This window comes from Cryptomeria japonica, chromosome 9, assembly GCF_030272615.1.
Source record: "Cryptomeria japonica chromosome 9, Sugi_1.0, whole genome shotgun sequence".
Classification (NCBI taxonomy): domain Eukaryota; kingdom Viridiplantae; phylum Streptophyta; class Pinopsida; order Cupressales; family Cupressaceae; genus Cryptomeria; species Cryptomeria japonica.
Genome location: NC_081413.1, coordinates 664,563,958 through 664,636,046, shown reverse-complemented (window position 1 = coordinate 664,636,046; position 72,089 = coordinate 664,563,958).

The window sequence follows — 72,089 nt, the reverse complement described above, 5'->3', positions numbered from 1 at the left end:
TCATAATGAATTCATCTAGTAATTCAGTGAGAATAGGATGGTCACCTGGAAGTGGAGCATCTACCAACTGGTCTGCGATGACTTGTCCCTTGATTGCCTTTCTGTCCACATATTCAATGTCAAACTCACTTAAGAGCATGACCCATTTAGTGGTTGTGCCAATGAGGGCAACTTTTGACAAGAGATATTTAAGCGAATCAATCTTAGCAATTACTTTTGTTTTGTTGTTCAGCATATAGTGTCAGAGCTTCTGTGTGCTAAATACCAATGCCAAACATGCTCTTGCAATGGGGGTATAATTGAGTTCATACCGTACTAGTGTCCGACTGATCTAGTAAATGGTATGTTCCTTCCCTTGATCATCTATTTGTGCCAACAATGCCCCCAATGCCCCTACAGTAGCACATATATACAAAATAAGAGGTTTTCTAGGTGTAGGAGGCATCAACACTGGAGGTGATGCTAGATATTCTTTAATTTATCAAAGGCCTTTTGACATAAGCAGTCCCATTTGAATTTCATGTCTTTGCACAATAGGTGTGCAAATGGATGGCACTTATCTATCAGTTGTGAAATAAAGCATCTAATAGATTGGAGTTTTCCCTGGAGACTGCCCAACTGTTTGAGAGTTTTCGGTGGAGGCATTTCCATGATGGCTTTTACCTTTGCATGATCAATCTCGATGGCTCTACGGGAAACAATGAAACCTAATAGTTTTCCTGATGTGACCCCAAAAATGCACTTCTTGGGGTTTAGGTGCAATTTGTATTTTTCCAATCTTTCAAAGATCTGCCTTAGAATAGGGATGTGTTTTTGTCTTGTCTTGGATTGGCCTAGCAGATCATCCACATAGTCCTCCATAATTTTATGCAAGAGGTCATGAAAAATTGTTGTCATGGCACGCTGATATGTAGCTCCAGCATTTTTGAGGCTGAAAGGCATGACCCGGTAGCAGAAAGTCTCCCATGGTGTTATAAATGTAGTTTTATGTTGATCCTCATCTACAATCTTGATTTGGTTATATCTAGAAAATCCATCCATAAGTGACAACATCTCATGTCCTGATGTAAGATCCATAATCATTTCTATGTTGGGGATCGAGAAATCATCTTTAGGATAAGCTCTGTTTAGATCTCAAAAATCTATGCAAATGCGGATGCCCCCAACAGGTTTGCTGACAAGTACAATGTTGGAGATCCATTCAACGTAGTCCATTGGTTTGATGAATTCTGTATCTAACATCTTTTGGAGTTCCGTCTTGACCAGGAGTGCGACATGTGGGTGCATTTTGTGCAATTTTTGTTTTACAGGTTTTGCATCTGGGCAAACAACGAGATTGTGAACCACTAAGGCAGGATCCAAACCTAGCATATCAACATAGGACCATGCAAAATTAATTTTTACCTATGTAAGGAAGTTGATGAAGTCTTGTTTCTCTATTTCTGTGAGGGACTTGGCAATGAGCACATTTTTTGGAATGACTTTGGTGCCCGTGTTGATACTATCTATTTCTTCTATGATCTGTCCTGTGGAAGGTAACCAATGGTAGGGAGGTCAATTCCCTCATCGTCAAGTGCCTTTTCCAGGTTTTCACTTTTAGATACGCCCTTTGTTTTTATTTTTCACTCATTCAAAGGTGCTTCGGAGAGGTTTTCACCTAGGGAATCATGTTTTTTTCTTTGATTATCTTTTTTGTGACTAAGGGCATTGCCCTGACTACCAAAGTATCTGTCAGGAGAGTAATGAGAGCATTATCATTGATAAAAATATCTAAAGTGGGTTTGTCTCATTGGCCCTAGTCTATGAGTTTAGGATGGACAAGATGTAGCTTGTGTAAAGGGGGAGTGGTTATGGGGGTGATGGTATTGACGTGAGAGTTAAAGAAGATATCATTTTCGTATTCATAAGCCATTTCATGGAACTCCTCTTCATCAGCGCTTTCGATATCCAAAGAAGGACTAGAAGGGGCACCAACGATAGTAATCTTAGGCATCGGGGTGTACCCCAAGCCTCTGTTGTACTTGTAGGAGATAGGATTTATGGGTGCTTTTCTTCCTTTCTCCTTTGGTCCCAAGTCGTGTCCTTTGGAACCCATTTATTGACTATAGCTGATGCTTTTTGGTACATCTTTTTGGATATTTTTGCTAGATCTTCATCTTCTTACCGGTACAACCATGAAGAGACATCTACATCAAGGTTCTCCTCATCAAGTGGGCCCCATTGCTGGAAGGTGGTATTTTAACATTGTATGACAGGTTTTTAGTCTTTTTTGAGCTCTTTTGGTTTGCCAAATGACTTAGGAGAGAGGGGGAGATTGCCTACTAATAAGACATCCTCCAATTTATATTCTCTACAACCATTATCCAAGATCTTGATTTGTGTGTTTGGTTGGGATGAGGTGGAGGCAACATTTGACGTGTCAGATGGAGGCATTGGTGAGGGTCTATTTAGTGGGCAGTGATATGGATGTTTCCCCTCTAAGAGTTTGCAATATTGGAAAGGTTTTGGATCACCTTTGATAGTGATCTCTCTTCCATTGAAGGGGAATTTGATGCATTGGTGATAAGTGGAGGGTACAGCTTGCAAGGAGTGAATCCATGGCCAACCGAGGAGAATGTTGTAGGGGAGATCAAGATCTAGTACTTGGGAAGGGGTTTCAATTGTAATAGGGCCCACTTGAAGAGGTAAGGTGATCATGCCCTTTGAAACTCTTTCCACATCATCATATGATTTTATTGTGATCCTTCTTGATGTGTCTACTAGGTCCTCAGAAAAGTTCCAATTGTTTTATTAACTTGTATGTACATAGATTAAGTCCGGATCCATAGTCTATCAAAATACATTTGACTTTGTGCTTTTGGATAAGGGCTTCAATGTGCAAAGGCTTGTTGTGGTCTTCATCTGTAGGAGCATCATTGGAGGTGAATATAAGGTGCTGTTGGGCAACAAGGTTTCCAATGAGAGATTGGAGTTGGGTAGCATTGATGTTATCAGGAACGCGAGACTCAAGGAGGGCTTGTTCCAAAATTTCTTTATGTATAGGGGAAGTCTTGAGAAGTTCTAGAATGGAAATCTATGCAGGGGTCTTCCCAAGTTGGTCAAGGAGCTCATATCGGAGGGTGTAAGATATGGGTGGGGGGATTGGTGGGGGAGGAACTCCTTGGACGGTGACTTTACCTTGGTGTGTGGTTACATTGCAATCATTTTGGGAATGGGAGGTGGAAGGCATGGTGCCTTAAATGACTATCCTCATAGGATTTGGTTTGCTTTGGGAAGGGGGAGGATTAACTCCTTGGATAGTTATGATGTTAACATGATTATCTGTGGGCTCAATGCGACCTACTAAATAGTCAAAGTTGGTAATGTGATTAGTGTAGTCATAATTCACTGTGTTAGACGATGAGCCTTTTCCTTTATCATTCTTCAGGAAGGGTTCCTGGTACATTTTAAGTTTGTCATTGTTAGTACCAGGTTTTGCATTTGCTACTTCAATCTCACCCCTATCAATGAGATCTTGAATGTAGATTTTAAGCTTCATGCATTTTCGTGTATCATGTGCCTTGATACAATGATACTCACAGTATTCATTCTCATTATACCACCTATGTTTGGGTTGATTGGGGTCAAATGGGCGAGTGATCAGAAAAACCACTGCGCCTGCTTGGACAAGTTTTTGAAACACCATTTCAATAGGCTCAACAAGAGGAGTGAAGTCTCTTGGAGTCCTATTATTTGATTGGGGTGGTCATCCCTGGACTGAGACATTGTTGTGAGGCTTTTGGGATTGATTTTGATTGTTTTGATTGTTGAATTGATGATTATTGGTGGTGGGTTTTGGGGCAGCCGCCATGGTCTGGACCCACTTTGCATCAGTTACACCATCATTGACTACATTTTTTATTTTTAGACCAAAATTTTGGTTTGTCATTATGATAAGAGGAATAACTTTGAGTCAATTTTTGGTAATGTTTCAAGGTTCCTTCCTCTAACAAGACACATTCAAGGGTAAGGCCCTTATTGGTCAACTTTTGGAAGGATTTGATACATTGAGACATCAGAGGTCTTGAAAGTTTCGGCACCAAGTTCTTTTGAAATAATTCAATTTGATGTTGTTCTGGCATGTCCCATTGGAATTTATTGATAAGATGTCGCCATCTTTGTAAGAAGTTGGTGAAAGTCTCTCTGGGCCTTTGTTTTGTGTTGCAGAGGTCCATCATAGAAACATCATTAGCCATGTTGTAGGCATAGTGAGCTACAAATTTCTCTGCCAAGTCTGGAAAGGAGACAATGGAACCTTGTGGTAGAGATGAGAACCATGCTAGGGCATCTCTTGTGAGACTCTTGGGAAAGAGTTTGCGAAGGTATAGGTCACTATAGGAGACTTCTTGGCATAAGATGTGAAATTTCTGGACATGATCACGGGGGTCTCCTTTGCCTTCATTCTTCGTGAATTTAGGGATCTCAAATTCTGGGGGGTAGGGTGCAACTGATATAGACGGGTCATTAGGACAGGGACAAAATTCCTCAAACAAGTAAGGCTTTCTCTTATTAGTCCCTTCTTTCATGTCCTTGATGATATTTTTCATGTCTTGAATTTCCTTAATGAGGTGTTGTTGTGGATTTTGATAATGAAGAATTGTATTTGCCCCAAGAATTGGATGAGTCAAGGAAGGTGCACCACCACCAATATATTGATATGATGAGGAGGAAGGAATGTGAGATGTGATGACTGATGTCGTAGGGATTTGAGTGATAGTTGGTTGCGGTCCACAAACTGTTGTGACGGGATTGAGTGTAGCCCAGATAAAATTTGTGACATTGTTGACAGGAAGCAAAGTTTGTGGAATAGAAATATGTGGTTGAATGGAAGAAGATAGTATAGAAGCATGCTAGAGAATAGATGAGATCAGATTTGATAGTGGTATAGATGATAAAGAGGAAGGAGGTGGGATGGAGACCATGGGGGGAGGTGCCATGGGTGGCATTGATTAAGTTTGGATGATTGTTGGGGCTGCAATTGATTGAGTTTGAATAATAGGTGCAACATTCTGTGTGGGAGAGAGGTCTCCTTGTGGTTGTTGGCCAAGAGTGGATCTATCAAATTCAGGTGGAAGTTGAGCTCCATTTTCAAGGAGGGTCTTTAGAAGTGTAGTAGGATTGTGTTGGATGAATTTTTCAATCATCTCTTGGTTATAAGAGTCCGCTAGGAAAGTTTACACTTCCAGAGAGAGTTCATCTTGGCTAACCATATTAGGGTTTTGAGTTTGATCTTGATTTGCTAGGTTGCCCACTTTGTGTAGGATCTTGTGTAGGATCTTCATACAGGACACTAATGTCCGACATGCCATATTGTTGTTCAACCATCTTTTTCTTTTGAGATTGAGTTGTGACCATACAAGAATAACCTTAGAAAATATTGGAGGAAGAAATTTTTGATGAGAGGACTTAGCAAGATTTGTGGAATCTTTGGATTTTGTCTTTGATGACAAGGGATTTTGCTGATTGGTGAGGTTCTTGGATTAGAACCCAGATTTGATTAGGATTGACACCTTAGTCCTTGGATGAGGATCTTAGGTGGTAGATGAAACCACAAACAAGGTACTGACCAAGTTGGGTAAAATTTAGACCTTGGAATGATGATTAAAAAGCCTCTTTTCCACCAAGGGTTGACTAATGACCCTAAGCAAAGCAAAGGTGTAAGTTAAGAGTCTTGATCGACTCAAAAGGATGAGGCAAAAGGTACTTAGAGAGGATTATTCTTCAAGCACAAAAGCCAATTGATTAATGATGAGGTCTAAATGGGACTTCACAAGGCATGCAACCTTAATGTGAGGTTAGATTGGATTAAAGGATGATTGGATTTGGATTTTGAGAATTGATTTGATAATGGAGGGATATTGATTTGATGTGCTAAGTCCTTAGGAAATTGAGGATGATTGATTAAGGAGGTACAATAGTGATGCTTAGAAGAAAATTGGTGACTAGGTTATTCTTGGCATGAACGTGACTCAATCGATGATTGGTTCAGATGGTAAGTTGTATGAAGGGATGCGACCACCCCGATTTTGATGATAGTTGGTGTTAAAAGACAAATTTGAACCTTGATGGAGGGCACAGACTCTTAGTTCATCACTATCATCAAACTCATTGCTATGACCATGGACATAATCATGGTGATGATGCAAGAATGTCCTATGTTTGAGCAAGATTTTACGGTTGGTATACCAAAATTTCCGATGCCTAATGAGTTGTGCTTGTGTGAGCTTCTTATTGATAGGTCAGTGAATTGATTTCTTAGGATGTTTATACAACTTGGGCTTATGAAACATGAGACGAATGAAGTTTTGACACAATTTGGACTTTGTGTGGATAATGACTTGGATAATTGTTTGCTTTTTGGACAAATATTTTTGCAAAGTGTTTGAGGATAGTGATGTGTTTTTAGTCTACTCTTGGAAAGTATGTATCAAGCAAAGAAAACACAATGATCAAATGATTTTTAACTCAAAGACACTCATGCTCATATACAACACTCTTAAGGCTGGCAAGGACAATAGTCATTGGATCCCAATTGGTTTCCCAGCTATGCTTACCCAGAGTGGACACTTAGATACTTGACCCCACTGGCTCCCCTCCATGAAACTCACTTCTTTGGGGCAGCCAAGCATAAATTCCCATGAAAACTCCTCATGGCAAACTTTTTGTCTCTACTAAGGGCTATAAAAATATGGGTGGCTTCGGAGGTCCGACCTCCTGCACCAATGACTAGAAGGTTTTTGGCCAGTATGCACAAGGTGTTTAGTATGGCTTCCCGTTAGGAGCTACCCTTCATAGTTGCGCAAGCACAATTGAGGCCTATATCCCAACGAAGCACCAATAACTTAGTAGTCACGCAATCGTGATTGAGATCTCTAGGATCCTACCAAGCACCCAATGTGAGAGTGAAATCTCATATAGCCCCAACCATTGACCCTTTCATAATCAATGGCCTATTTATTATAGTGAGTTGGGAACCCTAGGTCCTAGTGTACTCACTTGGGTCATTCCCCTCTTACCTTCTCAAAGAAAAAGTTGGGAGGGCAGGCCCGCTAAGGGTAAGCATGAAACAAACGTGAAAAACTTGGAGGGTCTGGATTTCTGATCGTCTAGCTAGACAAGAGCATACTCTCTTACCTTTACACTTTTCACAAAACAAATAAGACAATAATTCATTTACTCTTTAATTAAATCTAGGTGCCTAGTTAAAAAAGAAGCACAATGTTTGGTTGGAACTCTTAGGCAACTTGCAAGCAGTTTAGATTAGTAGTTTTTCTATTTTTCAGGGTCTTGGACAATCGATCAAAGCTGCAAAACTAAAAAAAAGGAAATTAGTACTAACTGGACTGCACATACAGTGCATGCACTGAAGTGCAGTTAGCCATGTAGAAGCGCCTGCGTAGGCGCTAAAACTCTTGCGTACGCATTGCCGTTAATAAAAACAACAAAAAAAGATGAATCAACATAGAGAAAACTGAGGGTTTTATACCTGTCTTTCATGCTGATCTGGATCGGTCATGCTGAAACACATGCGCCTGCACTGATGTGGCTATGCTCATGCTGAAATGCCTGCGCCTGTGCTAAAACCTTGAAAACAGAGACTGAACAGATTAGCGGGTTAAATTTTAAAAATTCAAATTTAAAAATTGAATCTTTGCTAAGAGCGGGAAATTTGCAAAAATGGTCGCACTGATTAGAAATCACTCAAGCCAAAATGCCTACGCCCGCGCTGATGCACCTGGGCATGCATTAAATAGATAGACAGACAAAAAAAAAAATTAAATTTAAAATAGGGCGGGAAAAGATTTTAAATGTTTTGAAATGGTCGTGCTAATGCGTTTGCGCTTGCACTGATGCACTTGTGCACACGCCGAAGAAGGTTTTCTATCGCTCTGAACCCAAGTCACTCACGCTGGTTTGCAGTCTCTTCTGTTGTTCTAGAACTTGCGTCTTACAACTTCACAAAAACTCAAGAAAACATTAGTTTTTAGGGATGTTGGTCCCACCAGACGTGCCAAAATGAAGATGGTGAAAAGGAGTGTGAAGTGGATTAGATTGTAAACATGCAAATCAAACACAAAAACACATGAAACCAAAAGATATAATTCAAATCACATGAAAACATGAATAAAGATGCATATACCTCACAACCTTTTTACCTTCTCCTTCGGATGGAGCTTAGATGGAGTTGAAGTGCGCCCATGTGCCTCCAACTTGATGTCAACTTGCTCCTAGATTGCTTGATGTGGATGACTCTCCAATATTGTGCACAAATGGATAAAAATAGATTTTTGAGGAATGAGATGGATGATATGGCTAAGTATGGATAAGGTATTATTTTGGCATGGTAAGGATGCAATGGTGATTTTCTAGACTCAAACTAACAACATAAACTTACTAAACTTGGAGATAATGAGTGAAGGGATGGAATCCTCAATTTATAGGAAGAGGAGAGGAAAAATAGATGGCTAGGATTAACCAAAGATGGAGGGCCAAGATTTCTTGTGAGCTCACACAAGACCCAAGTGGAGGTGTGGAGACCAAGAGATATGCCTTAAAGGCATTTCTTGTCTCCACACTCCTCAAGGTACATTGGGAAGACTTCCCAATGTGCCTTGAGAAGAGCAAGGGATGGGACATTCCTTGAGAAATGGGGAGGAAGAATTAAAAATTCTTCAAAAAGGGATGATCATGGGGATTGGAGGAATAAGAAGGAATTAAAAATTCCTTGGAAGATGAGATGCCTAGAGGAATGTGAGATTTTGAAAATCTCACATTCACCCAAGAAAAGAGCTTTTAAGGAGAGTGGTTGGATGGAAGGGACAAGGAGTTGACTTTGTGGCTAACCATGATGATTAGCCACTAGCAACTCATTAGGAGGGGGATTAGAGGAAAGGTTAGGTGGGATTAGGATAGATAAGATTTGTAGGAGGATTTGACTAGGAGAGAGAATGAGTGGAAGGAATTAAAAGTTAGAAGAATAAGGCTAAGTGAGTTTTAGGGAGTTTCTAGAAGAATTATTAGGTTAATGATGGATTAGGAAGATGATTTGTAGGAACCATGTAGGTTAACCAATTAATTGAAATTAATTAGTTAAAAGGAGGATTTGAGAAGAATAAAAAGAGGGTTGATTTATTAAATAAATCAATCACAGACTATAGTGACAATATTAATTGTAATTAATTAATATTGAGGAGAATTTAGAATTTACATAATTAATAAATTAATTATGTGAGAGGAATTAAAAATAATTAAAATAATTATTTTTAAGTGTCTACACCAGTTAAGCTCAATACCAAAGGACTTAATCCTCTTGCATAAACCCAACCCGATCACCAATGATCGACCAAATCCTCTGCATGAATGACTATTACATTATTTTCTTGCATACTATCCTTACATGATCTACAATGAGATCTTACATCATATATATACAAACCCTAAACCTTAAACAATAAGGTCAGCCACCCAAACAATAAAACAATTACATAATTATAAAGCATGTCGGTCTGAGACCAAACAAATAATATCCAACCCATAAGTCATCCTAGAAACACATTGATGAGTCCTAACAACACATTACATTAAGCCGGTCCAAAACCTAGATAGTAACGAACCCAATTTAGGTGCACACATGCTAAATAAATGATCCCAATAAGTCAAGTCTTGAACATGATCACCATCAGCATCCTGAATCTCTACTAGAAGTCACACCAATACCACTTATGTATAATATCAAAAGATCTTCAATCAAAGCTTTGTCGGTGAAACCCTCACCGGATCAACAAACCAAGATTACCAACATATAAGATAGCATCCAATCACCAAATCAAAACCAATTGACTTAACATATATCTAAGTAGCATGAATAGCAGATCTAAGCCAATTCCATAAGCCAAAGCATACCAAAGTATATCAGATCATCATGATCTTACCAGCTAGAAACCAATCAACCTATCGGGACCAAAAGGATACCAACAAACAACCAAAATAGCTAGTGTTGACATCAATGACAAAACATTAATGAAACACATAATAAATTCCTCCAAATGACCAACACTCTTCAATAAATTTCTTCCATAGGCAATCATTTCCTCCAAAGATAATGTCATCAACAAAAACTTCAACAATCAAAATGTTATTCTGATCAATCTTGAAATAAAAATTATTGTCAGCAGTACCTTTATTGAATTGAAACTTAATCAAATACTTATCCAATCTATCTTAAAATACTCTATGGGCTTGATTCACTCCATACAATACTTTCTTCAACTAACAAACCATGTCCTTTTCATCTGTCAACTGAAATCCACCTGGTTGCTCAATGTAGGCTTCCTCTTTCAACTCACCATTAAGAAAGACTGATTTGACATCCATCCAATAAACCTTGAAATCTTTGCGAGCAGCACAGGCAAGAAATAATCTATCAACTTCAATTTTAGCTACTTGAGAAAATTTTTCCTCTTATAACAATTCCTTTCATCTTTGAATAACCTTTACAAACAAGTCTAGCTTTATTTTGGACAACTTCACCCTGTTCATTCAACTTATTCTGAAATACCCATTAGTTCCAATTACATTTTTATTCTTAGGTCTAGGAACAAGAATCCATGTATCATTTTTCCTCAATCTAATTCAATTCTTCTTCCATAGCTTTAATCCAATTTTCATCTTTACAAGATTCATCAACATTTTTAAGCTCAATCTTAGAAATCAAACAAATTTCTTTAGCATGTCTTTTTTCTAGTCACCACGCCTTTATTCTTGTCACCAATAATCTAATTTTCTTAATGATTCAACCTCACATACCTGGGGATTTTTTGAATGATTCAACAATGTAGCAAACTAAGAGGGGGGGTGAATAAGTTTGCACAAAAACTCACTACAACTTAAACCAAAAATTAGATCTAATAATTAACAATTAAAGCATGAAACAACACCGCATCAATAACACACATAACACCAAGATTTTTGACATCAAAAACCTGGTTAAGGGAAAAAAGATGGTGGGAACCTACCCAAAATGAGATAATACCCTATTAGGAGTAAATGTAAATATTACAATGGAGAATGCACATGCATTTAGGCACACTGCCTAGAGCTCACTACTCAAAACAAGAAACCCAGAAAGGCTGCAACCTTAAGGGAAGCCTCACTACCATACAGGAATTCATATTGACTTATAAAATTATTTGGACAACAATTTAGACTACATAACTGTGAAAATAGCATCTCCATATGCCTGAGTATAGTTATGGTTATGTACACAGTTTGTTTTGCAACACTTCTCTTCTCTCCTTCACTTCTGAAAGATCAAATCACTTGTTCGCACATACAAATCGATCATACACACTCTAAAAGATCACAAACATACATCTTACATGATTATTACATTTATTTATACAAGTCATGAACCTCTAAAATATAGGTCAGCTAAACCCTTAATACAAACAACAAAATAATGATCTCTCACACTATAATAATACATACAGACCAAAATGATTTTGTCTAAGACATAGTCTAGACCCAAATCAATATCGCAAACACGCAACACCTCCAAAAATTATACCTCAATCATCCACAACACACTACAACCACCAAGACTATTGCATAACATGAAGAACATCACCAGACAAAGAAAATATTCAATAACGCACACATTAATCAATGTGGACCACCAATATGCATAGAATAGGATCTAGAAACATTCACAAGTAATGTGAATTTCACCACAACAATCGCAACAACTCAGATCACCAAAATCGTCATCATTTTTCTACTAGAGCTTAAGAACATCAAATAAATGAATGTCAACTTGAAAGATTCACTTGCAGATTTCCAAATCATGAACCACTCGAACTGAGGACACACATCAATGTCCAAAACACATCCCATGCATCCATAACTAGAGATGTAGCAATTCCAGAGCAATACAGAGCATAAACCAAAATATAGAATAACACGAACAACTGAATAACATCCTCAATACCAGATCACATAACTTGATCAAAACATCATGTGGACCTCTACAAATGGGAATGAACCATCTAAAAACAACATACCAGAGACCCTTTAACCCTCATCACCTCATCTAAAAAACACAAGCTAAACCAACTCATCCAATCAAACTGCAACACTGGAATACACATGAGAATATGTTGACATCAATGACAACACATCAACCAATGTCCAACAAGAGTGACCACCACACAGGGCTCCAAGATGAAGGAGATATGGTGATGAGGGTGGAGGGGATGGAGGAGGTGATGGCAGAGATGGAGGAGATGGTGGAGATAGAGGAGATGGTGGTGGAATGGATGATAAAGCTAGTAGCATCAACAGGTACAATAGAAGTTAGTAGTTTGAGACCTCCTAGAGAGTTACCTGGTGACTAGGAGACATGGGTAGTTAGGAGGAGGTGACCAGGGGGACAAATAGGACAGATGCAACATGCACCACAACAAGCACCTCAAGTAGAGACACATCGGGTACATCAAGTTGAGCAGGCATAGACATTGTAATAACATATAATTATTAGAGTTCCATGCCATCAGCAACAGGCACAAATTAGTAGCCTACAAAGTCTGGTCCAACGACTACAAGGGTAGGTGACATAGTTACAAGCCTAGTTAGCATAGGAAAAGGCACAAATGCAGACTCATATTGCCGTGCTAATATCAAAGAGGGATGCTTCGATAAAAAGATATGGTCATTCTAAGGAATTGATATAGATCTAGCAGAAGACAACCGCTCAAAGAATTACCAAGGATACCATGAGAGATCTCATATATCATTTAGGATGAGTTGATTACTATAGGGGTCTCTAATTCTAGTTTGTGCCCCCAGAGAGATGGGCAGAGTCCTATGCACAAATCTCTAGGCATGGGGGATCATATTAGGGCACAGAGAGTCAGAGTGTCATAGGCCCTAGGAGAGACCTAGGTGGAGGAGATGGTCCCTCAGGTGGTGTTGTAGCAGGCACAACTAGACTAGGGTTTACTTTAGTGGTGAATATTTTCCAATGGCAAATATTTCATGTCGGAGACTTAAAAAATGGCAAATATATTATACCAACCAGGGGTGGCCATGTCACCCGAACTTTATAAATATTTGTAAAATGCACAACCCAATCATCCATTGTTTTATGTAATTAATTGTATCTCTATCAAGATTTCACCAATAGAATATGTTTTCCACATGATAAATTCAATATTTTTGCCTACACTTTTTGAGGTTGTCTTAATAGATGACCATAATTCACCATTAGCCATATAGATTTATTGGCCAAGAGGACCCAATTCGCCTGGCATTTTGTGGAAGCATGTCTTAATTCATCCCAATTTTTGCCAACTCTATTATAATTTCTAATTAATTGGACGACCCATAATTGACTTGAAAATTAAATAAGACGTGTTATATTTAACTGCGATTCGCCAAATATTTGTATACCATATAAAATTCCCACCGAATTCACCAAATAAGGATTGCTATAAATCCAATCAAAGATCAAATTTATCTCTACAAAATTTGGTCAGTTTTGAGCTCTCAATTCAGATCACTAGCAAAGTTTGAGGCCAGGAACAACTATTGTTGTTGATTGCATTGGCCACTGCTAGTGACCTATGTTGGCAATTAACACTTTATTGGTTGGTTTCACTATGTTGTCATTGGTGGAAACATGATTTTGGGTTCCTACTTCATATGGTGTACCAACAGACACTTTGTAGAATCTACACCTGCACCAACATCGACACTGGTAGGATAGAAGATTTATTTGGTCACTGACAGTGCAAGTCGATATGGTATGGTATAGGTCATTGGTATTGCAGGCCGACACATCTTGGTTCTAGCATCAACAAATTGTTTCAATTCTTATTCATTTATGATATATGACTAACATGTAAATATGATATTGTATATATCTTTGTAAGCCGACATAAGGCATAAATTTATATAGGGTATATAGGGGAGATTGATTAGATCATTTTAGAATAAGGATAAGGATGATAGGATGAATATATGGATGTGATGTAATGCAAAATATATTAGAGAGACTATGTATGCAAGGAATTAATTGTAAGGGTTATTTTGGTACTGAGGTTTAGGGTTTTAACCGGAACAGAAAGAACTTAAACCAAAATTGTATTTTGGCATAGGAGATGTGTTGGCATTTTGAGTTTGTTGGCATTTTGAATAGAGATTGTATTAATGATATGTTGTCATTGATGTCAATTGAACCGGTAATGGTATTCATGTTATTGCTGATATTGTTGTTTTTGATATTGGCTAGTAATCGGTAAGAAAAGCTTTGTGGAAGATGTTGTAAACTGGTATGTAATGGATGTGAGTTGAACCGGTGAACCGGTGTAAAGGGTTAAAACTTTCTAAGGGTGGAGAGGAAAATAGCTGTCGGGGCGGGCCTAAACAAGTAAGTTGTTTCATCTCGAGAACTATGAGAACCAACCAAAGCTGACAAGATTAAGGGGTGCTCACTATGGTGGCTTAATCGACAATGACTGGGTGGGAGGCCCCTAATCTTCTAAGGGGTTGTTGCCCTCTTTTCCGATTGATTTGTTATTATTATTGTCGACTTCAAGTAGATAACCAGTAAACCCTATCAGCTATTAAACCCTAACCGATCAAGTTTGATGGTTTATTAACTGATAAGAGATAATGATGAAGACACGTGTGATCATTGCATGAGGATATGTTCAAATTGTTTTGGCGTGTTTGTTTTTGTCTATGGAAGGAGAAAAGTGGATTGCATCTAATGCACAACGCGTGATGAGTTACAAAATCCAATGAAGTAGTGATGATAGAGCAGATGGAATTTTATTAAAGAATGTAAAGAGATTGTCATGATTTCTAACGGTCAAGATTGTACCGACTTGTTTGTAATCTCGATGATGAGAATTAGGTTTTTATTGTTTTACCGACCTAATTGATTTGTATTTAAGGTCGATGAAGTTGTTTGTAAAGGTTGTTGGCAAGACTGATTGAAACCTGTTGAGAGTGTAGTTTCCTAACCAGTGAATGGTCTGCACTTTGAGTGAAGGCAGATTGAAGCTTAGAAGGATTTGATCAAGCAAATGTAGTGCTACTCAGATAGATCAAGAAAACCTTCAGCGAGGTTACTCCTAATAGGGTATTGTGCTTTTCATCAAGTCATATTTGTAAATCCCTTAACTAGGTGATTCCTAACCGAAATTAGTTCTTAACATGAATTATTGTAAAGCTTTAACAGTCTTGGCTCCTAACAAGGTAAACTTCAGAAGAGTTCAGATAGCTATCCTTGTGAGTCTCATCTCACTATGGTTTTTACCTATTTGGGTTTTCCACGTATAAACATTTGTGTCAAGTGGTGAATGCTTTTGTGGTTGTCATCTTATTTGTTGATTTAGTTAACTTATGATAAGGAATGATAATTAGAAGCATTGAGAGATGAATATGTTGGGTTATGATTAAGCATTGTTGATGTTTACAAGATTGAAGTTTACTATTAAGTTGTCATAACCATTAAACCGGTTGATGTTAAGTATTCTTATGAATATTGATCTTGACTGAGATATGTTTACTTTGTTTGACTAAGTTTGAGTTTGGGAACTTTGTATCACTTTTTCAATATACTGATTCACTCCCCCCTCTCAGTATTCTACCAGATACTTATTCTTTCATCATACCATCAATTGGTATCAAAGCGTCTCAAGTCCTCTGAATCTAAAAGCCTAACAGCTTGAGGAAAAGATCTTGTAGATCATGATGAAGCAAGAAGGACCGAAGTTCAACAAAGATAACTAAAGAATATGGAGTGACAAAATGAGGATCTATATTAAAAGTCTTGGTAGTCAGTATTGAGATCATATAGAAAACAAGTACAATGCACCTACTGGTATCCTGACTGATGATCACAAGAAAGAACAACAGGAAAATCACCAAGCATTAGAGTCTATTATCAGTTCCCTGTCTGATGCTGAATATGTAGATGTTCATGGTCTTGAAACTATATATGAAGTATGGAAGAAATTAGAAGAGATTTATAGCCGTGATGAACATGTTAAGATTTCCAAAGAGGAGAGTTTAAGAGGAAAATCTGATGACATTAGAATATCTGAAGGTGAGAATATCCAACAATACTGTCAAAGGATTAAAGAGATAGTTGGTGAGATAAAGAGTGTAGGAGGGAAAGTGGAAGATGCCATTGTAATCAGTAAGGTACTGAGAACCCTGCTACCAGTATATGCTATCAGATTTGCAGCTATTTAGGAGCTGAAATCCATTGACAAGACAAAGGTAACTCTTGACTCTATTATTGGAAAACTTACTGCTTTTGAACTAAATGGATATGATGGTAGTGTATAGATATCAAAATCTGCATTCAGAGCTTCTGTCTCTAACCCATCTGTGAGAATAAATAAAGATACTAGCCATAGCTATGAATCTAGATCAAACAAAGATGTTGAAGATGAAGACAACTTAGTGGAACTTGAAGCATTGTTGGCAAAACGACTACCTAGAGGCACTGGCAAATATAGAGGTAAGCTTCCTTTAAATGTTTTGCATGAAACAAGATTGGTCATATAGTAGCAAGTTTCCCTAATGGTGAAAATGAATACAGGAGAGACAAATTTAAGAAGTATAAGGGTAAAGGCAAGAGAGATTGTCTTGTAGCTATTGATAGTGGTATTACTGATGAAGAATTTGATGATGATGCTAGTGAAGATATTGTGTTTGTAGCTATTAAGGAAGAAATATCAGATTAGAAGGCACTAGTATCGAGAATGGATAACCCTAATGATTGGATCATTGATAGTGGTTGTTCACATCACATGACCAGTGATCGGAGAAAAGTTCTTTCCCTGAAGGAATTTGATTGTGGTGTTGTCAAATTTGGCGATGACTCACCCTATATGGTTAAAGGTAAGGGAGTTATTTCTCTTAATGGGAAGAGAAGTGCTGACAATGTTTATTGGGTTGAAGGCCTAAAGCACAATCTTTTAAGTGTGGCACAACTTAAGGAAAGAGGATACCCACTGGAGTTTATAAATGGAATGTGCAAAATCTTTGACAACAAAGGTGAATTGATTGCAACTAGGAAACAAACCAGAGGTAATCTATTTCATCTCAATCCTAAAGTTAGCCACTATTTAATTGCAAAAATAGATGATAGCTGGCTTTGGCATAAGAGATTTTGTCATATAAATTTTGACAATATTGTTAAAGTAAACAAGTCTAAGACATTAAGAGGTCTACCTCAGCTAGACAAACCGGTTAATGCTCTTTGTAAAGAATGTCAGCTAGGAAAGATGACTTCTTCAACTTTCAAGAGAAATTCCATCTCAGCAGAGCACTTGTTAGATCTGGTTCATACAGATCTATGTGGACCAATAAGAACAAGAAGCATTCAAGGTGATATATACTTCATGATCTTCACTGATGACTGTTCAAGGATGATGTGGGTCACATTCTTGAAGGATAAGAATGAAGCTTGTGGTAAATTCAAGGCATTCAGAGCCTTAGCTGAGAAAGAGAGTGGTAAAAAGATAAAATGTCTAAGAACAGATCAAGGTGGTGAATTCACTTCTGTGGATTTCACTAAGTATTGTGATGATAATGGTATCAAGTGACAACTTTCTACACCTAGGACACCACAACAAAATGGTATAGCAAAGAGAAAAAATCGGTCAGTGGTTGAAGCTGCTGGGACTATGTTGATACAAAGAGGTGTAGCAAAAACATTTTGGAAAGAAGCTATAAGTACAACTGTCTACACAATGAACGGAGTTATGGTGAAAAGAGGTAAGGACAAGACCCCATATGAGTATTGGTATGGGAGATCACCTGATGTTAGCTATTTTAAGATATTTGGAAGCAAATGTTTTATTAAAAGAGGTGATTACATAAGCAAGTTTGAGGCTAAGAGTGATGAAGGCATATTTCTTGGATATTCCACCAAGAGTAAGGCCTATAAATGCTTCAACAACTAGACACAGAGAATTGTTGAGAGTGTTGATGTTCATGTAGATGAATGTCCTAAAGTTATAGAAGGAACTAGTTCAGACAAAAAGGATGAAGATCCTTGCATTTTGCTTTTGGAACCTAAAACTGTTAAATTAGAAACCGGTAAAGAAAATCCTAATTTACTTGTTCAATTAGAACAAATAAATTTAGAGGAAGATGATAATGATGAAGTTGAACCTGAAGAGAATGATCATGTTATTCCCAAGTATGTGAGACTGAATCACAGTCCTGAACATATAATTGGGGATAAGGATGTCAATGTACTAATTAGAAGGAGAATAAGAGAGAACTCTTGCATGATCTCCACCTTTGAACCTAGAAGTGCTAAGGAGGCATTTGGTGATGATCAATGGGTGAAAGCTATGGAGGAGGAGTTGGATCAAATTGAGAAGAACAACACTTGGACCCTGGAACCCTGACTGGTAAACAAGAATGTTATAGGTACTAAATGGGTGTTTAGAAACAAATTAAATGAAGATGGTGTTGTAGTTTGCAATAAGGCAAGATTAGTATGCAAAGGTTATGTGCAAGAAGAAGGAGTAGATTATGGAGAAACTTTTACACTAGTAGCAAGATTGGAAGGTGTAAGAACATTACTTGCATTTGAAGCTCACAAGAAGTTCAAAGTATACCAGATGGATGTTAAGTCTGCATTCTTGAATGGGATACTGGAAGAAGAGGTTTATATAGAGAAGCTTGATGGTTATGCATTGACATCTAAGGAAGACATGGTATGCAAATTGCATAAAGCTTTGTATGGATTAAAGAAAGCACCCAGAGCATGGTATGAATGACTTCATACCCATTTGATGAAGATAGGCTTTCCTAGAACCAGTGATGACAACAACATTTATCTCAAGTCTGAAGGAGATAAAATACTGGTTAGTGAAGTATTTGTAGATGACATTATATTTGGAGGTAATGATGACATGAGTAATTATTTTGCAGATGAAATGAAGAATGAATTTGAAATGACATTAGTAGGGGAAATACATTTTTTCTTAGGCTTATAGATACAGTAGATGAAGAATGATATTTAAATTACCCAATCCAAGTATGTGAAAGAAGTTTTGAAGACTTTTGGTATGAGTGACTATAAACCAATTGGAACCCCAATGGTTACAGGTTGTAAATTGTCCAAGGAAGATGCATCTAAGTCTGTAGATGAAAAGGAATACAGGTCAATGATTGGAAAATTATACTATGTTGTTCACAGTCGATCGAATATTGCCCATGCAGTTGGTATTGTTGCTAGATTTTAAAAGAATCCAAAGGAGGCACATCTGATGGTAACCAAGAGAATTTTTAGATATCTGAAAGGTACTTTTGACTATGGGTTATCCATATGGTGGAGATTTTGATTTGAAAGCATACACAGATGCTGATTGGCAAGGAAATATTGATGACTGGAAGAGTACTACAGGTGGAGCATTCTTTCTAGGAGGAAGGCTAGTTTCATGGAGTAGTAAAAAGCAGAGTTGCACTTCATAATCTATTGTTGAAGCTGAGTATGTAGTAGCTTATATGAATTGCACACAAGCTATGTGGATGAGGCACATTTTGGAAGGTTTGAAGATGGAAATCTTAGAACCAATAAATTTTTTGTGTGATAATACAAGTGCAATAAACATTTTTAAAAATCCTATTTTGCACGCAAGGACTAAGCACATTGAATTTAAATATCACTTCTTGAGGGAAAAAGTTCAAAGTAAAGATGTTATCTTGGAGCATGTTTCTACAAAGGAGAAGCTTGTAGATATCTTTACAAAACCTCTGCCTAAGACCTTTTTCGAGTATCTTAGAAGTCAATTGAGGGTTGTCCCTCTTCATGAAGTTAGTCAAGCATGATCCCTGATGTTAAGATTAATGATAGTCCCAAAGATACTGAGAGGGGGGGGGGGGAATCAGTATCTAACTAGTTAGCATAATATTTAACCTTATTAAGAACTTTGCATTCCAAAACAGTGTACCGGTAAATAAGAATTAATACAGTAAATAGGAACAATAAAGACAACATAGAAAACACACTATAACACGAGATGTTTAACGAGGAAACCCGGTGTGGGAAAAACCTTGGTGGGATTTGTGATCCACAATATTTACTCACTGGCCAATGAATAAATATTGTAGACACCTAAAAATGTCTCATTGATCATGTACTAATTATTCGTCTAATTGATTAAATAATTCTTTAATTCTTTAATTAAGTTAATTAATCTTATTCTTCTAATTTCATATTTCCTCATAATCTTACTAATTATTCTATTTACTATTCTATCATCATTTAACCATGTTCTAAATATTAATTATTTAATTAATTCTAGTTAATTCCCCACTTTAAATAATCTTTATTATTTAAATAAATTAATTCTCAATTTCTATCTCTAATCATCTAATCATTCAACTCTCTTCTAAATATTAATTAAATATTTATTATTTAATTAATTGTGATTTTATCCTTTAATTTAAATAATCTTTATTATTTAATTAAATTCAATTTCTAAATAATCAAATAGTTTCTTTAAATTATTTAATTAACTAATTAATTCTTCCATTTCCAAATCCCCAAATTCTAATTTCATTTAATTTTATTAATTCTTCTAATTTCATTTAATTTCATATTCTTCTACTTTCTTCTAAATTCAAATACATGTGCATGATTTCAAAAACCAAACTGAAAATCAAAGTCAAGTTTTAAATATATTCAAATACTAAATTGAATTAAATTCAATTATTTGAATTAAAATCTCATGCAAAGATTAAATTCAAAATCTAAGTCTAAATGCAAGCACATGCAAATTAATTAATTTAATCAATCAATTAATTAAATCATTTATCTCTCCAATCTCTATTTCCATCTTCTAGTTAGCTTTTTCTAAATAAAGCTTTCTTTGTCATCCTCTTTATTTCCTCCAATCATTCCTTTTCTTCCTTCAGTTAGCTTTTCTCAATCAATTGACTCAATTAATCTATTCAGTCTATTTTGTTCCACTTCTAAATTAGCAGTTCAACTATCAATTAGCATGTGAGCTCACCTGAGTTCCACCTCTTGATCAATTTGTTCACCTTTCAATCAATCTTCTCCAATAATCTATAAATTGAGCATTCAATCTCCATTTTCAATAATCATGAACTTTGAATCTTTGTTTCGCTTGCAGGTTACCTGTGCAATATCTAAGAGCCATAATACCATAGAAAAGAGAAGAGCAATGGAAGTTATATGCAGTCACGAAATAGGGAGTCTTTAATTGATTTCATTTATAGTTCCTATTTTGCCTGATTGTGTTATTTCATTGTCTGTTTGTTAGAATTCTTTGATTAAATAGGGATTCATGATTTCCCTTTGATTCTAATTGATATTTGAGTAAGATGAATTTTATTGTATGACATTTTGGTGAACACGACATGAAACACAACTAATTTACCTTCTCTGTTCTCTGTGTAATTTTTGTAGGTCGTACAAAATTTTGCATTTTTTTAATAGATTTCACACAGATTTCGAGAATAGATCTTCCGTCACGCAATCATGCTTACATCGCCATGCAATCACATAGACGAAAAAATGCATTTGACCCCTTGGGGTCACGCATTCGATCTGATAGGGTTACACAATTGCCCTTTCCAGGTTACACAATTGCCCTTTCGATATCATGCATTCATAGGGAAAATTGCTATTTAATTTTTTATTCTGTCTATTATTTGATCTATCTATTTCTGTCTAAAATTGGGTTAATCTAGAAACAAATCACTTCTATTTCATGATTTGATTATAACAGTTTATGGCAAGAAAGGTACAGTTCAGGATTTCAGGTGCAAGAAGGACGAAAGAACAAAGAAGACAAGCCAAACACTATCAAAAGGTTCTCCAAGCAGAAAAGAAGATTCAAGATTTGAAAGATCAACTAGCCTTTGATATATATAACAACTTAGTTCTTTCTTATCAAGTTAAATATGATCTAATTGATATTGAATGGATGATGAGAGATTTGGCTAGGGCCTCACAATTGGTTTTGTAGGTTTCTGATTGGGTTTAGTTTTTTTTAGTTTTTTAATTTGTTTGTTGTCTACTTGTCTATCACGCAATCACCCTATTATCATTACGCAATTGATATGTTATCATCACACATTTGGCCTATCAAAATTATGCATATGCTCTATTATATTCATGCATTCAAGCTGTCAGTATCACGCAATCACACAGTTATTGTCATGATTCATTTCTGTCAAATTTTTTTGGTTTGGTTTTACTACTAATCTCCTGTTTACAGTTTGTGGCAAATTTACAGAAAGGATCGGATTAGTATTAGATCAGTTGCATGCATCATCTAACACTTCATCTTTTGGTGCTTAAAATCAACAACAATTAAAATGGACATGCATGGATAATCTCACACTTCGTTGTTTGGTTCTTAAAATAAACATGAGCTAAAATTGACATGCATGTATCTCACACTTTGTCTTTTGGTGCTTAAAATCAACAAATGGTTAAAATTGAAATGTATGCCTTCATATTTTGAGTTGGTGTTTAAAATGGACATGCACATGCATATTCAACACCTAAATTTGGGCTATAAAACAAATGTGAATCAGGCTGCATTAGATTAAATCACATTTCTTTTTTCTTAAGGTAAATATTTTTTATCGTGTTTGGGGTGGACCTACTGTTACAGTAACCGAATTTCAACCCGCCTTCAGGATCTTGGGAGAAAGGAGGGAGGTGGCAATGACATCCAATTTTTTATTTTATTCTATGTAGTGAGGGAAATCTTTGACTGGGGATTTCATCACCCCATAGAGGTACTTCAAATCGGGATGCATTGGGGATATCATCTCTCCCATCGTACTCTCAAGTGGGTTTTTTGAGCCACTATATAAGTGTACTGGTCAGGCGGCTAGAGTGTTGAATGAATTTGACATATGTGGGGGCCTTCCCTGCACTGATAAGCTCAACTAAAGTCTTAAGTGGCTTGCTCTAAGAATCTGTTGTTGGATCAAGATCCCTTGAAACCTAATACTATGAACCAATTTAGTTGCCAAAAATCCTACATTCAATGATTCCGAGAGTGCGGATCATACCCCATAGATACCCTTCATGTACCTTACACTATGATACAGAAATCCCTCAGCTATAAGATCTTTGGATCTTTGGGGTAAGAGAGACTGGCATGCCTGAGAAGTGTGTACCGTGGAGTGGAGCCAGTGCCACCAGACTCTCTATCTATTCATTTTGTTCTGGTATTTTATTGTAAGGGCCTCATTTGAATGGTTTCCACTTTCCCGCCTAAGATTGTATTTTGTTCTTTTTTATGTATCGTTGTGTTGGACCAGTATTGAGTTAGTCCTTTGGGCTATTTCAGGCCCTATCCTACGTATCTCTAAATTTTCTGAGATTGTGTGAAAATTGAGTCAGTTAGCTATACCTACCTCCAAGCAATTTTTCTCAGATTTGGAAAAGTATAAAACTTGTCATACACACGAAGTTACAGAAAACATAGTCCATTTTTGAAAATAAAGTTTTTACATACTTGTGACCCTAGTCTTTGCATAGTTCATACTTGCATCCTCATTATCATCTTAAGTCTTTGCATAGTTCACACTTACGTCCGCATTATCATCCTAAGTCTTTGCATATAGTCATCATTCACATCTTCATTATCACCCATAGTCGTTACATAGTCCTAATTTTGAGTCCGCATTATCATCCTCATATACGTCTTCATCTAGATCTCATATACATTTGTCTTAGTCCATTTCCAGTTGTAGATTCATAGCATGTGTCATAATGGGTCTCCCAGGTGATGGTTTTCTCCCCTTCGAGCAACCTAATCTAGTGCCAAACGGCGGTCAGCGAGAAATCATTGATGGTCTAGCTAACTTAGCTTGGGACTCAAGGAGAAACACACCTAAATATATAGGAGTCAAGTACGAGATTAATATTGAGTATAAAATTGCCCATAGAATTGATAGAGAGATTGAGACAGAATGTCTAAGACAAGAAATGGAAAAACTTGCATTAGAGAAATCCAAAAATACTCAACAAGTCTCATGTCAAAATCCTCAATGGAGAGTCTAGTCTAGTCTTGCATACCTCATATGTACATCTACAATCTAGTGTTAGTCATCATCTTGCATAAAACCACCCTCATATAGTATTCTTAGATTCCCATCACAAGGTCACAAAAGGCGAAAGGTATAATGGACCCAAACAATGCCCAGTTTGTAAACCCAACTTGGAACCTGGACATATCAACTGGTCAACAATCAGGTTCTCAGACAATCTCTACCCTAAACAAATTACAATAGCATTTAACAAAAGAATAAATTGAGTCAGCTCAACAAGATCCACATGTCCTTATGATCCTAGATGCACTTATACATAGTGATAGGGACAAATATATCTCGTTGTTATTACAAAATGGGGCGAAACTACCTAAAGATTTTGATGTCACAAAGATCTTACCACTGGGAAAAACTTTTAGGTCAAGATAACAGTCAAACACCACCCATGACACAATTACAAGCAACAACCTCCAATTTTATTCAAAACGTACCTATCCAAACAAATGTCAACACAAATGCAAACTTTCAAACAAGTGCGTCATCTCAACGGTCAATGTTAGTATACCAACACAAAGCATACTGATAATATCAAGTGTCTTAGCACCTATTCAAACACAAGAAACAAGTACAACCCAACCTTCAGTTTCCTATTCTATAGGATCAACATTAAAGTCACCAAAATGCAAATATAGGTCCTACCAATACAACAAGTACAGCTCAACCAAACATGGGTTTGCATATCACTTACTTCATAGTACCTAGTGGAACGCAGAACACACAAAGTTATAATCATGGTACCTTCCAACAAACTCCTAGTTATGCAACCACAAATCCTTTTGTGGGACATAGACAAACACAAGGTGTACCTTTGACACAAACAAATATTCTGATACAACAATTATAGAATTTGCAACAACAAATGATGACCATGCAAACCGGTAATGATAAAAAGAGCTACACAATGCAGGACTTACGTCCTTATCCATTTGATCACACATTATACAAGCCGCCTTTCCCACAACATTTTGAAACACCTAAATTTGATAGATATCGAGGGAAGGGTGATCCTAGAGATCATATCAGAGAGTTTTTTACCACATGTATAGAGGTTGCCATAGAAGATACTTATTTAATGAGACTATTTCCTAAAAGTCTGGGAGGTCTGACTTTAGAATGGTTTTCACATTTACCACCAACCATCACATCATGGGGAGAATTAGCTGAATAATTTATCACAAACTTCTTGCATAACATTAACACCCCAGTTACTTTGATGGAATTGTGTGCCGCTAACCAATATGAGAATGAAACATTTGCATCCTTCATACAATGATGGAGGTCTCTCTATAGGAGGTGCAAGACAGTTATCCCAGAAACAGAGCAAGTGGACATGTTCACAAAAAACTTGATCCCCAAGATTAAATATCTGATACAAATGCAATGTTTAACCACATTCAAAAAAATCACAAAAAAGGATCTCAAATGTGAGAAGGGACTAGTAGAACAAGGTCTTATTAATTATGTCAACACCAACAACAATGACAAATCTAAGTTTTGGTCGAAAAACAAAAATGTGAGCAATGATGGTATTGTAGACGCGAGAACGATAAACAAAACTCAGCCCATTTTATCTTTAGGAATGAGTCAGTCATCTAATCCACATATAGGGAATAACACGACCTCTACAAATGTAAATGCTACACAAAACATGAACACAAGATACCCCAAGGTAAATGCTCCAAGAAGAAATTACACACCTCTAGGAGAACCTATCGAGTTAGTGCTCAAAAATTTAATACAAACAAACATGATCACTTTACCTAAAGTAAGAGTGTATGAACCAGGTCCTTTCAAACCCACATGGTGGAATGATAATGATTTATGTGATTATTATCAGACTAAAGGTCATAAAACAACAAGTTGCTATAAATTGAAAAAATTGGTCAAAGATATGATAGACCAAGGGGACATCACAATCGATACCAATAAAAGCTCAACAAACACAAATCACACAATTTTTAAGGATCCATTTGTTAAGCATTACAAAGGGAAAGCTACCACATCAAGTACCCAAGACAATACAACTAACTACACAAAGGTCTCATACGACTACACTATTCATGCCATTAGCTCAAGAGATATAGAAAACAACGATTCACAAGAAATATTTGATCAAGATGAGTAATATCTAGACACTCACATAGATGATAACCAAATTTGTAAGATATCAGAGGCACCAAAATATGATGATAATAGAAATCTTTGTCTCAGAGACTGGGGGCATGATTAACCATCTCATTCAAGTTGGTTTGAAGATGGACTCATAGAACATATCATGGATGTCAAACATGCACATAAAGACTATGAAGAGGGATTTAACATAAATCTTGATAACACAGCATATGATACCGACAAAACTTGTGAGTCATATGATATAGTGGCTATGATCACCATAACTCCTAGAGATAGAGACTGTGTAGTAGTTACTGACAGATCAAAGGTAACTTTACAAGGAATACCACAAAATCAACCACCAGTAGTAGGGACCTATAATGTTGTTGAGCAACTTAAGAAAAATCCAACAGATATATCATTATTCAAACTTTTGGGTATTTCACCCACTCATAGAGATATACTGGACAAAGCACTTCAAGATTTGGTAGTGGACAAAGATATAGATGAAGATGCCTTCCAGTCTATGGTAGGAAATCTGACACAAGACACACATATTGCATTCATAGAATAATATATTCCTAGTGATAGACTGCTTCATAACGACCCACTACATCTGGAAGCTTACATTCATAAGAGAAGAATCAGAAGAGTACTCGTAGATGGAGGAGTTGGTCTCAACATGTGTACTTTAAAACTGGTTAAGGCACTAGGATATTCTGAACTTCACATTGATTCATCTAAGAGGATAAATATCAAGGCATACGATGATGAAGAACATCCATCAAAAGGCATTGTAACATTACCCATACAAGTAGGACCTCTAACAATAGAGCTTGCTTTTCAAGTCTTGGACAAAGAACTGGGATATAACATGTTATTGGGCTGCTCATGGATCCACACCATGCAAGCAGTACCATCCACATTTCATTAGTGTATCAAATTACCATACAATAGTATTGAAATCACCATAAAGGGTGATCCAAATCCCTTCCAACATTGCAATTACTTGAAAGAAAGTGTGCATAATCAGGTACCTATTAATCAAGAAACACCTCTCATTACACAACTAAAGGCATTAAAAATCACAAAAACAAAAAAAGACATGCCTTCAACATCAACCTTACAAATACAAGATATGGGTTGTGGAGAGTATTCTATTGCAAATAATTTAAGTGGGAAACATTTGTCTCTATCTCCTAAGTCTTTTGGGAAACCTCACAATATAGTACAAAAAAAAGACAAAGGAAAAGAAATTGTCAGATACACAGACTCATGCTCTTTCATTAGATGGGGTGACTTACAAGAAGAATCCTTGAATGAAGATGTTAACCATTGGATATATAGAGAAGAAGATCACACGATGATACCCAAAATACCCACAGATTAGTATGGCAATGGATTCAAAATGCTCCAGAGACATGGATATGATGGTACCATAGGCCTTGGGTTATGGAAACAAGGAAGAATAGAACCTATTGTTCCTAATGATAATCCAAGGAATCAAGGATTGGGGTATAAGCATGTACCACATATCACGGAGGCAAGACAATGCACCCTTGATATACTAAATCAACCAATGAAACTGTCATACTACATAACACAAAGGGATTTTTCCACACAGGTGCTTCCATATTCATCTCAAACAAGTAATCAAGTACCCACATCACCTAGTGCGGAATCAGATGGGGAAGACATGAGACAAATCCTGCAAGAACCTAGCATTGAATCACAAAATGATGCAATTATTGATACAATAGTATAGGCTAATGTTGCAACAGAGGCAGGTTTACCACCACCAGCTGAATCTCATCCATGGTTATTGTCACTACTTCTTCCATGAGAAATGACTCATGCTCAACCTAATGAATTAGATGAAGAAAGATTGCAAAGGCTTATACCAGGCTTAAGAAGGGTAACTAATGTCCAAAGAAGACCACTCAATCTACACTAGAATCAAGGGTAGGAACAAGAAGAAATAAGTGATGATAGCTCACATGATGAAACATATATTGAAAGTGAGATAGACTCTCATGACTATGAGTTTTGATTCTAGCCCACCAACAAGTGTAATATTAAGGTATCAAATAAAGCCTATACAAGATGAAAATACACAAAGTCATTCAAACAATCAAGTCTTCATGTTATCAGAGTTTACTATAGAAGGAAGGAATGATTTACCCCTGGTACATTCACACTTGATTGATTGGGGGAAAGAAGGAAAACCAACACTAGATTGGTTTGAAAATGACAAAGCAATTGCAAAATTTCTCAGAGTCAGAGAGGGGCTTCCACAAGGTGATCGCATAGGAGGGTTTGTTGTAGACCTAGATAGAACAACATACTTTGGAGAAGAAAGTACCTTTACAATAGAAGATAAAGATCAAAACACCCATAATGGCAAGAGCAAGTTGGGTAACCTTCCCATTGAAAGAGAAAGTTCAACATTGCTTATAGAAGAAACAAAAGAAGTAAACATAGCAGAAGGGGAGGTTGTACATAACATCCATCTGGCAAAATCACTAAGCAAAGAAGAAAAAGACAAATTCATTATTTTTTTCAAGCAAAGACATATCAATTTTGCTTGGTCCTATGCAGATATGCCAGGCTTAGACTCTGAATTAGTGTTGCATCAGTTAACTTTGATACCGAGAGTTAAACCTTACAAGGAAAAATTGAGAAAAATGTATCCAAGTATTGCATTACTGGTTAAAATAGAATTACAAAAGCTGCTAGATGTAGGTTTCATTAGATCTATTGACTATGCGGAATGGATATCCAACCTGGTACCTATGACTAAGCCCACAGAAGGCATAAGAATTTGCACCGATTTCTGGGATCTAACTAAGCCCACAAGAGGCATAAGAATTTTCACAGATTTCTGGGATCTAAATAAAGCTTGTCCTAAGGATGACTTCCCGCTACCATATATCGATATGATAGTTGACCTAATAGTTGGAAATGAGATGCTATCCTTAATGGATGGTTTTGCAGGATACAACTAGATTAAAATTGCACCAGAAGGTCAACATAAAATGACCTTTACATGCCCATGGGAAACATACTGCTAGAATGTGATGCTATTTGGTCTCAAAAACACCGGAGCAACATACCAAAGAGCCATGACAATGCTGTTTCATGACATGATCCACAACATAATGGAAGACTATGTGGATGGCATATTGGCTAAATAATAGACAAGAGAAGGTCACCTTGTGGTTCTTGCACATATATTTGATCAGTTGGAGCAGTATAATGTCATATTAAACCCGAAGAAGTGTGTGTTTGGCGTAACAACAGGTAAACTATTAGGGTTTATAGTGTCAAATAGAGGATTTGAAATATACCCTGCCAAGGTCAAGGAAATCATTAATATGCAACCTTCATCAACACTTAAACAACTAAGAGGGTTACAAGGAAGACTGCAATCCATAAGGAGATTCATAGCGTAGTTGGCAGATAAGTGTCACCCATTCCAGTGTTTACTCAGAAAAGGAGTTACCTTTAAATGGACAGAACAATGCCAAGAAGTTTTCTAGGCTTTGAAAGATTATCTTTTAAACACACCAGTGTTAATATCCCCTACTCCAGGAAAACCTCTATTGTTATACATATCAGCAACAAACTCAGCTCTAGGAGCTCTATTGGCATAGCATGATGAAAAAGGAAAAGAAAGAGCCATTTATTATATAAGTAGGACTCTGATTGGCTATGAGCTTAATTATACCCCTATAGAGCGAGCATGCTTAGCACTAATCTTTGCATCCCAAAAGCTCAGACATTACATGTTGAGTCATAAGGTACAACTCATTGCACTCTTTGACCCACTCAAGTACCTATTGAGTAGAGCAACATTGACCACGTGATTGGCTAAGTGGGTTATGATCCTGAGCATGTTTGATATAGAATACATAGACAAAAAAGCCATCAAAGGACAAATTATAGCAGATCAATTAGCAGAGGCTCCTTTATAGGACAATCACCCATTGCTAATAGACTTTCCAGACGAATCCATGTTTACATTAACTGCATCTATAATGTGGAAATTATATTTTGATGGGTCATATACAAGTCATGGATTTGGAGCAGGGATTCTTTTCGTCACCCCTCAAGGGGATGCTATACCTAAGTCATTTAGGATTAATGTCCAATGCACAAACAATATAGCTGAATATGAAGCTCTCCTCATAGGGCTTCGTACAACTGTACAGTGAAGAATACAATATTTACAAGTCTATGGTGAATCATAGCTGATTGTAAACCAAGTCAATGATGATTAAAACATGAAGGATGACAAACTCATGCCTTATAAGAAGCTGGTAGAAGATTACAAGGAGCACTTCAGCAAAATTACCTTCAAATAGATCCCAAGGATACAAAACAAGGTAGTAGATGCAATGGCTACCATAGGATTTCTTTTGAATATGCCTGCTAACAAAACTCAATTTGAGTTCATCATAGAACAGTTGATGCTACCGGTGTATGAGACTTCCCTATCAGAATATGTATGTGTAATTGTGGGTCCAGAATCACCTTGGTACAATGAAATATATACATATATACATACTCAATACATGTCACCGAATCTATCCATAAATCAAAAGAAGACCTTTATTCATTAGGCATCTAGATACACCATTATAGCTAATACTTTGTACAGAAAGGGCTTCGATGGAACTCTTCTCTGATATCTTGATGAGAATGAAGCACAACTTTCTTTAAAGGAAGTCCAAGATGGAATTTGCAGGGCTCACCAATGTGGTCCGCCATTGTCAAAAAAATTGTTGAGAACAGGTTATTACTGGCCAACTATGGAAAAGGATGCTTATAAGTATGTAAAAAAATGTAAGAAATGCCAAACGCATGAGAATCTCATTCATGCACCAACACAAGATCTTCAACCCATTACATCACCATGGCCATTTTCACATTGGGGATTAGATCTAGTGGGTAAAGTCAACCCTACTTCTTCCAATGGGCACAAGTTCATCTTAATAGCCACTGAGTACTTTACCAAATGGGTTGAGGCAATTCCTCTTACATACACTACTGAAAAACATATATCAAAATTCATGCTCAAATACATTATATGTAGATAGAGGATTCCACTATGCTTCGTTATAGATAATGGATGCCCATTTAAAAACAAGGAAGTGAAAGAGTTGTGTGACAAATTTCACATACAACAGAGATTTGCCACACCATATTATCCACAAAGCAATGGACAAGAAGAGGATACAAATAAAACAATATTGAGAATTCTTAAGAAAGTTGTCACTGACATAGGATGGGACTGACATCTCTAGTTAAATCTCGCTCTTTGGGCTTACAGAATAGGAGTATGCACACCTATAAGAGCAACACCATATTCCTAGGTCTATGGTATAGAAGCAATACTCCCCATTGAAATAGAAATACCGTCTCTAAGAGTTTCCTTATAGAACATCATATCAGAGGAAGACTACAGGGTAGCAAGGTTACAAGAACTCGAAACCCTTGATGAAAAAAGACAAAGGATGTTCAATCATCTACAAGGATATCAAAATAGACTGAGACAGAGTTATAATAAAAGAGTCCGCCCACAAAATTTTGAAGTGGGAGATCTAGTCCTTAAAGAGAATCAAAGGAACCTAGAAAAATGAGAAAAGCCAAGGAAATTCAAACCTAACTGGCTAGGTCCTTTCATCATAACAAGGGTTATAGGCAATGGAGCATATAATCTAGCTACCATGGAGGGAGATCCACTCTCTGACCCTATGAACAACATGCACCTTAAACGATACTATATCTAAGGGCTGGGTAAGTTTAGGTTATACTTTCTGCATTGCATATCATATTATTCAAAGCATAGGTTATACTTTCTGCATTGCATATCATATTATTCAAAGCATTGCATTACATATAGTTTCTTTTTAAAATGCATCACATTCTCAAGTTTATCATTCATTTGCATTCAAGAGAAGCAAGTGTCATCTCATCTCTTAGATATTCAGACATGAAGTATTTGAGGTTCTAAGGTCATTCATTTTCCAACATTACCCTATGACAACGCTTTACTTATGGTTGGGTAGTGATTTCACTATTTGAGACCTGTTAACCCAAAATCTATCAATTGCTATATCTCAAACATATTAAGAAGATCTCTAATTCATTCTAGACACCTAGTTGATCATATGACTAGTGAAAAATCTAAAATTCTACTTCAGCACTGTTGTAATTGTCACAACCAAGTAGGTTTCATTACTTACAAGTCAAGGCAAGAAAATAAAAAGAAAAAAAAAGCTATGCCAAATTCATCTTAAGGCAAAATCAAAATGATATATAACTAAAATATCACACATGCAAAGTGCGACGAAAGCTTAACTATGGGAACATATGAGTAACTCCATCAGGGATATGAACGCCTACTGGCAATGGAGTAATATTTGAGAAATTACAATCTATAACCTCGTTGGAGCTCTCAAGGCTTGCTGGCAGTGAGGCTCTATTTAGGATGCTTTTGAAGTTAGGATAATCCATGTAGCTAGTCATATAGGATGCTAAGGATATTTAGTGAACACAAGAGTAGGAATTAACTCATTTGCACACACTTGGGCAAAAGAAGATCAAAGTTTCAAGAATCAATGGGGAAGTTTTCCGCATCTCCATTTGTAAATCCTAGTCACTAAGTGTGTTGAGTTGAATGTTCCAAAGGACCTTAGGGATCGATTGACCGCTTATCTATGAAATATTTTGCACCTCCAATTCAATTGGTGTATTACAAATGATACAACAAACACAATCAACTTTGTTCGAAGAGGAAATGCATATTCATCATGCATATTGCATTAACATAAGTCATGTCAAAAAAGTCATTTGTCTCCACGTACATTCTGCAGATCATCATGTCATACAGGTCTGCACATTGAGACCATAACTGAAAAAATCCAAAAAATTATATAAAGTCTTGAAAAAATCCTAAAAAATCATATAAAGTCTTGAAAAAATCCAAAAAACATTGAAAAACTCAAAATCCAAAAACATTGAAAAACTCAAAATCTAAAAACATTGAAAAACTCAAAATCCGAAAACATTGGAAAAACTTAAAAATACCAAAAACATCTAGAAAATGTCCTAAAAAATCAACCAAAAACATTCATATAACATCCTTCAAAAATCCATATAATGTCCAGAAAAATCAACCAAAAACATCTGCAAAATGTCTTGAAAAAATCAATAAAAAATATTCAAATATCGATCTACATAATCCAAAAACATAAAAAAATCTCTTGGAAAAGAACTAAAAATCAAAAAATCAATCTATCAGAAAAACTTGCAATAAAATGTCTTGTGAGAAACAAACATCCTAGCAGATATCCAACAAACACTTCACACAAATTTAACAAAGGATACGACTATCCAGTCAAACATCTGCAATCAACTGATCAAACTATCTTATCAATCGTATCATATCCATATCGAAGTGATCATTATCTTGTCTTAAATAGAGGAGGATACACTCGAAATCAGATAGGGTATTCTCAAACAGGGTCTGCAACTTTTTGAGATCAGACTATCAACTATCACACCAAGCAACTGAGAACGAAGGTACAAGGTCAATATAGCTGCTGAATTTTGTTTGGGTCAGTCTTTATCTTTTATCAATTGGCGACAAATTATGTTCCTATGCTACTCAGGGATGTCCACAAGTGACTAGAGGAGCTATGATGGGCAATATATTTTTCTTTGTTTATTGTTTGTGGTGTGAACCGATGAAATTCTAGGGAAATTGCTCTAGTGGGTGTTTATGATAGGAGCATTCAGCTATTGGATGCCACACATACCTCGACCCCTAGTGTAATTCCCAGAATGGAGGGTTCACTCCTTGTCTGCTACATGTTTATTTCTACAATGAGATATCTTTACATCTTGGATCCTTATACCCTGATGTGCTAAGCTTCATTATTCAATAATAAGGCTCAGTGATGAATATATATTGTGCAATAAAATATGTGACACAGGTTTGTGATTCTTTCAATTTCATTCTCATCTAATTTGCTTATTGATAGTTTGTTGATTTCTCATTTTCTCTCTAAATCGCATTCTTTCTATCATCAATCTCTTATCATCTAACTAACATTTCTTCACAGTGTATCTGAGTTAAAAATTTGTTTAGCCATTATCATACAAAAGCAAAAAAGAGATTTCATATAGATACCATTGCATCCATAAATATCAGTTAGTATGCATTCATATAGCTACCATTACATTAATTAGCATCATTAATGCATACATGTACTACCATTGCATTCATTAATCATATAGAATCAAATAGATATGCATCATAAAACTCATAACATCATATAAGCATACAAGGAAAATGAAACATAAATAGATCACTGCCAAAACCTGCATATCATATATATAACTCAAAAATGATAATGTGTACGAATACAATAAACAGGCCTGAAGGCTCAGATAACATGATAAAAAATGTCTCAACCAACACTGCCTTTGTCAGCAGGTGGATCCTGTCCACTAGATCTTGCCCCAGGATGTTGAGGTGGTCCCATAACGCCACCACTGCTAGTCCGTCGTGAAGTAGATCTACTCGATCTCCTCCCCATAAAGACACTAAAACTAGGCTCTCTCTGATCCTCAGGGATAGCTCTCTCATAAGCTTGCCGATAGTATATAGCCTCCTATGCAGTGGTGAAATACCTATCTGCCTGGTCGCAAGCATCTGTACCTATTCTAAAACGATGATCAAATGCATCCATGGTAATTTGATCTCTCCAAACTGCCTCATCTCTCTCCCTTTGGAGATGATCCCTCTCAGCCTCAAGCAAACCATAATCTGCATGGTAGGTCTCCCGCTCAACATCTCATCTAGCGACCTCCTCCTCTAAACTCAAGATTCGCGCCCTAAGAATTTGCGGATCATCCTCATCACCCACCTGTCCTCTCTCACCCTCTGCAATAGGCACATCCTTCAGCTCCAGCATATCCTCATCATCATCCCCACCCTCGCTACTAGATGACTCTTAAGAATCATCACTATCCCCATTGCTGATAGACTCGATGTCTCCACCAATGTCTACATCCTCTCCCTCATCTCCCTCACCTCCTCCCTCAGTTCCACCCTCTCCTCCTCCTCTGACTCTCTCCCCTGCATCTATCCTCAACCATTGTCTAGGATGGTGAATCTGTTCTGCTATAATCAGAACAATAGGATTAGTAAGTGATATTGGCCTGTGCCTAGCAAACCAAGCATCATACTCCGATGTCATCCTTGGATCCGCTGGACATCTACCCCAACCCCAGAGTAATGGCTAAAGAGAATCAAACCCAGCATAAGAAACATGTGGTTGAATACAAACACCCCAATCAGATACCTCTCGAGATACACGAGCAAAATAAGCAGTAACCATTGGTGTCACCTGTACCTCACCAAACTGTCTTAGTACCCACCCTGGAAGATACATTTCAATAATCTGCTGGGTCTCGAAATTCCTACTGATTAGATATCTCTGCTATCGACAGAAAGGCATGTGCACTGCATCATCTACCCAACCTGGGCAATCTAAGTATGGTCTCCAAATGAAATGCTGCAGTATATCCAACTGATGTCTCTAGTACAAGGTGTTACCCAAACCCCTATGTCTAATACCTATTGTGTACCTAAAAGCATAAGGCTCACCAGGCTGCAAATCAACATGAATGACAGGTCTCAAAATAGAAATATGCTCCAATGCCCAAGTTTGGAGCAGTGTCACACTACAACTGATAGACCAATATCCAAGATATACAATCCCATGCATCTGATAATACAACATGGCTAGTAGACATGGACCCCACACATATACTCGTCGATGAACAATCATATCATGGAGAACTTTGCCCCATCCAACTAGAAATCCATGACCTCGTCTGTCAGGTATCAACAAACTGCCAACAACATCACATAGTACAATAGTCATGTCATCATAATCCCCGGGCCCAAGGGATGTCATATCGGCCACTAATCTGCATGTCCTATATCTCACACTCGAAGAGTGCACACAATCCCATAATGCTATCATCATGGTCATACACAACTCTCTCACCATGAATTGGAATACGCTGTATACGCCATACATCCTCTAACGTAATGGATGCCTTCCCAATCGGATGGAATGAACAAGTCTCAGAATGCCACCACTCTATCAAAGCTGTAATCATGGCCCTGTTGGCCGTAACCTTTGGAAAGTGTAAAACATGATATAAACCAAGCTATTGGATATGCTCAATCTCCTCATCAAGTAAGTCAGCTCGAAGATCAAGTCCACTAGGTCTGCTCTGTCAACAGTATAACACTCCAACGTTCTCCTACAAAGAGAAAATGTTGAAAATATCAGATATTAGATCACGAAAAACTAAAATATTTTCAAACACATGACAAAAATTACATGTACAATGAATGCGTGACATTTATTACTAATGCAGTACACTTATGATGCTTGCGTGGCATTTAAAGCGAATGCGTAATGACATGAGCGCATGCGGAACATTAAACACTATTGTGGTATGACATGAGCAAGTGCGGTGTGAAATGAGCTAATGCATAATGTTAATGATGATTGCGTAGCATTTAAAGCATTTATGATACATTAAGAATGAATGCGTAAAAACCAATAGGCGAATGCGTAACACAAATGGAAAAATTGATCACTGAATTTTTTTTTGAAAATAGCAAAAAACAGGCAAAATATCAAGAAAAATTTGGAAAAATACCATGCCGCCAGTCCTAGGAGGTCTCTGATATGAACGTACTCAGTCAGACAGATGCAATCGAGCTCTATAACTAGCCATGATGATCAAAAACTCAAAAGAAAGCACACAAATTGTAGAGAAAACAAAGAATTTACCAAAGTGCAAATGAGCAAATGAAAACCTAAAAAACTCTATTATAACTCAAAATTAGGGTTTTTTGGACACCTCGACACTCGTGGTCCCTGCCAGCTTCAAACAACTTGTAGCCTACTCAAACAATCTTGAAATTACACGAAACTTCACACGCTTGCTCATTACACTGGTATCGAAAACATGGCCTCAATTTTTGAATTTTTTGACCACCTTTTTCAAGGGGGCACATTTACACTGTATAGTAGTACCAAGGCATACTGGGGTAGATTTTTTCATTTTCTTTGAAACAATGTCATTCCAACTTTATCTCAAAGAGGGGCAAATGTAGACACCTAAAAATGTCTCATTGATAATGTACTAATTATTCGTCTAATTGATTATTCTTCTAATTTCATATTTCCTCATAATCTTACTAATTATTCTATTTCCTATTCTATCATCATTTAACCATATTCTAAATATTAGTTAAATATTTATTATTTAATTAATTCTGGTTAATTCCCCAATTTAAATAATCTTTATTATTTAAATAAATTAATTCTCAATTTCTATCTCTAATCATCTAATCATTCAAATCTCTTCTAAATATTAATTAAATATTTATTATTTAATTAATTGTGATTTTATCCTTTAATTTAAATAATCTTTATTATTTAATTAAATTCAATTTCTAAATAATTAAATAGTTTCTTTAAATATTTAATTAACTAACTAATTCTTCCATTTCCAAATCCCCAAATTCTAATTTCATTTAATTTTATTAATTCTTCTAATTTCATTTAATTTCATATTCTTCTAATTTCTTCCAAATTCAAATATATGTGCATGATTTCAAAAACCAAGTTGAAAATCAAAGTCAAGTTTCAAATATATTCAAATACTAAATTGAATTAAATTCAATTATTTGGATTAAAATCTCATGCAAAGATTAAATTCAAAATCTAAGTCTAAATGCAAGTACATGCTAAATTAATTAATTTGATCAATTAATTAATTAAATCATTTACCTCTCCAATCTCTATTTCCATCTTCTAGTTAGCTTTTTCTAAATTAAGCTTTCTTTGTCATTCTTTTTCTTCTTTTAGTTAGCTTTTTCTCAATTAGTTGACTTAACTAATCTATTAAATCTATTATGTTTCACTTCTAAATCAACAGTTCAACTATCAATCAGCATGTGAACTCACCTGAGTTCCACCTCTTGATCAATCTGTTCCACCTTTCAATCAATCTTGTCCAATAATCTATAAATTGAGCATTCAATCTCCATTTTCAATAATCACAAACTTTGAATCTTTGTGTCACTTGCAAGTTACCAGCGCAATATCTAAGAGCCATCATACCACAGAGAAGAGAAGAGCAATGGAAGTTATACGCAGTCACAGAATAGGGAGTCTTTAATTGATCTCATTTATAGTTCCTATTTTGCTTGATTGTGTTATTTCATTGTCTATTTGTTAGAATTCTTTGATTAGATAGGGATTCATGATTTCCCATTGATTCTAATTGATATTTGAATAAGATGAATTTTATCGTACGATAAATATTACTTACAATGAGGGGCCTACACATGTAGGAAGGCCAACTGCCTAGAGCTCATTGCTCAATAAGAGTCTCATTGACTAGAAAAGTGGATTATCAGAATCCAATACAATGTACTGCTTCAAAGTAGCATCAATTATGCCAAGTTCAGTATCAGTTTAAGTTCATTCTATAACCAAGACCTTGCTTTCACTTATATCACCTTATACATAATTCACAACTCTACTCTTACACAAAATGAACTATAAGATCTCATACATATATATGAGTCTTTTACAATATGCCATGTCGGCTTTACAAAAGATAATTTACAATTAAATATAATAAACAAAAGTTTATTCCTTGTCAGCTGGGGTGCCAGTATGCATTGTTGCCACTACCGGTGAAGTGTCTGTCAGTGTATGTAGATGTCTATGCCGATGCTAGTGCCTGCCGGTGGCTATACCAGATGAATGCCAGAAGGTTGCTAAATGGTTGCCAAAAGGTTGCCATCAATGACAACACCATCATTCTCATAAGAGTGTAGAATGCCAACAACCTCCCCCTTTGGCATTGATGGCAACACTCATGAGAAAAATTCAAAAACTATTTCCAAAAAGTGAAGTCCAAAAAGTTACCAAAAATATGTGCTCCCCCTAAGCAGATGATCTCCTCTGAATGATCATTTTTCTCTATCCACTACTCCTCCTTTGACATCAATGACAAAGGTTGTCAAAAATTGTCAAAGGAGTGCAAAAATTTCACCTCAAAGTTTGTAACCAGTTGGTTACAATCTAAAATATGTCTGCCAAAACCAAATTTAAACTTTGCATGAATCTGTTGCTATTGTTTAGGGTTTCCTCAGTTTGTTGGATCGTGCCGGTGAGATGATTCATATGCTCCTCCGACGATATTTCCCCTTGAAGTAATGCCTTAGACATCTCATTTCTCAAAGAGATAAGATTATCCAACTTAGGACTAAGTTTATACTTAAGCTCTCTGGCATTTTCCTTAATCCTTGCCTTCTCTTTCTCAAATTTCTCCAGTTTCTCCTCAAATCCTGCTATTTCCTACTCAATAACTGATATAGGTTCGGATGAACCAATTATGTTATCAGCTATATCCTCTATCTCCTTTTGTACTCTGCTTATTTCCTTTTCAATGTCCTTTGTCAATAGATGTGGCTTGCATGTTTCTCTGTACAGTTTTTTATATTCCAAAATTGTAGTATTAAGTGCTGGTAAAAGTGTGTTAATGTGTTCTATGCACTTCTTTATTGCATCCTCAAAGAATTTTTCCTTTCCCTTTTCAACTGTCTTTTTGAATGTGTCCTCATTCACCTTATCAACTGTTATTATATTTCCAACAATAAATTTAGACAATGTGTCCAACTGACCTAAAGAATCCTTTACATTATCTATATTACATTTTGGTGCAATCATCTTAAAAATTGGTATTGTATCATCAATTTCCTTGTAGGCCAATGCATTACAGTCAGTTATCTTCTTGATAGAGTTTAGGAGTACCTCTGTCACATTGGTAGGCCTGAATTCACTTAATGAAGTACCAGATGTCTGACCAACTGCCTTAATTACCTCAGTGCTTCCAACATTTGTTACCAATTTTCTTGAATTATCCTCTGGTGGACTAGTCTGAGTTTGTGTTTCAACCTATAATGGTTTGGGTTTCTTATTGATTACCGGTTTCACTATCTCAATATGTACCTGTGCCTCTGTCAGTTTCTTTGTTGGTTTCTCTGTGGGTTTCTCTATGTGCTCACCTGTTGGTAGCTCTGTCTCAGTTGGTTTCTCAGTGCCAATCCCTGTACCTTTAGTATTCATACCAGTGTCCAACGGTTGTTCTGTTTGTAGTGTATTCTCTGTTTGTGTCTCAACCTCAACATTCTCTGTCGGTTGCTCATTAATGTTTCCTCTGTAGAAATGTTGTCCTTATCCACAATAATTTTCACTTCCTGAGTGTCTATATTCATGGTGAATAAAATTTCAGAATCAGGATTAGTGTCATCATGTGTTACACCTATACTATCAGCAATCAATGGATCATCAGAATGTACTGGTGCAGTATCTAAGGGTGGTGGTAAGTTGTCAGTTATTTTGATGTTTGGTATTCCACCAACTTTTCCTTTCCCTTTGTCCTTATCCTTCTGATAAATCTTGAATGTTTTCTTCAACCTATTCAAATCCTCTTGTTTTTCTTTTTCCACAAAAAAAATATCCCATTTATCAGCCCTTTCCTCAGCAATCTCATTCACTCTACCAGCCATCAAACTCACTTGCCGGTGACCACTAGCAAAAATTGATTTGTTAGCTTCACATATTAGGTCATCAATTTCCTCTTTAGAGTTAACTGGATGTACAACTAGAAGTTTTTCAATTTTAAGTTTCTTGTCCAATTCCATTACTGCAATCCTCTTTGCATCTAACCTCCTATATAGTTCATTTGGCAAGTCATCTACAACTTCAATTAACACTTTCTTCTATATGTCTAGATGTAGAATTATACTATTTTCAATACTTTCCTTTTCTAATTCAGTGAATGTGTTATACAATTTGCTCACATTTGCCAAGTTATCGTCATCAATTATTTCATTCAACAAATTATCCAATGGTGGTATAACCTATTTCTATTTCTTCTTGGGTGTAAGTTTCTTTTCCAGTTGCCTTACTACTTGTTGTTTCTTTCTCAAGGTTCTTGTTTTCTTGGGTGAAGGAGAGGGTACCAGTGAGGGTTTTCTCTTCCTATCAACTCTCTTGAATTCTGCAGGTATCTCACTGTCAGATGATGTGCCAACTAGTGAGATGTATGCCTTCGGTTGCAGTCCTTCCAGTTCACTTGCCTTTATACCAGTAATGTTCATAACATTTTCTTTGATTTCCTTTACTTGTTTAGAAGCATCTCTTATATACTTTTCTCTTCTCTCCCTTTGTTTCATTGTTTGTACACCACTTTCAATTGTTTCTACACTACCAAAAACTTCTTCTGATGGTTCTCTAGGTACATCTAATAAGGCTTTTGCATAAGTTTCAACAATGTTCAGATCTACCTTATAACCCATTTTTGTTACCCATATAGTTCTAGGTAATACAACTTCCATCCATGTTTCATCTTTCTTAATTACAAAATAGATTTCCTTATCATATTTATCTACTACACTCTGTGGTAGTCTTTCTCTGGTTTTCATTTTGGTTTGGAAAGCTTTGAAATATTCAATTATATTGTTTTCCTTAGCAGTACCCATGTCGTTGAAAGATTCTTGCAATTGTTTGCCTACCGGTATGTCATATCCAAGTCTTTCTATTCAATACCGGGGATTTCTTTTGGGAAATACAACATTAGACATACTAAAAGATTGCCAAAATGAAATGTTCCTTTCTTATCACCTTTTATATTTTTCAAGTTATCAATTAGTTCATCCTTTAGTCATTCACGCACATCTATTTTTACATTATTGTTTACCATTTCATAAGCACTATTAATGCAAAGACTAGAAACTGAATTGAGTTTGTTTTCATGAGTAGTTTTGTAGCCTAAAATCATACTTATGAATCTCACATTGATTTCCTTGATGTCATTTAGTCTTAGAGATCTACTATCAGATGTTGCTCCAATTAAGGTCATGACTTTGTTGTTAGGAACCTTCTTAGTTTTTCTAGGTTTGCTGTCGGTTGAGGGTAAACTTGGTACTACCCTAATTGCTTGCCGGGTGAATTTGCAGACTGGGTCTAACCAAAGAAATTCTCCATGTGCCCTACTTAAGACAATTCTTACAACTTCCTCCGAAAATTTAGGGATGTTCAAAGTTTCTACAAAACCTAAAGTCTCAATAATCTTGTGCTCAGGTTTGACAATGCCATTTTCATCACAAATTACGGTTCTAATCATTTTTAACAACTCCTCAGAACCTAATTCTTCAATATTGCAGTGAATATAAATCCTAGGATCTTCAACATAAGCTACACCTTTAGGAATCTTTGAAAATGCGCCTATGAATCATCTTCCTTAGCTATCTTAGGAATAATTTTGAATATGGGCCTAGGGAATTTTATGTTTTCCATGACTGTAGGTTTTCCAATAAATTCGGTAGCAGAAGAAGAAGCCATTTGAAAAATACCTTTAGCTACCTGATAATGTTTGAATGCTTGAAAGGAATCGCTTCACACCTTTGCCTTGAATGCCTTGACTTAGATTTTTGTGCTCTCTACTAATTTTAATGCTCGGTGAATAAAAAATGAGGGAAAATCGATGATATATAATGACTTTTCCTTCAACAACCACATTAAATGCTCCTCGATTAAGTGAAAACTTAACACATCTACTGGTAAAGAAGAAATTTATCTTCTCACCATCAACCAAGGGTAAACTACATGATATTCAATTTGCTGCAATACCCCCAAAGGGTTACTTCTCAGTTGGATGAAGAATTTCCTATTGGTGGAGTAATACTTTGTTCTACTGGTGAAGAAATAGTCTCATCAACATTCTGATCTATCTTCCTAATCCATTGTTTCGAAAATTCTTTCTTTACCTCATCAACCTTTTCTTTGCCTTTGAAAGTGGGTCCTTTATTATTTTCCGATGAAGTCTTGCTTCTACAAAATTTTTCCATATGTCCTATTTTGTTACAAGCATAACAAGTCACATTATTCTTCTGAATAGCCTTTCCACATCCTATGCTAGTTTGTGTTCTGCATTGATTAGATAAGTGCCCAAATGTTCCACAAACATAGCTTTGTTGGTGTAAATAATTATTCATCATGGATATTATTACACTTTACTTAAGTTTACTTAGGTACATGCATTTAATAGTAGTTTGGGTATGAGACACTTGGGTGTTTGTTCCACATTGGAATAGTGTGTGTAGGAGACTTTCCACTTTTTATAGTGTTGATCTTATCTTGTTGTTACACTCCACACTCAGTGGGTGATCCACCTCATGTGGAATATTATATTATTTCTTCTACCTACCCTTGTTTCTTATTAAGCCACATGTCATGTTTGTGTGCTCACATATCCATATAGCTTTGCCTATATAAGCGGGCTCATCTACATTGTTTGTATGGGCAATCAATCTATATCTTGTAATGATCCAATTGATCATATTTTGCATCTTGATAGAATACAATTTATTCCTATCATATATTTTGTCTCTCTAATTTGTGCTTTCCATTGCCTTTAGATCTTGGCAAAATCTCACATGGTATCAGAGCTGGTCCATGTCTCACTTGGTATTAGAGCCATTAGAGTGTCATTGGTTTGCCAATTGAGAGAAATTTGATGCTATTTGGGGTTTGCATTTTGGAGCTTTCTATTGCAGGTTATTATTGATGCTTGATGGATCAAATCCAAGGTCACCATTGGATTGGGGAGGTCCAAGAAAGTCAAGTTTGCCTTTTGTTTGCATTTGAAGTTTGAAGCTGCGGCGGAAATTTTCCAGAAATTATAATTTTGTAGGCAATTTTCAAATAGCGATATCTCACTCATCCGGACTTGTTTTTTCGAGCATTTTTTTTGTTTTGGGGTATAATTTCATGATATGTATAGTGGTGCATGAGTTTTCTAATTTTTGGATACAGGTGTTTCAGAAATCGTGAAATCTCAATTTTTACAACTTTGGAGGCTTCATTTGGGCTCATATGGACTCATTTTCAGGTGCTCTTTTTTTTAAAAGTGCATAATTTTTCATCTACTTTCATAATCAACCATTAGTTTGCAGTGATTATTAGTAGAAATTGTACTTTTAGTATTTGGTCATTTTTTGGCCTATTTGGTACTTGTATTTTTGCTTAGATCTCAGTTTAGATCACTAGCAGTATTTGTTGAAGTCTCTTATATCTCATTTTGAGAAGTTGTAATAATTGAAATCATAAGTCCACTTTGCCATTATTTGCAAGTGCCAACATGATCTTTTTATGGGGGGTCAGTTGTTCATTTATATCTCTTGGTGAAATTCCATTTCGTGGCATCTTCATTTGTAGTATTCTACAGGGCTTCTTTGTTGGTGGCATCATTTCCATGTTTCCACATTTGAATATTGTATCATGATGTATTCTCTTTCTTGAGCAATGTTGTACTCGCACTATCATAAAGTGCCACACCTCTTTGTATCTTGTCAGTGTTGACTATTTGATGTAATCCTCTTGTACACATAGATTAGGAATATCTTGTGAGACTTGGTGCATGGCTCCAGTTGAGACTTAGATTGTACACATTTGTGCATGGCTCTCATGAGACTTGGATTGTACCAGTATTTCTTCTATTTCTGAGTATCCAGATGATGCTCATAGCAGGTTGTCTCCATGCCTGATCCTTATTTTTGTGCAGGGAGTGATTCATCGTCATCGACTTGGTACCTGGTTTTGTTATACTTTGACATTATTGGTGCAACATTGGCTCTCTTTCTTACTTATGGGGAGGTATTTTGGTCATCATCATTGGACCATCTTTGCAGGAGATTCAACATTGAGGGGGGGCTTCATGGTCTCTTCTTCTCTCTTATGGGGGGGACATAGTTTTGTTCTTCTCATTCATCATTGAGAGCATTGTGTGTTTTCATCATCTCTCCTTTGGGGGAGGGTTTTTTCCCATTGGGTTTTTCTATCTTTCTCTATTTATGGGAGATTGCATTTGCATTTGTACATGGGTACCTAAGATGGCTTCGTAGTCAAGACCCATCTTGCATTTCTTAGTTGCATTGTAGACTTTAGTGCATTTCCCTAAATTGCACCTAAGGGGGGGTGTTGGTGTAAATAATTATTCATCATGGATATTATTACACTTTACTTAAGTTTATTTAGGTACATGCATTTAATAGTAGTTTGGGTATGAGACACTTGGGTGTTTGTGCCACATTGGGATAGTGTGTGTAGGAGACTTTCCACTTTTTATATTATTGATCTTATCTTGTTGTTACATTCCACACTCAGTGGGTGATCCACCTCATGTGGAATATTATATTATTTCTCCTACCTACCCACACCTATTTCCTACCTACCCTTGTTTCTTATTGAGCCACATGTCATGTTTGTGTTCTCACATATCCATAAGCCTTGCCTATATAAGAAGGCTCATCTATATTGTTTGTACGGGAAATCAATCAACGTCTTGTAATGATCCAGTTGATCATATTTTGCACCTAGATAGAATACAATTTATTCTTATCATATATTTTGTCTCTCTTATTTGTTCTTTCCATTGCCTCTAGATATTGGCAAAATCTCACAAACTTCTTACATTCATTCTATAGTTTTTTGAATTATGACCAACTTTGTTGCATTTGGAACATTGATCGGTGGGTGCATTAATGTTCTGATTGTTTCTATATCTACACTGATTTTCTCTATGACCATACTTGTTATAGTTAAAGCATTTCCCATTAAATTTGTAAGCATTAGGTTGTCTTACCAGTTTACTATGATCCTGATTGTTTGTAGTACCAGAACTTTCTCCAACTTCAAATCCAAGTCCATTAGTATCTCCATTAGGTTTCTAACTTTTCAACATATCATCAAGTTCCTCTGAACTTTTCTTGAATTTTTCTTTGTGTTGATTTGCAGTAGCCAACTCATTTTCCAGAATTCCCATTTGTCTTATAAGTTTAGTTTTATCATGTTGCATGTGAATCAGATCTATCTTTAACATATCATTTTCATGACTAAGTCTTAGATTTTCATTTCCAACATCATTGAGTCTCCTAGTGAAGACATCTTCATTCTTCTTCCTATCTTCAATGTCTTTACAAAATCTCATATTTATATCTTTCATTTCATTCCTCATAGTATTGTTTTCTTGTCTCATCTTGTTCACAAGTTCATTAAGAGTTTCCTTATCATCATTATCATTCTACATCTTCTCATGAAGTTCTTTTATTTTATTTCTAGCTATAGTAATCTTCTCCTGAAGTCCTTGAATGAATTTTTGTGCAATCCTTAGATCATCTTCAAGTTTGATATTCTTCAACTTCTCTACATCATAGTCTACAAGAGCTCCTTCCAATTTTTTTCTTAAGTTCTCCATCTGTACCGGTGTCAGAATCTTCCTCAAGCTGTTAGGCTTTTGAAAATAGAGGACCAAGCTCTGATACCAATTGTTAGAATTAATGATAGTCCCAAAGATACTGAGAGGGGGGGTGAATCAGTATCTAACTGGTCAGCAGAATATTTAGCCTTATTAAGAACTTTGCATTCCAAAACAGTGTACTGGTAAATAGGAACAATAAAGACAATATAGAAAACACACCATAACACAAGATTTTTAACGAGGAAACCTAGTGTGGGAAAAACCTCGGTGGGATTTGTGACCCAAAATATTTACTCACTAGCCAATGAATAAATATTACTTACAATGAGGGGCCTGCACATGCAGGAAGGCCAACTACCTAGAGCTCACTGCTCAATAAGAGTCTCACTGACTACAAAAGTCGATTATCAAAATCTGTTGGTGTAAATAATTATTGATCTTTGATATTATTACACCTTACTTAAGTTTACTTAAGTACATGCATTTAATAGTAGTTTGGGTATGAGACACTTGGGTGTTTGTGCCACATTGGGATAGTGCATGTAGGAGAATTTCCACCTTTTATGGTGTTGATTTTGTTGTTACACTCCACATTCAGTAGGTGATCCACCTCATGTGGAATATTATATTATTTCTCCTACCTACCCTTGTTTCTTATTGAGCCACATGTCATGTTTGTGTGCTCACATATCCATATAGCCTTGCCTATATAAGCAGGCTCATCTACATTGTTTGTATGGGCAATCAATCTATATCTTGTAATGATCCAGTTGATCATATTTTGCATCTTGATATAATACAATTTATTCCTATCATATATTTTTTCTCTCTAATTTGTTCTTTCCATTGCCTCTAGATCTTGGCAAAATCTCACATGGTATCAGAGCTGGTCCATGTCTCACTTGGTATCAGAGCCATTAGAGTGTCATTGGTTTGCCAATTGAGAGAAATTTGATGCTATTTGGAGTTTGCATTTTGGAGATTTCTATTGCAGGTTATTATTGAAGCTTGATGGGTCATATTTGAGGTCACCATTTGATTGGGGAGGTCCAAGAAAGTTAGCTTTGCCTTTTGTTTCATCCAAATCAGACTTCGGAGGCCAAATCTAGAGGCATTTGAAGTTTGAAGTCGCGACATAAATTTTCCAGAAATTATAATTTTGCAGGCAGTTTTCAAATAGCAATATCTCACTCATCCAGATTCATTTTTTCAAGAAATTTTTTTGTTTTGGGGTAGAATTTCATGATCTGTACAGTAGTGCATGAGTTTTCTAATTTTTGGATACAGGTGTTTCGAAAATTGTGAAATCTCAATTTTTACAACTTTGGAGGATTCATTTGGGCTCATATGGACTCCTTTTCGGGTGCCCTTTTTTTTTGAAAGTGCATAATTTTTCATCTACTTTCATAATCAGCCATTAGTTTGCAGTGATTATTAGTAGAAATTGTACTTTCAATATTTGCTCATTTTTGGCCTATTTGGTACTTGTATTTTGCTTGGATCTCAGTTTAGATCACTAGTAGTATTTGTTGAAGTCTCTTAGATCTCATTTTGAGAATTTGTAAAGTTGAAATCAGAAGTCCACTTTGCCATTATTTATAAGTGCCAACATGATATTTTTATGGGGGGTCAGTTGTTCATTTATATCTCTTGGTGAAATTCCATTCGGAGGCATATTCATATGTAGTATTCTACAGGGCTTCTTTGTTGGTGGCATCATTTTCATGTTTCCACATTTGAATATTTTATCATGATGTATGCTCTTGCTTGAGAAATTTTGTACTCGTACTATCATAAAGTGTCATACCTCTTTGTATCTTGTCATTATTGACATATTTAATGTAATACTCTTGTATACATAGATTAGGAATATCTTATGAAACTTGGTGCATGGCTCCAGTTGAGACTTACATTGTACACATTTGTGCATGTCTCCCATGAGACTTGGATTCCACCCATATTTCTACTATTTCAGAATACCCAGATGATTCTCATAGCAGGTTGTCTCCATGCCTGATCTTCATTTTGTTGCAGCAACTGATTCATCATCATCGACATGGTACCTAGTTTTGTCACACTTTGACATTATTGGTGCAACATTGGCTCTCTTTCTTCCTTATGGGGAGGTATTTTGGTCATCATCATTGGACCATCTTTGCAAGAGATTCAACATTGAGGGAGGGCTTCAAGGTCTCTTCTTCTCTCTTACGGGGGGACATATTTTGTGTTCTTCTCATTCATCATTGAGAGCATTATGTGCTTTCATCATCTCTCTTTTGGGGGAGGGTTTTTTACCATTGGGTTTTTCTCTCTTTCCCCGCTTTGTGAGAGATTTCATTGCATTGGTTTGCATGGATTTGCATTTATACATGGGTACCTAATATGGCCTCGTAGCCAGGACCCATCTTGCATTGCTTAGTTGCATTATAGACTTTAGTGCATTCCCCTAAGTTGCACTTAAGGGGGGGTGTTGGTGTAAATAATTATTGATCTTGGATATTATTACATCGTACTTAAGTTTACTTAGGTACATGCATTTAATATTAGTTTGGGTATGAGACACTTGGGTGTTTGTGCCACATTGGGATAGTGTGTGTAGGAGAATTTCCACCTTTTATGGTGTTGATTTTGTTGTTACACTCCATATTTAGTTGGTGATCCACCTCATGTGGAATATTATATTATTTCTCCTACCTACCCACACCTATTTCCTACCTACCCTTGTTTCTTATTGAGCCACATTTCATGTTTGTGTGCTCACATATCTATATAGCCTTTCCTATATAAGCAGGCTCATCTACATTGTTTGTACAGGAAATCAATCTATATCTTGTAATGATCCAGTTGATCATATTTTGCATCTTGATAGAATACAGTTTATTCCTATCATATATTTTGTCTCTTTAATTTGTGCTTTCCATTGCCTCTAGATCTTGGCAAAATCTCACATGGTATCAGAGCTGGTCCATGTCTCACAAAATCCAATACAATGTACTACTTCAAAGTAGCATCAACTATGCCAGGTTCAGTACCAGTTTAAGCTCATTCTATAACCAAGACCTTGTTGTCACTTATATCACCTTATACATAATTCGCAACTCTACTCTTACAGAAAATGACCTATAAAACCTCATACATATATATGAGTCTTTTACAATATGCCATGTCGGCTTTACAAGATAATTTACAATTAAATATAATAAATAAAAGTTTATTCCCTATCGGCTGGGGTGCTGGTATGCAATGTTGCCGCTGTCAGTGAAGTGTCTTCTAGTGTATGTAGATGTCTATGCTGGTGGCTTTACCAGATGAATGCCAGAATGTTGCCAGAAGGTTTCCATCAATGACAACACCATCATTCTCATAAAAGTGTAGAATGCCAACAACTGATTACATCAGTCCCTGAACCATTTGCAGAATTCTACATGGATTGATGAAGAAGTGGATGTATTCCACAAGGGAGCATCAAGTTGCAGAATGATGTTGATGCATAATGAGAGAAGAATTACATGTTTTACTTTCACTTTGGCATTGCTGTCAAAGAGGGAGAAGAATTATGTGATTGAGGAGAAGAATTATGTGTTTGATTAGGTGAACTAGTGGTAGGCTAAAGACAGACAGAGTAAGGCGAATACTTGGTAATGTAAACTAGGATTCCTATTCACCAATCTCAACAGCAATCAGAGGCATTGATATTTATATTGTCATCAATGCCAAAGGGGGAGATTGTTGGCATTTTGAGTTTGTTGGAATTTTTCATAGAGATTGCATTAATGATATGTTGTCATTGATGTCAATTGAACGAGTAATAGTATTCATGTTATTGCTGATATTAATGTTTTTGATATTGGCTAGCAACCGGTAAGAAGAGCTTTGTGGAAGATGTTGTAAACCGGTATGTAAAGTATGTGAGTTGAACCGGTGAAATAGTGTAAAGGGTTAAACCTTTCTAAGTAATGTAACTGGTAAACCCTATCAGCTATTAAACCCTAACCGATTAAGTTTGATGGTTTATTATCTGATAAGGGGTAACAATGAAGACACGTGTGATCATTGTATGAGGATATGTTCAAATTGTTTTGGTGCATTTGTTTTTGTCTAGGGACGAAGAAAAGTGGATTGCATATAATGCACAATGCATGATGAGTTACAAAATCTGGTGAAGTGGTGATTATAGAGCGGATGAAATTTTCTTGAAGAATGTGAAGAGATTGTCATGATTTATAACGGTCAAGATTGTACCGACTTGTTTGTAATCTCGATGATGAGAATTAGGTTTTTGTTGTGTTATCGACCTAATTGATTTGTATTTAAGGTTGATGAAGTTGTTTGTAAAGGTTGTTGGCAAGATTGATTGAAACCTATTGAGTGTGTAGTTGCCTAACTAGTGAATGGATATGCACTTTGAGTGAAGGTAGATTGAAGCTTAGAAGGATTTGATCAAGAAAATGTAGTGCTACTAAGACAGATCAAGAAAACCTGTTGTTTTATAACAATTACAACAGAAGTGAAATCCCTTAACCGGGTAAGCTCCAACAAGCTTGGTTACTCATTAAATCCTCTAACAAGGTGGTCCATTAGCTTGAATTCTTAAACCCTCCAGCGAGGTTACTCCTAATAGGGTATTGTGCTTTTCATCAATGCATATTTGTAAATCTCTTAACCAAGTGATTCCTAACCGAAGTTAGTTCTTAACATGACTTATTGTAAAGCTTTAATAGGCTTGGCTCCTAACAGGGTGAACTTCAGAAGATTTTAGATATCTATCCTTGTGAGTCTCATCTCACTGTGGTTTTTACCTATTTGGGATTTCCACGTATAAACATGTGTGTCAAGTGGTGAATGCTTTTGTGATTGTGATCTTATTTGTTGATTTAGTTAACTTCTAATAAGGCATGATAAGTAGAAGCATTTGAGAGATGAATATGTTGGGTTATGATTAAGCATTGTTGCTGTTTACAAGATTGAAGTTGTTTACTATTAAGTTGTCATAACAGTTAAACCAGTTGATGTTAAGTATTCATATGAATATTGATCTTGACTGAGATATGTTTACTTTGTTTGAATGAGTTTGATTTTGGGAACTTTCTATCAGTTTTTCAATATACTGATTCACTTCCCCCTCTTAGTATTCTACCGAATACTTATTCTTTCATCATACCATCAAGATGCTATATTAAGCAGTTAATACTTCTCCAAATTGTTGTCTAGATTGTTATGTAGTTAGTGAGGCTCCTATTGTGATGAGTAGTGTGCTCTAGGCTGTAAGCCTTCCTGCAAGTGTAGGCCCATCATATATTGTTATATCTCTTCATATGGCCAATGAATTGATATTGTGGGTCACAAATCCCACCATGGTTTTTCCTCTTTAAGGTTTTCCATGTATAAATCTGTGTGTTAAGGTTCTCATTTATGTGTTTGTCTTATTGGTTGCATTACTTCTTTCAATTCTATTTATACCGATATACAGGTTGGTGTATGAATGTTTTGTTAAGGCTAAAATCTACTATTCCGGTATAACACTGATTCACCCCCCCTCTCAATGTTATTGGTTTCCAACAATTGGTATCTGATCCTTGTGCCTCAGAGGAAGTTTAACAGCTTGAGGAAGATCCTGAAACCAGAATCATTGAGTATGGCTTTGGAGAAGCAACTTGAGATGGCATTTGAAGATTATGATGCTAAAATATTGAAGAACTTAAAGCTACAAGATGAGTTGAATTCTTCTAAAGAATTTATTCTTGTCCTACAAGAGAGGCTATCATCTGTTCAAGTTAGGAGAAATGAACTTTTGCAAAATCAGAATGATGAAGAGAAAAATGCACTTAAGGAACAATGTCAAAAATTGAGTTAGGAGAAAATGGTTATAAAGAGTGAGATGCGAGCTATGACTATGAGGATTTCCAAGGAGATTGAGGGAAGAAAGAAAAAGGAAGAAAATCTTCTTGTATCCCTGAAGAACAGATTTGAAGAATGTGGTAGGTTGGTTCATGAAAATGAGATGTTGAGGTCTAATTTGGTACAATTCCAGAGAAATGAGAAAGAGCTTGAGAGACAAATGTCAATACTAAGAGATGACTTAATTGCTGCAAGTGAGTACAGAGAAAAATTCAAGATCAGCTCAACACAACTTGATGAGTTACTAAAGAGACAAAGGCAGATTGGAGATTCTAATGGACTTGGATTTGAGCAAGGACAGAGTTTCGGTACTGCTAATGAAGATCCGAACCATAAGGCACCAGTAAGGAAATTCAATGCTTATAAATTCAATGGTATATGTTTTGTTTGCAATAGATTTGGACACATGGCTAGGCAATGTAGAAACAGAGAAAATCAAAACCTTGATTCTACTCCCGGTAAATGTTCTAAATGTAATAAAATTGCTCATAAGACAAAAGATTGCAGAATGAATGTAAAATGCTATGCTTATGGAAAATTTGGACATATGGCTAATCAGTGTAGGTCAAGCAATTTCACCAGTTTTAGCATGGCAATTCAAAAGAACAATGTTACATATTATGCATACAATGAAGTTAGACATATTGCTAAGTTTTGTAGAAGCAAAAATCCACCGGTTAGCAATGGAGGATCAAATGATAAAGGCAAAGAGAAGGTTAGTGAAATATGACAAGATCATACTTAGAGATGGGCTAGAAAGATTGAAGAGAAATCATTAGATGGGAATGTCTTAGTTACCTATCCGACAGAAGAGGTTGCTCCTGCACCGACAGTGAGCTCATCTGGTAACTAAGGCATATGCCTTAAGGGTAGGCAAATTTCATGGAAGATGATGCATATGCCTCTGGAAGAGATTCTAGAATATGTTCTAGATATTGAAGAGGATTATTGGGAATTGATATATTCAGAGTGAGATACGGTATCAGTCATCGGCAGTCATTTATGTCAATAGAAAATTAGGGTTTTCTTAATGGATAAAAGGTTGATTACACTTCATTGTTAATCACCCAACATTCAAAGTGATTTCAGAGTGATTCCAAGTGACTTAGTGCAATCATAAGCCATTTAGAGGTGATCAAATTTCTTCTTGAGTGATCACACTGACATCTGGAAGGATTTGTAAGAGGTTTTCATCGAAAGCATTCTAAAGGTATTTTTCTTGAATCATAGAATCAGGATCATCTTCTGCTCCTATTTTCAAATGGTATCCACATGTGGATACCAAGGAAGATTCGGTTGGAGCATTTTTGTAGGGCCCCTCCCCGATCAAGCTCTGGTTAATTTAGTTGACCATGGTTGACCTTATTTATAAATTGTATAATTCAATAGGATGGGCTATGGTATATAGATAGATTGGTGAGGAAAGTAATTGAACCAAGTTACAGAATCTTTTCACCTTGTGGTGTACATTCTGATGTGTTATAGATTTGAAATCCTATATAATCCATTGATTGGATAATCTTGATCCGACGTATGTCAGCTATATCTGAATTTGCAAGACTTTATTATGATGCATGCCCTATGAATGGTTGGAATTTATGAGGATTATGATAATTGATTTATATGGATTGCATTGTTTTTATGGTAAATTGATTTGTGTGATGTCAATTGTATGCAAAGTGATTGATTTGTATTCTTATTTATGTGTTTAATATTATATGAGCCTATTTGGGAATTACTAATGTGTAATTGAGATGCCCAGAAAAATTATCCATGTGACCATGGAAACATTATGGAGAATCAAGCCTAGACCTTTGTACGTTCGTAAAACTAGGGGTTGTCTATTTGGAGAGACAACACCCTGTATGTATCGTATTTTATTTGTAAACGTAAATTTTTGCATGTGTCAAATTGTATTTATTAAATTATTTAAAACCAACACGAGACAATTTCCATGTGTAAATTAAGTAATTTATTTTATTGTGTCACTTGACACGTGTTGAATAGTGTTTTGATTTGACATGTCTCTTGGAGGGAAATTGTTTCAACCCAAGTTTTTTTTCAGATATTTGAGTGTGGTCCCAAATTTGCCTTGGGTAAAGAGTCTTTAGGGTGGTCAACTTAGGTTTGACCCGTAGGTTAACTTTAGTTGGGTTTCTAAGGGGTCAAATGGACTCCTAGGGTTAGTTTAGGGGCTTTTCCAAAGGTCCATAGGGTATACCTATGGGTTAGGAGTATTTTTAAGCATGCAACCACTCCCATGTGACTGATTTGACCCTTCAAAAATTGGTTTTCCCAAGATGAGCGAAAATCCAACTTGGAGGATTCTTCCTTGTTTAGATAACCTTCTTGGTATGTGTCATTCCTTTTCTCCATTCCATTTCCCTTTTTAAGGTGCCTTGGTTAGAGAGTGTGTAAGGCTTTGGGAAGACTAACTAGTGAGAGATCTCATTCTATCCAAGAGGTTGGAAAGAGTGAGAGAATCCTTCTTAGGCAAGGGATTGAGACTTAGGAAGTCAATCACCCACTCTCCATCTTTGGAGACTAGAACTTGTAGTTTTGAAACAAGTTTAGGATAGAAGTTTTTCTAGCTAAGTGTTGAAGAAAAGAAGTGTGGATTTGGGCTGCTCTTCTCAAAACTATCCCTTGTAAACCCTTGGAATATTCAACGTTGGTTCAATCTCTTACTTTGTATGTTGAAACTTTATTTTGAAAGATTGCTTGAATGTAGTTGTTTTCTTCCCTTGTGTTTTATTTGCGGAGATATATATGTGATCTTTCACTTGTTTTTGGTTATGAATTTACATGTATTTTGGGAGTATCCAAGGCCATCTTACCCTTGGGAGGGTAGAGTGGTCTTAGGGGTGGAAGGTTGTTTGACAACCTTAGAGTGAGAGGCTCTCTTTAAGAGAGTGATCTCAAGGGTTTGTTTATGTGACCCTTGCTGCATAGTTTTGTTTATGCATTTGGGGGTCATAAGGGGAGATATTATGGCATGTGTGCCTTGGGGGTCATAAGAATGTTGGGTCAAGTTGTACTTGTGATGTGTTCTTGGTTGCCATGAGATGGCTTGTGATCTACTATTTTGCAGTTTCTTCTCAAGGTACTTAATCCACTTCCACCCATGTAAAAATCACATTTGGTGATGATGTTTAGCCTTGGGATGGGAATGTGTTTGTTGTAAATTTTCCATGCTTGTTTGTGTATTGCTTGAGTGTAACTCATCCAGGTCTTAGTTCTCCAAGCTTGGGGGTGGCTTCTAGTAAGCCCAGGTTGGGAGGTGAGCCCTCCATGGTCACAACCTTAAGATTTTGTAATGCAGGTTTGCTTGGAAAAGAAGAAAAAGGAAAGCTAGGAGATGGTACAATATTATTTATTTGAGTTGCAAATGAAAATGTATTTATTTATTTGAGTCCTCATTTAATATAAATGAGAGGCTAAGTGGGGTTTTCACCCTTTTGTAAAAACTATTATGTTTTTGATTAAGTAAAAATAGGTTTTAGGGGACCTCAAACTTGATTACAATTCGAAAGATGAGCATTAAAGAGATGAAACAAAACAACTGCAAAACACCAGCACAAAAACCAGCAACTAAGAAAAAGACAGCAAGAAGCCAACAAGAAGTTGGCTCCAAACCCAACATTACAAATTAATTGAAAACTTTAATAGATTCCTCAACATTTTGAACCAAGAGCATCATCGCCTTGGCCACTTCCCTCAGGTCATTGTTTTCCTCTCTCAACTGGCTATCTTTCGTATTGATCTCCATCCCAATAGTGTTATGCCTTGTTCTACGCCTGGGAGTCTTGTGGGTGGTACTGGAAGTTGGAATATCATCAATGACAACCATATTCTTTTCCTGATTTTTCCTTTCTAGATGATCCACCAAAGCATTCATTTTTTGTGATGAGACTTTGAGGACCTGGAGACTATGGTTCATGAAGTTTTTTAGAGCATTCTCGGTACAAGCAACCTGGGAGTTGATGTTGTCTTTATCCTCTTTAGCCTGTTCTTTCAAGATTCTTATAACATCCTCTAGGTGTTTCAAATCCCCTTTGATCAAATCTTTTTCCGGCCAATCCTCCATCTTGATTTCCTCTTCAGCTTTATTGGTTTCTGTCTCATCATTCTTTTTCCCCGAGTCCTTAATCAACTTATTAATCTTGTTTTCCAACTCCCTCTGTTTACTTTGCATGCTAGTAATGTTGTCGACAACCCATTTCTGGAAGTTGAAGGACTCCAGAGTATAGTTACGAGCGGTATTCAAGATGGTGTTCATAGAATCCCTACCCTGTTCAGTGCCCATAGAGTTAGGATTGTCATCCTCCTTAGAATTCAGAGCAACATTCCTATTGTCCGAGCCCATAGAATTTGAGTGAGGGTTTTCAGAGTTACCCCCTTCATCCTCTTCACCAATGTTCTCATCCTTTTCATACTCCATAGCAGTTTCAAAATCCTTACCCTTTTCCTCCTTCACATCACAGTGCACCTCCGTATCCATATTATCTGTGTCAACTGTCCTTTTTTTGTGGGTAGATGCATTAGGTTGTTCCTCATCCGAATCTGAATCTTTGCTGCTCTCAGAGATATGTGCATTCGTGATCAGAGGGTCATCTTTGGTCGCCCTAGCCTTGTCCTTCAGATGTTCATAAATGAGCAATATAAGCCCCTGATGGGCTATAGGGTAAGAGTTAGGCTTTTTAGCATGGTCAACAAGACTCTCATTCAGAGAGGATGCTAAATAAAAAGACATGGATATTTTGGCCCCATGACGGAAGTGGTTCAAAATAGAAAAGTGATAGTTATAGATTTTTGTAAATCTATCGTCAACAGTTAAATACTCCATTAAAACCCTTAAAACTTTTTGCCAAAAGGGCTTTACCTGCTGGGGATTGTAATAGGAAATATTGTCTTTCTTCACAAGCTTGCCCTTCTCATCCTCTGATTTCGAGAAGATTTTGAACGCTTCAGCTGCATACTTCCGATCTATGTAAAATTTGGTGCCCTCCGTCTGCAGACCCGTGATCTCTGTAAAAACTACTATGTTGAAAATGAAAGTATTCTCTATTTCATGTTTTAAAAAAAAAAAAAAAAAAATGCACTCTTTTGACTATTATTGCAAAATGAAATATATATTTATGGATTAAGCTTTCTATAGTTCTCGAAATAATATTTGTTGTATTTATGTTTTTTTTTTTAAAACAAAAGTCTTTTCTATCCCCTTTATGCATATTAAATATGATAGAAATGAATGAATACTATAACATGAATGTTATTGGAAAGAAAGTAAATCCCTTACTCTTATTTATTTATTCCAAATGCAAATATGGTTAAATAGACATTAGCAGTATAATAGTTTTGCATTGTATGTAATGGTAATGTTTTTGAGTGTTTTCTAAACTATTTTAATGTTGTTATAATTTTATTTACTTCTGTCATTTATTCAAAAAAAATGCAGAAAATAAAAGTAGATAAATTAATATTTTCCTATAGTTAACTATGTAACATTAGAAATGAAAAGAAATACATATATGCCAACATGCTGTAATCTGCCTTCTGCGTTTAGAAAAGATAGGTTTAAACATGAAAGAGAAAGCTATGTTTTATTTTATCATTTCTAGCAATCATTTAATATCACAGGTTTTTTAACATATTTACATGACTTATACCTTGAAACTATTGAAAATAAAATAGTTAGTTTAAATGATTTATATTAAGAATAAAACAAGGATAAAATCTAATGTATACATATTAAAATAAATCATACTTAAGAAAGGAAATGCAAATCTATTTATATGCTGTCTATATTTTATTAATTCCTGCATGTTTCAAAAAGTATATATACATATATATATAAAATCTAACCCTAATATCCCTTTGAAACTGATATATATATATATATTTATATTTTAAAATGCAAAAAAAAAAATATTGAGCAGCAAGGTTATCATGGCCATCGTGGACTTCCACAGTGGGCGGTGTCATGACCACCACAGTGGGCGGAGCCACGTCGGCCACTGTGGACATCCACAGTGGGTAGCGTCGGCGCCACCACTGTGGGTATCCACAGTGGGCGGAGCCGCGTCCGCCACTGTGGACATCCACAGTGGGTGGCGTCAGCACCACCATTGTGGGTATCCATAGTGGGTGGCATCGGGGTTGCCACTGTGGATAACCACAATGGTTCCTTGTGGCCCCTTCATCCCGCCATGGTTGTCTCACCTCGCTCTCTGCCATGGCCGCCTCCATAGACCCTGCATACACACACATGCAAGAAAAATAAACCCTAACCCTATTTTTGGGTTAGGGTAGAGGAAAATAGATAGAAAGGAAATAAAGGTTGAGTTTATAGTTTTAAAAAGAAAAGGAATAAAACAAACCCTAGTTAGGGTTATAAAAGAGAATAATAATAAAATAAATAATAAAGGGGGGAAAGATGGCTTTTCAAAATTTAAATTGAGTTATCCCCATTTGTTAAATTGTATTTTTAACTTGGGGTTGGCTTTTGTTTTAGGAATATAATTATTTATAATCATATTATTCTCATTTTACGGGTAGATTTTATTGGAGAATTTATAAGGAAACAATTTAAATAGTATGTTGATTTAAATTAAGTTTAAAAGTATTTTGAATGTCAATATTTATTAAATTTGAGGATTATTTATTTTAGAGAAATAATTTACTCCTTTTGAGTAAATTTATTAAAAAGGTTTATTGATGAAATTTTTTATTAAGTTTAATGATTTAACTTTAAACCTAGAGGTAAGGTATATCTTGAATATTAAATATTTATATTAATGTTTAGAGGATTAACATATTACAACTTGATTAAGTGGTATAGATACTTTTTAGAAATTTTAATGATATTTATAATTAAATGGAAGAATTTAATATAGGTTATTAAAAGTTTATTTGAAAGGGGATATTGTAGTGGAATTATATATATTCCTAAAATAAGTCGATGAACTCGATCTTGCGAACTTATTTAACCCAGGTGAAACCTTATATTAAATAAATTGATTAACATATTAACGTTTGACACTCTAATTTTATTTGCTCAATTAATTAATACTATTACGTTAATTCGTATTAATAATTAATTAATAGATGCAAGATTTAATTAAGTATAAAGGAAGGATGTAATAATGATGATGGAGGAAACTTGTTATTAGATAAATAATTGATATTGAATAAAGTAATTATATTATGTCTATTTAGTAGAAGTTGATCTAATTAAGTATTATAGTTTCGCAACTAAAATGAAAAGGACATTTGAGTGAATTTATTATTGTCCTTATAAAATTTATTTGTTCCGCTTGATAATAGAAGATTATTGTAATTGATATGTAAGTAATATTCTATTTCTATCATCTAGGAGTTTTGTCGAAACTTAAGGCTTTTAATTAAATTTTATTTCATCGCTCACTAAGAAACCCATTTTAATATTAATTAAGATTTAGTTTGGGACAACTTGTTAAGTTGTCACAACTAATTAAGCATAGGTTGCATGTAATTAAGTGTTCAAAAAAAAAATTGTTGTTTCTATTTTTGCCCAAAAGTTTGGGCATGACAGTTTTCTCACGTTTCGGAGGGAGTGGTATATGTGGAAGATGTTAGGGCCTATATTCATTGTCATATAAAGGACACTAAGGCACTCATTGATGTTGTCCCAGAGAAAGGGAGAAAGAGGAAGGATTCGGTAGTTCACATTGAACTTGTGATTGTGTTGGTATTATGGATGTGTTGCATTGGTTTTGTCATTGATGTCAACACTTATCAACACTTATCCTTTTGGAGATCCTTGGTTATGTTCACCGACAAGTTCATTGACTTATGTACAGTAACTGGTATTTGGTTCACCGACAGGTTATATTGTTCGCCAACATTGAGGATGACTTGCTATAAGCTGGAGATCACTTGGTTATGTCGAAGACATGGTTTGGACACTTGGTTTTGGTATTTTGGTTATTGGTCTAATCGGGTTGACATATTTGTTGTTACTGACAAATTGGTCTAGGTTATGGACCAACATGCATAATCTATTCCAGATTAGCATGACACATTATGAAGATGATTTAATCAATTGGTATTGTTGTAATTACATTGAGCCGACATGATGCATCACATCTTGACTTACTTGTAATTGATTTTATTGTAATATTCTTAATTAGCCATCCTACACATTTGGTCTTAGGTTTTGGTATATATGTAAGATCTCAATTGTGAGATAGAGGATATGGTATGTAAGGTTATGGTATTGTAACATGGTATGTGCGAGTATAGAGGATCTTATGAGTAGACCATAGAGAAAGTGATCATTAGAGCTTAAACTGTATTGAATCCAGCATTGGAGATGCTACTTTGAACAATACATTATCATTGGATTTAGTCATCCAATTATAGTCAGTGTGACTCTTATTTTGTGATTGAGCAGTGAACTCTAGGTGGTTGGCCTTTCTGCATGTGCAAACCCCATTTGTACACACATACTATCTACAGTACTATCATTTGATTGTGGGTAAGGTTTCCCACCGTGGTTTTTCCCCTTATAGGGTTTCCACATACAAATCTCTGTGTTATGTATTGTGGATGTTGTTTCTCTTTCTGTTTCATGGATTAAGTTTCACTAGTATTGATATTTACTATTAATCTATCAACCGACATCAAGTTCCATTAAGTTATATTTGGGTTGAAATTAATAGACAACTGATTCACCCCCCATCTCAGTTGCTTCCAGGTCCTAACAATTGGTATCAGAGCCTAGTCCTCTTTTTGTAGAAATTTAACAACTTGAGGGGATTCTATGGCAACTAACTTTTTCAGGAAGGACTATCTGAAACTAGATGGAACTAACTATGGTATATGAAAGATCGAAATGGAGACACATCTAAATTGCATTGGAAAAGACATATGGGATGTTACAAAGATTGGCTATGTTGGTCCTACATAGAATCAACCTAATCCACCAACATTGGGTAAGGATCAAGAGAATGATTGCAAAGCAAGAGAAGCACTCTTGAGTGCCTTGTCAGATCAACAAATCATGGGATTATCATATCAATCTACTGCTAAAGCTATTTGGGATAAATTGGAGACATTGAATGAAGGAGATACCACTGTCAAAATTGTAAAACTGGAATGCTTCCAAGTCAGGTATGAAAATTTGAAAACGGAAGAAGATGAAAGAATTTATGCTTTTATGGAAAGGGTTAATGAAATTTTTTTGGGAATACAATGTTGTGGAGGTTCCTTAAGTGAAGATGAAATTGTTTCTAAAGTTTGGAGAGCATTGCCACCGGCATACAAAATGAAAGTAACTACTATTAATGAGTTGAGAACTATGCCTAATACATCAGTATCTAGAGATACCTTGGTTGGAAAACTTTTAGCATTTGAGCTTGAGGAATTTGGTCATGTTGCTACAATTAAAATAGATTTAGCCATCAAAGCATCATCATTTGCATCATCATCATCATCTGATAAATCTAATTGGAAAGCACTTTATGCAAGAGAACTTGAAGACATCAGGAGGGAAAATGAAGAACTAGAAGAACTTGAAGCACTATTTGCAAGGAAAATGCCTAAAGGTCCTATTGGAAATAAGTATGAAGGTAAAACACCATTTGAATGTTTTAACCGCAATAAAGTTGGTCATATGGCATCTAGATGTCCTGAAAGACATGGAAGATTAAGAGAAGCTAAAAGAACATACAAGCCTAACCCTGAATATCAGAGATACAAATTTAAGAAGAATAGAGACAAATCATGTTACTATGCTGATGAAGGAGCTACTGATGATTCTGATGAAGAACCGACAAGCAATGGATGGGATTTTTTTGCAATAATAGAAGATTAACCAACACCTATTGTCCCACTAGTAGAGTAGGCCCTGATAGCTAAAATTGAAGAAAAGGATGAACGGATTATAGATTCTGTAATGCCCCGCCAGGAAACCCCTAAGGGTTTAAGTTAAAAACACTCAATTAGAGTGTAAATATTTTTTTTTTATAATAATAATAATTATGAGCGCTACTCATAAGTTACAACATTAAGATAATTTGGAGTTATCTAAGACTTAGATAACACAACAGAAGGCTAAACGAACCTAAGGAGTTTCCCAACGCGATTACGTAACCTTACACCTAACTCAACTCACGTCAAATGTTTTGATAAGTTGGATATCTTAATTACAAGATAATGCATAAGACATGGTTATATATATGTTCAATGATATGACATCTTAGAATTTTAGGAAGCGTTCATTTACTTTGGGTGGTTAGGAGGCCATTGTGAGGTTATTTACTCAATGCACTTTAAATCATAATTAATTTAAGAGGCATCCCAAAAGGTCCAAAGCGATTAATATAACGAAGTTCATTCATTTGGGTTTAAGGTATCCATCCACAATTGATATCTTCCTTTAATATTAAAAGTATGGCTAATAAGATGAGATTCGTTCATTAAGGATTAAACTTCCATCAATAGAGTGAGGTTCCAACATTTGAATTCAAGCATACCCAACTAATGGGTCGTAGTTTCTTTATGGAGGATAGAGTGCAAGTAGCCATAGAGTTCATTCATTGAAGTTTTAATGATGCTAATAAAAGGAGCTCAATTCATTAAGGTGAAAATGTATTAGGTACACATGAGTGCATCCCTTAAATTAAAATATAGTTAGCAAGATGAAATTCATCATTTCAGGATTTAAAATATAAGTTCATAGTGACATTCTTCCATTAGGATTAGAATATAATTATTTTGTTGCATGTCACTCTTTTTAGTTAAATGAAGTTAATATGAAGAGATACATTTACTAGGATTAAGATATAAACAACTATACGAATACTTCCCTTTTCAGTTCAATTTTAACAAACATAAAGAGATTCTTTTATTAGGGTTATAATTATGGATAGAGTTCACCCAATTATCAAGTTAATTTGGTAGGGATTATTTGTTAAGATTAAAACATAAATAACTAAACAAATTCATCCAATATAGTGAAGTATGATTAACATGGCGATACTCATTTAAGAAGATAAAAAGTAAATACCTATATGATGTTCATCCTTTAGATTTCAACTTAGAAATTACAACATAAATTCTAACTTTGTTACCCATTCACATTCGTTCAATTTACCAACTTATATCAAAACAATAATGGTAACCTAGTGATATTCATTCCACTATTACTTTTTTTTATTTAACATAAACCAAATACTTTTCCATAATCATAATTTACAATGTTTTATGAACCTGATTACTACATTTATCAAGATGAATAATTTTATGCACTTGATTTAGCTTCATTAAATTCCCATTATACACTTATGAAAAACAACCATACATGATAACTTAAAGTATGAAATAAAAGAGACAAGGCATCACATAACACGGATATGATCTCGAAGTTCACCCCTAAAGGGCTACATCTCCAAGTCTTCTCAACTACAAGGCCCCTCTGGCATTCAATATAGTTAGGAATACATAATTACATGTCTTTTACATCTTTTCCACTTAGGCAAACACATCCAGTATACAAATGACCACCTTGGTCCATAAATACATCTCTACAAGTTTTCCAACCAAGTTCACATAAATGTAAGCATCACTCGTCCAGATATGTTACTTAATCCTTAGATAAACATCATTGACATATTGGTCTAGAACTATACACTAGTACCCCGCTCTAGCAACACAACTATACCCTAATCAAAGAAAATATACTCAAAAAGGAACCTTTGAAATGAAAAGAAAACACCCCCCAATGATTTATAAATCTCTTGCGTATATATAAAGCAAGTATACGTGAATCTCAATTTATATCTAACCAATTAGAAATAACACCCACATTTATCCATAATTAATAATTAATAATGCTATATATATATAAATTAGAATGTAGCAAAAAATCAATATATGATTAATAACATATATTACTATATGAGTTATCTAAATATCAATTATCTAAATCCCAAATATTATTTAATACACAAATTAAATAATATTAAATGAATAAAGAAAAAAACTAAATTTAAATAATTAAAAACTCCATTTAAAATTATTATTATTATTTTATTAACTTACTATTATATCGTTAGTTTATTGTTTTTTTTAAAAAACAATAAATAAAAATAAATATTAAAAAAAAGAAAAAAAATGCAAATTTGGGGTTACCCACGTGGACCCCACGTGGGCCCCCTTGGTAGCCCACGCTACCATTGGTAGCACTGCTACCAAATGGTAGCAGGTCGCTACCTCTGGTAGCGCTGCTACCATTTGGTAGCAATTCACTACCAATGGTAGCACTGCTACCAACTAGTAGCAGTGCTGCCCTTGGTAGCCCGTTACCTTCCCGCAGCATGGGGGTTGTAATAACAATTATTTTCTTATTTTTTTTTATTTTTTATTTTTTAAAATAACAATAACAGACCAAAACAAAACTACCAAAATGTGTAGTCATAATTTTCCCAATCATGAAATACTCTCATAAAAATTATTTTTACTTATTGAATATATATTTGTTTTTTAAAATAGTATATGTAAATATTGATAAAAAGATAAATAACTCACCAAAACAGCCCACACAGTCTGAAACATAGACTTAAAACATTTTCCAGCAAACCCCATTTTTTGAAAACAATCACAATCACAAACATTTCTCTTTCTTTTTCTTTTTTTTTAATCAGAATGTCAAGGGTTTCAAAATAATAGAGGAAATTGTTGAATAACCCTCACATTAAGCAAATCTTTGGCACAAGGAAGCTCTCTTCTCACACAAAGATCCAACAAAAGCTAACCTTTAACAATTTTCTACAATGAAACTTACTCATGGGCAAACAATGGAAAATCTGAAAACCAAAATTGCAAGAACAACATACAAGCCCCTTTTCTCATTTTTTTTTTTTTGTTAAACAACAACTTAATCAAATCGATAAAAGAGATTCCTACCTCAATAAGCTTTCCTAGAAGGATTTTTGATGATGAGCCCCCAAATCTGCTGCTGTAAAACTCCATCTTTTTTTTTCCAAAATCCCCAATCTCCCTTCAAAAACCATTTTTTTTCCAAAAAGATGATCCAAGGAAAGAACCCCCAAAAATATTTCAAAAACTAGGTTAAATGAGAAACCCCCCTTTTTTTGACCTAATTTTCAATTTCAAATTTAAGCATTTATTTTTTTGAAAATAAAAGAAACATGAAAATGGAAATCATTCTTTTCCACTACTCAATAATTCTAACTCGTTTTATTCTAATTAAAATTAACATGCTTCTATCTCTTATTTAGTTTTAAATTTTAATTTCTCAATATTAATTTAGGCCTACATTATATTTCGAAACTATTGACCAGGGTAAGGCATTTTGATTCATTTAAATTTCTAAAAATCAATCTTTTATACTATATCAACTTTACAAGTAAAAAAAGAAAATAATTTCTTTTAAAAAATAAAATTTACCCTTTTTCTTCCAAAATGCGAAAATGATTAATTTATTTCTATTTCCCAATGACTTTAAATCTTTCCTTTCTAAAATGCATAACTCATTGAATTTCGTTATTTTTTTATTTTTTTTTAAATTAGCTATTAAATTAACTCACTACAACATAATAAAGTGACCTTTTTAATAAATGACTAATCTCATGAAAGAAATCTATTTATTCTAATTTTCTCAACTACTAATGCGTAAATGAACACATTAATTCAAGTTAAATACTTTAAGCTTGCTACAATTATAATTAAAGCGATCTCTTTAAATTAACGATTAATCATATAAAAGAAACTACCTATTTTAAATTTCTAAATTACTAATGCGTACATCTACTCATTAAATCGAATTAAATACTTAGGATAACAAACTCCACTTACCCTGCGCAAGGCATGCAAACCGAGGAAGTCCACCAATCACATGACACACATCCCAAACGAAAAGAAAATCCTACAGACCACACACGACGCTCACCTGACCATGGCTAAGGCACGATGAGAGTTTTATGACCCCCAAATCTGAATTCTAAGGATGGAGGAGGTTTACTCAACCCTGCGAATCCCGAAGGAGATGAACCTCACCCTAGGCGGTGTTGTACCTGCAATCTCCTGCACCCATGAATAACGCAAGCATACATATACATATACATATTCAATGAAGCGTTAGCTCGATATTTATCACAAGAGTTAGGAAACAATTACATTTACACAAGAATCGATGCAAAAGCACAATAATAGGTATTCACGATTATTTATATTATCTAAACTACACATTGCATCACGGTTAACCTACCATTCAAGAATGCCACATAGGAAGTCAACCAAGTTCAAATGGGTTTTACAAGTCCGACTAGGGTAGGGGCATTACAGATTTTGGATGTTCACATCATATGACTAGTGATAAAAGTAAATTATTATCTTTTCAGGAATATAATGGAGGTCTAGTAAGATTTGAAGATGACAAAGCTTGTTTGATTAGAGGAAAAGGCACTATATCTTTTGATGGTAAGCACAATACTGACAATGTTTATTATGTTGAAGGTTTGAAGCATAATCTTTTGAGTGTTGGTCAATTAGTTGAAAAAGGATTTCAGTTACAATTCAAGAATGGTAAATGCAAAATCATGAATAGAACTGGTTTGGAGATTGCAACCGCTAATCAGACTAGAGGTAATATCTTTCATTTGAATAAAAATGAAAAGACATGCTTGATTGCACATATTGATGAAATTTGGTTATGGCATAAAAGACTCTGTCATGTGAATTTTGATTGCATTGTAAAGATTAGTTCATCTAAGCCAGTAAGGGATTTAACTAAGATTGTAAAACCTCTTAATCTGGTATGTAAGGAATGTCAAATGGGAAAGCAAGATAGAACAACTTTTAAGAGTATTTCTGAGAAAACCAATGATGTTCTTGATTTAATTTATATTGACTTGTGTGGTCTAGCAAGATCAAGAAGCCTACAGGGAGATGGCTACTTTATGCTAATCATTGATTATTATTCTAGAATGTGCTTGGTTACTTTCTCAGGGAGAAATCAGAAACTTTTAGGAAATTCAAATTATTCAAGGCACTTGTAGAGAATGAAACCGGTAAGAAAATCAAATGTTTAAGATCAAATCAAGGAGGTGAATTTACATCTAAGGAGTTCAATACATTTTGTGAAGTGAATGGAATTAGAAGACAACTATCAGCACCCCAAACACCTCAACAAAATGGAGTTGTGGAAAGGAAGAACATAACTATTCTGGATGTTGCTAGAAGCATGATATCAAAAGCAAATCTACCTCATGTGTATTAGAGAGAAGTGGTGAATACAATGGTTTACACTTTTAATAGAGTTCACATCAAAGGTGAAACTGGTAAGACATCGTATGAATTATGGTTTGGTAATATTACTACTCTTAAGTACTTCAGAATATTTGGAAGCAAATGTTACATTAGGAGAGATGAGTATATTGGAAAATTTGATCCTAGAAGTGATGAAGGTATATTTCTTGGTTATTCATCTAAGAGAAAAGCATATAGACGTTTTAATAAAATATTGTAGAAAATCATTGAGAGTGCAAATGTGAAGATAGATGAATACTTTAGAGGAAATTCAAGGTCTATGGATTCTGAACCGGTAGTTGAGATGATCACAAATGAACCTATACAGACTGCATTGGTATAGAATGTTAATCTAGTCACACCGACATCATCAGAGAATTCCATAGTGACTGAAGAACAACAGCAAGTGAATACACCCAAGTATGTAAGACTGAATCACTTTGAAAGTCAGATAATTGGAAATAAGTATCAAGGAGTTATGACAAGAGGAAGACTGACAAATGAAGATATATGTTTAATTTCTCAAATTGAAACAACATCTATTATTGAGGCATTTGAAGATAAACATTGGATTAAAGCTATGGAAGATGAATTAGAACAAATTGAAAAGAACAATACATGGACATTGGTTCCCTGACCTAAAGATAAAAATGTAATTGGACCTAAATGGGTATTCAGAAATAAACTTAATGAAGATGGTAAGGTAATCAAAATGAAGAAAGATTAGTGTGTAAAGGATATTCACAGAAAGAGGGAATTGGTTACAATGAAACCTTTGCACCGATAGTCAGAATTGAGGCAGTCAGATTATTTCTTGTATTTGCAGCATACAAGAACTATAAAGTATACCAAATAGATGTAAAATGTGTATTTTTGAATGGTGATTTTGAAGAGGAAGTTTACATTAAACAACCTGATGGATTCTCATTGACAAATGATAAAGATATGGTTTGCAAATTAAGGTAAGCTTTATATGGATTGAAGCAAGCTCCTAGAGCTTGGTATCCTAGATTGGACAAATATCTTTTGAAGCTTGGTTACACTAAATGTAATGTTGATAGCAACTTATATTTAAAAGTGACTAATAAAGACATCTTGATTATTGAAGTTTTTGTTGATGACATCATTTTTGGAGGAGAAGATGGATTGTGTAAAGACTTTTCTAATAAGATGCAATAAGAATTTGAACTGTCTATGATTGGGGAGATAAAATTCTTTTTAGGATTGCAGATCTCATAGACTGATAAAGGTATATTCATATGTCAAACAAAGTACCTAAAGGAACTCCTGAAGAAATTTGGTATGGAAAACTCTAAACCGGTAAGTACTCCTATGACTACAACTGATAAACTATCATTGAAGGATGATTCAGCTCCTGTTAATCCGACAAGATACAAATCTATGATTGGAGGTTTACTGTATTTGACACAAACAAGACTTGATATAATGAATGCAGTGTGTATTGTTTCAAGATTTCAAAGTAATCTTATAGAAAATCATGAATCAGTAGTGAAAATGATTTTCCGATATCTACAAGGCACAACAAATCTTGGTTTATGGTATCCTAAAGATGAAAATTTTGATTTATGTGCATACACTAATGCTAATTGGGAAAGAGATGTAGATGACAGAAAGAGAACCACCGGTGAGGCATTCTTTCTTGGTAGCAGATTGATTTCATGGTTGAGCAAGAAACAGAGTTGTACATCATTATCAACAATAGAATCATAATATGTTGCAGCAGCAACTAATTATACTCAGGTATTATGGATTAAGCAAATGTTGAAGGACATAAAGGTAAAATGCAAAGAACCTATAATCATTTATTGTGATAATTCAACAAGAATTGATATATCTAAGAATCCAATATTTCACTCTAAAACTAAACATGTTTCTATCAAATACAATTTTCTAAAAGAGAATGTTGAAGCAAAAGAAGTGAGATTGGTTTATCTGAATACTAAAGAGCATATTGCAGATATCTTTAATAAGCCTTTGCCTAAGGAAACTTTTGAATATCTTAGAGAGAAGTTTGGGGTGATACCCTCATCGATAGAGACCTAGATAGTTGATGCTTAACATCAAACCAATATAATTTATAGAGAAACCTTTTTCTGGCTTTGATGGAGGAGAGCTACTTCTTAGGGGGAGTAGTTGATTATAACAATTGGTATTTGTAATCAGTTCTATGAACTAGTTGTATCTGGTATTTGTAATGCTTTGGCATTTGATGTCAAAGGGGGAGAGATATTTATGGAAAAACAACATTATCCTTTGGGGAGAGATTATTCATTAGGGGAGAGATATATACTCTCTACATTAGTATTTTGATTTCTGGTATTGATCTATTCAGGAGGTTTTTGGTTTTTGGCATTCTGTTTTGGCACTTAGATGTTTTTCTAGCTTTGTGTTGCCATCAATGTCAAAGGGAGATATTGTTGGTATTATAGATGTGTTGCATTGGTTTTTTCATTGATGTCAACACTTATCAACACTTATCCTTCTGGAGATCCTTGGTTATGTTCACCGGCAAGTTCAGTGACTTATGCACAGTCACCGATATTTGGTTCACCGACAGGTTTTATTGTTAACCAACACTAAGGATGACTTGATATCATCTAGAGATCACTTGGTTATGTCGAAGATATGGTTTGGACACTTGGTTTTGGTATTTTGGTTATTGGTCTATTCGGGTTGACATATTTGTTGTTATTGGCAAATTGGTCTAGGTTATGGACTGACATGTATTATCTATTCTAGATCAGCATGACATGTTATGAAGATGATTTAATCAATTGGTATTTTTGTAATTACATTGAGCCGACATGATGCATTTCATCTTGACTTACTTGTAATAAATTTTATTGAAATATTCTTAATTATCCGACCTACACATTTTGTCTTAGGTTTTGATATATATGTAAGATCTTAATTGTGAGATATAGGATATGGTATGTAAGGTTATGGTATTGTAACATGGTATGTGTGAGTATAGAAGATGATTATCAGAGCTTAACTAGTATTGAATCAAACATTGGAGATGCTACTTTGAACAATACATTATCATTGGATTAATCATCCAATTGTAGTCAGTGTGACTCTTATTTTGTGATTGAGTAGTGAGCTCTAGGCAGTTGGCCTTTCTACATGTGTAGATCCCATTTGTACACACATACTATCTGTAGTAGTATCATCTGATTATGGGTAAGGTTTCCCACCATGGTTTTTCCTCTTACAGGGTTTCCACGTACAAAACTATGTGTTATGTATTGTGGATGTTGTTTCTCTTTTTGTTTCATGGATTAAGTTTCACCGGTATTGATATTTACTGTTAATCTGTTAACCAACATCAAGTTTGGTTTATCGGTATTATGTATCAAGTTTGATTAAGTTATATTTGGGTTGAAATTAATAGACAACTGATTCACCCCCCCTCTCAGTTTCTTCTGGGTCCTAACAGACTATAGATTCTGAGCCTAAGGATGACACACCATTAGCATTCAAAAGGGTTGTGAGGAAGAAATTGGAAGAACCTAAAGTGGAAGCAAAGAAACAATTAACTAGGAAGGTTACCATCAAATTACCGGCACAGAAGTAGGCACCTAAGGCCACACCATCAGCTACATCCAATACTGCCAAGAGGAGGAAGAAGAGTAACATTGATTTGGCACTAGAAACTGGTAATGTGACTATTATACCACCGATGACTTGTGCTGAAATTGATGATGAAATTAATAAGGAGGGGATGCTAAAAAATGTTAAGTCTTATTATGATACATTTGAAGTTTATGAATAGAGAGAGGTAGAGGAAGCAATTCTTGTATATTTAGATATCTATAAGAAAGAATTAATTGAGATAGAAAATCAAATACCAACAAAGCTGTATAACATGTTAGATGCTAGAAGGTTATTTGCAATGCAAGAAGACAAACACATTAAGATGCAAGAACTTTTAGCTATATGTGTTACTATAACTCCAGATGAAATGGAGAAGACAATAGAGGCTACTGACGGAAAGGTTTTTAACAACAAACACATGATAAATAGCCCGATGTTAGGAAGGATGAATGAGATAATAAAGGAAACACAAAAGGCTTGGATAAATTTTTTGGGAGAGCATAGAGGAGTCTTCACTTCACCAGAGACAAAGACTA